Source organism: Eretmochelys imbricata, chromosome 2, assembly GCF_965152235.1.
Source record: "Eretmochelys imbricata isolate rEreImb1 chromosome 2, rEreImb1.hap1, whole genome shotgun sequence".
Taxonomy (NCBI): domain Eukaryota; kingdom Metazoa; phylum Chordata; order Testudines; family Cheloniidae; genus Eretmochelys; species Eretmochelys imbricata.
Window position 1 is genome coordinate 160,712,257 of NC_135573.1, and position 72,089 is coordinate 160,784,345.

Here is a 72,089-nt window from a genome sequence, read left to right on the forward strand (position 1 = left end):
ACTGATAGCAGTTTTACCTTCAATAGAACAGAATTAGGCTGCAGGAGGCAGATTTGTAAAGGTATTTTGGTACCTAAAGTACCTAGGCACCTAACTGCCATTAGCCACACATCTAGGCATTTTTTGAAAATCCCATGAGGTCCCTAAATACCTTTAAAAATCTGGCCTCAGATACCAAGGAGAGTCATACAGAAGCAGAAAAGTCTGCCAGTCCCCTCGCCTACAGCTCTCCAGACGTACAGCTCACCTGGTCTGATGAATCTAGGCCCAGTTAAGGGAAAAAATTGTAAAATAAGTGTATTATGGTAAGTCTAATATAAAACACTACAGGCTGAATAGAAGCTGAGAGGTATAAGATGTAGCAGGTGGAAAACACTGTGTGTATACAAGATATATTTAAAAATATCTTATCAGCCCAAATTAATTGCTGCGTTCCTCCCACAGCATCTTTGCAGACACAGGAAACAGAACAGTGTCGCTATTCATTCCTGTCCATGGCTTGTTCCTCTGCTAAGCCCAGATTCATCACGTTTGTGTATACGGTATCCCACCAGGTAGTCAGTGGTCATCCTCTAGGTTGGACTGACCTTGGTTGTGTTTGCATTATTTTCTTTGGCATCCTATCATCTGTTTGTCTTCTGCAGTGTCCCAACATCATAATCTCTTCTATTGTGACCAATCCCATATCCAGATTTCACATCCGACCCTCCTAATTAGTTAAATTAATTAAAATAAATGACAAGGCTGATCTAAATCTAGTTCTCTAAAAAGTGTCTTGTAGAGATTTAGTTTGCGTTGGTGACGTCTTCTGGGTGTATTTACTGACTGCTTGTGGAATTTTTAAAGCTTCACCTTTAGTCTTTCAAGTAGTCCATGAAAGGAGAGGTTTATCTTGAAATTCCAACTTCCTTTAGGCTCTTTAGTATGTCTCAGCTTTTACCTTTTCATTTCTTCCACCAACTGGTGAAACTGAGCATGCAAACACCTTTTCTTTGTGGCTGGCAGCTCTAAATTGAACTTGGAAACTTTATTTTCAGCTTTAAAAATTGCATGGAATGTGCATGAGCACATTGCTTCTGTAATTTGGCTTGGACCATTCTTTGGACTCTTGTGACAGGGTGTACCAGGTCCTTTGAGCCCCCACCCCCTGCTGGAGGCTTCATGGTCTTACCAACCCCCTCCCCAGAAAAGGAACGGTGAAGGTGAGTCCTCCAGGCCTGCAGAGAGGCTGCAGGAAAGCAGCCAATCAGCAGGCTCAGTTAAAAGGAGCTGCAGGGGCTGAGCAGATTAGTTGTGGGCTGGTTCAGAAGGGTGAGGAAGGCTGTGAGACTCTCCAGATGAGGAGACCTGAGAGACACCCTGCTCAGGTAGGGAACAGACAGAGAACTCTGAGGTAAGGGTGGAAAGGAAAGGGTTACATGGGAAGCGGCCCAGGGAACAGCAGCGGCAAGGGAGTTAAAGGAAGCAGTATGTGACTGCTTTTTGTAGGGTTCCTGGGTAGGGATTCAGAGTAGTGGGAAGTGACTTAAGGCCCCAGAAGGAGATAAGACTCAGTACTAAAAGGCCCAAGAGAGGGACTTGAATTTAAACAGACCCCGAGATGGGGCTGAAGACCCTGAAGAGAGCCAACCATTTGTTGGAATATTACCCAAAAAGGGGTTTGTTCAGTCACATATTGACTGTGTGAGACTTGAGTGGAGGGCTAGGCCACTGAAGACCCACCTGACCAGATTAACAGCCAACAGGGGGCACCAGGAGCAGAGAGAGAGAGTATGTGCAGGTTCACATCAACTGACAGGAGGTGCTCAGGTATGTGACCCCACCCCCATCTCAGCTTTACAACACCCAAATTAAATATTATTTAAATGATAGAAGAACTGAGGCTAAGGAGCAGATTTACCCAGGAGAAGAAAGAGCCTCATCCTTCCACACACCAGATGATGACAGAAGTTTTGCTGTAGCCAGAGTGAAACCTTTGTGTTCTTTGAATGTTTTGTGAGATGTTTTGGTTTTGCTGCTGTTAAAACCTGTTGAACTCCAAGTTGCGATCTGAAACACTTGGAAGACAAGCTTCCTCTGAGAGAGACATTAGCTTTTGGACTGTATTGGCTGGCTTTGCCAGCTCACAGATCAGGAGCAAAGCAGTAACACTGTCAACTAAATCTCAGTATTTTCTTGCTGGAACATGTCTTTTGTAATTTTCTAAAACAAGGGATTACAGACATGTGAAGCTGCTGTTCTGGTCGTGCTCAAAAAAATGACCCCTCCTGATTACTTTCAGATTAAATTAAACTGACTTCCATGGATATTCAGCGCCTCTAATATCTATTTAGAGAAAGGGGAGAAATGTGTTATCCAAGGAGCTCTCCAGCTAAGACCCTTGAGGGCTTTAGGCAGACCACACAGCTGCTGGCTTAAGCGCAAGGTGCTCTTGGTGGCTCTTTTGACCAACTAAACGGAAAACCAGCCCGTCTGTGCACTGTGAGCCGCTGCTTCATGCCTCTCTTTGTTTGGTGAAAATTCAAGTCATGAACAAATATGTAAACAATGCAACAGCTGGAAAGGCAGCAGCAAATGTATTTAAGGAGAAAGATAAACTGCCAAGTGCCTTTTAGAGACTACAGCAGCTGAAGTCCTGCACTCAGGGAAGACATGACCATATTCAGGATATAAGCATCTGCATCCATTGCCTCAAAATAAGTTTATTTTTCATCTGGCATTCTTTAATACTGTCCTAAAGCCACTTTTTTTGTGTAACCAAGCACTGCAGTTGCTACCCAGAAGATGTGTGGTCAGGACTGAAATGCAGGTATCCAGATTCCTTTCCTAAGAATGGCCCCGGGTTGAAAATCACTGAGTTACCCAAATTTCCTGCACCAAAGAATTTAATGATAGTTTGTTCAGCATCAAATATATCTTAAATACTGTATTTTATTTCATCTTAGTAATTAAAAAAACAGCAAAGTATCCCTGGGTTTTTAACAATGGACCTTTAGAGTCCATTATAGCCATGGCAACTGGGGCTAAAACCAACTCTATGGATCTTGACAACAGCGAGAGAAGCGTGAGTCATAGTAATTGTATGCCACAAAACCATATCACAGCAACACAATCAGATGAGTAATCTTATAGCTTGCCTTAAGGCAGCTGTCTAACTGATCTCACATATCAAACTGCAACAAAATGTCAGTGCTTCAAAACCTTTGACATTTCTTTATCAGGAGGCAATAAATGAATCTTTCTAGGCTAAGAAGCAAGGATGATATCAGAAAAAGCAGATAATACTTTTTATCTGCAGAACTAATGCTGGAAGTAATCTCACCTGAATGGAATTTGAGACTAACCAAGATCAAATGAAAGCCTGTTCATTAACTATAGGAACTCAATAACAGTCCAATGGATTTAGTGTCTAATAGCAAATAACATTGACACAGATGTATGATCTAGGAAAGCCAGGTATTGTTTTAGGGGCAAATCCTGTCTTGTCAGTTAGAAAAAGAATTCATCCTTAAAGAAGAGACAACTATAAGCATGAAAAACAGAGCAAGATGTGCATTAATTCTGGTAAGCCCTGTGAGAATGTATGGGCCAGAACTTCAGCCGGTGTTAATTGACATCGTTCCATTGAAATCCATCCCAGGTACAGTATCAAAGAAACATGCAGGCAGAGGTGGACAAATGGCACACAGAACGTAGCAAAAATGGGTTAATCGGAAACCTGATTGAGTAGGCAATGCCAGACAAATAAGTGTGTGCTGTGGACATTTGTCAGGCAGACAGAGAAGGTGGCTATATGATAGGTGTACTTTAAAAGTTCGTATTTATTTTAGGGCTATCACAATGTTCAGAGTATTCCCTATCTTTAAAATGGGTCATGCTGTTAGAACCAGTAATACCTTTAAAACCAAAATGCACCTTTTCTGTGCATCCATTGTACAACCCAGCAAAGGTCACATTATGCATGCACAGATGCATAACAGCAATGTGCATAATGAACACAGGAGAGTGACCATGTAGCAGTCCCTTAGGAAATCTCTGTACAATTTATTAATTCTATATGAGACTATGAACTCTCTGTATGTATCTTTCTAAAGATGCAAACTCCATTTTGAATGTAAGTCTGGTCTTGACTTTCTGCTGTCCTTTTACCTCTATCTTGGATTAAATGTCCCACAGGCCTAACAAAGGAGGGTTGTTAAACTTTGATGATTGTCCATTTAAATGGAGTACTCGTGGACAAAGAGGATCAAAAGAATCTAACAAGCAACATCGCCATGAATGCTTGGCCACCACAAGCCAGTTATCCCTGTGGTAACTTTTCTGACACCACCTGCTTAAAACACCAAAAGTCAGAAGGATCATGAGGCCCCGCTTTCACGTCTGTATTCATTGTGAAAACCAAGATCAAGAGAGCTTTTATCCTTCTGCTCCACAGGAAGTTTCTGTCCTCCCTGAGCTCACCTTAGGACACAAGCGTTATGATTTGACAGGTGTACTGCCCAAGTCAAACTCCCCAGCTGGCACTGTCCCTGGGGCGGATTGCACCCGGCATGCATGGGGCACTTGGAGCCAGAAGCGAGAGCCCCTCAGGGCTCCCCCTGACCTCATTAGGTAAGTGAAAAAATGCTAAGAAGAGGTGGAAAAACGGTGAGTCCTAGAGCAGGCTCTGAGATGTCTACTTCAGCACCTTTTTCCACCTCTTCTTAAATGGCACAGTTCTGAAAATAGGTTCTCCACACGCTTTGTGCATCCTTATAGAGATAGCCAGTTGTGAAAAGGTTCTTGGACTGCACAACACAAGACACCAAAGTAAGGCACAAAGTTTTGCACATGCTAGCCTTGAGAAGGAATAAAATGGTCAAACACTGGCCAATCACAGAGGGTTTCTTGATGAAGATTGATACATTAAGACTCAGGAAGAACCAAGAGAGGGGTGTGTTTGTGAAGGGGCTTACACCATCTCCTGAGCTGGAAACGCCCATTGGGGCATGTCCTTAATTTCATCCTTGCCCCAATGGAAGTGTTCAATATACTTGTATGACATTATTTGTTGCTGGTACAATTCTGTTATATAGTTCTGTTTTTACAGCTAAGGTAGACTTCTCAACTGTAGTGGGTTGGTGTGGGAGTCTGTTTTTTCTTGTACTGAGTATGATAGCATGTCCCATTCACCTTACCTCTCTCTGTAACCATTAGATCCTGCAAAGCAGGTTGAAGATAAGCTGGAGAACCGCCATTTGTGGTCTATCAATATACTTGTAGGGAGGACTGTGTTTCCATTCAAACGTTGAGCCTTCTTGTTTTAGGTTTATAATAAAGCCCCAATCTGAACTCTCTTTGCAGGCTATGCTCAGTATATGTAATAATAAAATAGCATGAACCTTGTTGGCTACCTGCCCCAGCCACCACCACAATACATACCACACATTCACTCTTAACAGATTAACCCATGGTCTATAAACTCCAGTTATTTTGAACCCATCATGGAGTGAATTCCAAAGTCCAAGGCCCTTCACCAAAAATGCCAATCCTCCAGAGCTCAAAGTCTTAGGGACTCCTAGTGGAAGTTCTAGGGTGACCAGATAGCAAGTGTGAAAAATGGGGACAGTGGGGTGGGGGGTAATAGGAGCCCATATTTAAAAAAAAAAGCCCCAAATATTGGGACTGTCCCTATGAAATCGGGATATCTGGTCACCCTAGGAAGTTCCCACAGCTAGTCTCAACTGCTGGAGTGGTATATAGGGCAGGGGGAGATCTACTTGATCTATGATTCAAAATTTATAGGTTTAAAAATGACACCTTGAATCACATCTGGAAGCAAAGTGGATACCAGTGCACTCTTTGAAGAACACATGGCATGTACTCTGCCTCGTTAGCTCTGGTGCACAAGTGGGTAGCAATATTTTGCACTAGCAGAAGCTTCTGACTGAGATTCTTTTTGACGCCTAATAGGCTAATTTTTACTCCTTTTTCCAACTATACACTCTCAAGCAGCCATGATTGTGTGCAGGTTTTTTGATGTTCTAGGTGACAGATACGCCACTTGCTCAGCGTCTGCTGCTTTTTACACACATGTGCATGACTTGGGCAATACTCATCCCCGTGTCAAGAAATAAATTTCGACTTACAAGTGCGAGCATTAATGTAACCAGATTACATATAAGCAGGGTGTGATGCTGTATAAAAGAAAGGTGACCCTTTATATCACTGGTGTTACCGCTGTTGCCCAGTTGTAATAAATCTTCTACAAAGTATGTCATGTAAGGTATTACTAGAAAAGTTATGATTTGCTAAGTATGATCCTGCTTATCTCTATGTATCATCTTTGTATCTGAAGTTATGAATATTGGCTATGTATTTATATCTCAAACATGTGGTGTCGTTCCTTGGTGACACCTCCCCCCCCCAGATAGATTTACATCAGCACTAACCAGTCATGTGTTGATGGCCCATTAAGAACAATTCACTCTCACAATGGGCCATTGAAGAGACTCACCTTGCCCAGTGAGTCACTCCCAAGGACGTCTCAGAAGGACTATGGACAATGGAGGTCCAGTGACTCATCATGACATGTGATACAAGACTCTGTCTTGGGCCAGTAACTTTCCATGTTCTTGGGTGAAGATATAAAAGTGGAGACTGAGACATCATGCTTTTGTCTTCATTTCCTGCTTTAATTCTCTGGACTGACTTCTAATAAGGAAGCTTTGAAGAAGACACTGATGACCCCCAACTAGTTTGGGTATTTGAGGAGAATTTTTACAAGCTAGCAGATTTACATCACTGCTATGATCCTGACCTACATCTCTGAAAATCAATTGTATATGATTCCTTAACTTTTTAATAACTCTCTTCTTTTCTTTTTTGTATTATTAAACCTTTAATTTTTAGTTACTAAGGGATTGGCTATAAGTGTGATTTTCGGGTAAAATCTGTGTTATATATTTGACCTGGAGAGGTGGCTGATCATTTGGGATTGGAAGAACTTTGTGTGATGTCTCTGGTTTTCTAACCTCTCATCATAAAGTCCAGATGTCTGGGTGGTGAACCCGGGGCTGGAATGCCTAAGAAGGCTGGATTTTTTGGCTTCTTGTTAACCGGTGTGGTGATACAGAAGTCTACTTTTGTTACTAGTTTGGTAAACTCAAATGATAGAATAACCACCAGTCTGGGGTGTGTTTGCCCTGTTTCTCAGTAGTCTGTCCAGAGTTGGCATTCTCAGCCATGACCCACTTAGGCACAGTGACACAGGGTCTGAATTAGCTCTTCTCTGCCATCTAGTGACGAACTGGGGAAAAAGACTTCAGGAGCAGACTATATTTGCAGTTGTGGTGGATTATGCCCCTTAAGAAGCCACCTGATGTGCTGAGATACCAGTGGGTTCTACCTGTTGTGCCAGCTTTCTTGCTGAGCCAGGCAATTAAAGCCTCCTCTCACACACACACACACACACACACACACACACAGGCAAGGCCACACTCAGCTACAGATCAGCTCTGGGAAGACTCAGCTTAAGGGATTTGCTCCAGCACTCAGATGTCCACCTCACTTGTAGTGCAGACCCATGGATATATTATGAAATCCACCTCCTCCCTCAATGTGGAGGAAGGTATGCACAACTCTCCCCCCCCCACCCCACCGTTAGAAATTACAGAAACTGGGTTATATTATCAACAAAACAAATTTTATTAACTACAAAAGGCAGATTTTAAGTGGTAAAAGGGGTAACAAACAGAACAAAGCAGATTATTAAGCAAATGAAACCAAACACATGAACTAAGCTAGTTTCACTAAAGAAATTGGTTACAAATAGTATTTCTCATGCTAGATATTGTTGCAGGCAGATTACAGAACGTCTTGAAAGGCAGCTGCACTGGTCTCCCTCTTGAGGCCTCAGGTATTATTACGCACAAGCTAGACGCCCTTCCAGGTTGAGTTCAACCCTTCTCCCCTCAGTTCAGTTTTTGCTTCCAGGTCTTTTTCAGTGTCTCTTTGGGTGGGGAGGCAGAGGATACCCATGATGAAGTCATTCCCCTGCCTTATATAGCTCTTGTGTAAGGCGGGAACCCTTTGTCTTCAAGTGGAAAACCAAAGGCATTCCAAAAGGGGAGGAGGGGTATCCGGTACCAGGTTACTCGGACCCATGTCTCTGTACGGTTGTGGCAGCCATTGCTCATAGGCTGTCTCCAGCGTCCACAGGAATACTAAGCCCTTTCACAGTCCATTGTCTCTGCTAATGGCCCATTAGCTCTGTTTGGCTTTTCCATTGTTGTACTGGAAGGGCTGGTTGGGGGTGACACTCAAAGTAACACATTTGAAAGACAGATACATAGTTAATACTCCTAACTTCAGATACAGCAATGATACAGGCATACAAATTGGATAATCACATTCAGTAAATCTTAACCTTTCCAATGATATCTTATATGTGTCATCTTGCATAAAGTACATTTCTATTACATCATATTCATATCATAAGCATATGTTTATAAGGAATATGGAATGGAATGTCACAGCATTGACACGCCTTCTCTGACTGGTGCTCAGAAGATGGAGCTGCTTTGCCAAAGTGATCAATTTTGGCTGGTTGTGGGTTACAAATCACGTAAGTATTGAATGCAGCGGTATTGAAATGTTATCCTTATTGTGTGAATAAAGGGCAGCAGAACTGTACTAAGCATGCCCTGATTGAGGTGGTCACCCTAAGCTGATCTTTGCATGCTAAGCAGGTGTAGGGATGTCAAATCCTACTGAAAGAGAGAAGGATTGGGAGCAGGTGTTCTTAGGTGGTGGTGTTGGCTCTGCTTAAAGGGTCCTAGATGACATTTGACCCTCGTGTCCCTAGCATTTAAAGTCAGAGTTCATTAGACCCAATTGACAGTCCTTGTTTCTGTTCTGTGAATTTTAGAGCTGACTCACTGATGAAGAGGTTCAGGGACTAGACTGGGTGAGGGACAGTGCTGCAGTGAAAGATCAAAGCAGAGGTTGCACTAGTAGTGAGGTTCCGCCCCCCCCCCCCCCATCTACTGAAACTATTAAGACCTGAGCAGAGATAGAAGCAGCAGATAAAATAGTGGCAGCAGTGGCCAGCAGCAGTGAGCCAGTTGCAGAGGTGCACAGCAGTGCCATTGCTCCAGGGGTGGGAGGTGGACTGCACTTCTGTACTCTGGGTCTTTGCTGACCAAGGAGAACCAGCTGTGAGTGGGGTGCAGTGCAGCGAGAGGGGAGTGATGTGCTAAAGGGACATTCGTTCATTACACTTTCACACCGTAAGGTGAGAAACTGAGGCAAAGGACATTGTGCAACATACTCTGGGATGGGTGTTTGCTCGTGGTCCTATGCTTTTGAATCGTAGTTGTGGTGTTTTCCCAAATTAATGCAGGGATCCCTTTCCTGGTTAATAAACGTTTTCTTTAGTTATACAGATTCCGTGCTTGCGAGAGGGGAAATATTGCCTCTTAGAGGCACCCAGGGGTACTGTTTAGTTTTCCCAGATTACTGGGTGGGGACTTAAACTGGTTCAGTTTTGTACTGTTAAGAGGAACCCCTAGATATTGAACGCAGCCCTTGTTGCCACCGTCTCCTCCTGGCAGAAGGATTATATATAGAGAGAGCTATCGTTTTTGTTTAAATAGAATCCCTATTCCATAATTGTCCTTACAAATTGGCACATTACAGTCTGATTCTAGTTTTTACCATTATCAGAAACCAGGACCTATGGCCTAAAGGAAATGCTGTCTACCTCTGAAACAACTAACATGGGCTATTAGTGAGGACTGATTTCCTAAAAAGTCAAAATATAAAAAGCTTTGGCCTTTTTCATCAGAAGAAGACTCAAGCTAAAGAGTCAGTTGTCATAGTCTTGGAGGACCTCTGTTAGACCAGAACTTTAAGGCCTTGATTTAGCACATCACTTAAGCATGTGCTTATGGGTCATCGACATGAATTCAACAAATGCTTAAAGTTAAGTACCTGCTTAAGTGCTTTGCTGAATCACAGGCTAGGGTAATACCATTGCCACTTAAACAAATGATTAGACTTTCCTTTCTAACTTGGTTCTCTCCCAGACACTAAAGTAACATAGAAATGGATTTTTACTTAGGAATTCATCTTGCTTCCTTTAATCGTCTCGTCGCCCCAGGAAGTTACTAATGGCTAAGACTTTTTTGGACTGTTTTAATCTTGCTATGTACCACAACCTATAATTAAACATTCATGAGGTTGGGAAGTAGCCTATCTATATCTTCAGTTGAAATGTTGGTAGAACAGTTTATCTTAAGTTAAAATTTGAACAGTGGTATGAATGAAATTACTGAAATCAAAGATAACTTTTAATGAAATACAATAATTCCCTGCAAGAAATACTTTTAGTATCCTTTTTTAAAACAATTTTTCAAAACGAAAAACAAATTACATTCAGTATCATTATCTCTTTTTAACGTGGTTGCATAGAAAGAGGTTTCTAATTTAGACAAAGATCTTTATGTTAATGTTCCTGATTAAAAGGGTTTTTCATTAATGTTGCCTCCTGGTTATATTCCAATGTATCATTTTGTGGAAAACAACATCCTTCATGTGGAATTTAAATTCTCATTCACTGAACTTTGACTTTAGCTTGTTCCACGGTATAATTGGAACTCCTAAATCCATGGTAAAGCCTTTAAATATCAGTGGGACTCCACAGCATATCTTCTTGAGAGAGGATGGTTTTGTGGTTCAGGCATTAAATTAGGATTCTATAGATCTGTATTAAATTCCTGCCTCTGACATGGAATTGCCTATGTGGCCTGGAGTGAGTCATTTAATGCTCTGTCATTTCCCCCCCGCCCCCCATCTGTACAATGGGCACGATATACTTTCTGTCTTGTCTCTTCTGATTGTAGGTTCTTTAGGACAGGGTTTGTGTCTCACCATGTAAACATACAGCACCTAGCACAATGGGGCCCTGATTTCAGTTGCGGGCTTATGGTGACTATTAGAATACAAATAATTATTAACAACAACTATAATGAGTCTTGAATTCTGAAATGCTGAACATTCAGAATTTTAATTATGTACTTGGAAGGATAATCTAAAAAGAAAAGGAGACTAGACTGTCATAGATGACCTTGAAGAAAGAATTATCAGGTAGGAAATTTTTCAGTTAAGATTTTTTTTTATTGCTATGTGCACTCATTCCAGAGACAGCCCATGACAGAAGTACCCACCCTGGCTGAACATCTATGAATACCACCAAAATATATGGACCCGGAGGTAATCAACCCACTTACTACTATCATATGTAGTTGTAATCAGAAGAAACTATCCAAAAGGTAATGCCTACAGTATCTTATATTCTCTCATTGAGAGTTAGCATTACTGCCATAGCCCCAGGTGTGTGTGTGTGTGTGTGTATATATATACACACACACACACACACACACACACACACAAAGGAAAGAAAGGGAAGATGAAGTAAAAGTTGTGAGGAATCAGTGCAGCCCTAACTGCTGTGGACTTCCTCTCTCTCACACTTATCTGCACTGTACTTCAAGCATCTGACAATGTGGCATGTTATGTGAATGGTTCAGCAGCAGCACATACAGCTATGTAAATACGGAACAGAGGTGTCTGCTGGCTAAATAGCAAATATAGACAGACAGATTTGGGGGGGCTGACTCACCCATCATTTCAGAGCGAGAGATGAATTTAGTCAGTTCTGCCCTCTGTGGTCAGTTTCATCCTCCAATGTGTACATTCAACCAGGTGGATATGAAATTCCAGAAGTTTAAAGATCAGTCTAGTAAACTAGAGCTGGCATGAGCAAATGGGAACTTTCATTTAATAAAACACACTGAAAACAGATTTGTTTTCTTTGCTGAATATCATTGTCTCACCTGCCTTGAAATCGGAATTGCAAGCACTTTGAGATACGGATCGAAACATTTTCTAATTTTACTGTAGCTTACCTAAGTAAAATATCTTTTCTCAGTTGTTAACTGCTTGATTTATTTCCTATCACTAGAGGGTTGTGCACTTTGTTGCTTCTGGAGGGTAAGCTATATTCCCAGTGACAGAAAGCAGTACAGTAGGCCGCTGCCTATGATATATGTAGCAGGGGCATCAGAGATTCAAAATGATCTAGAAAGTCATAATGATTTGTTTTGATTTTTTCCCTTTTAAAATTTCATCAACGTGGACATGTTAGCACCAAGTGTTTCAATTTTTGACAAAATGGCATTTCTGTTGGAAAACTGTTCTGCTGGCATTTTTTTTTTTTTTTCTTTTACTAGCTCTATTTCTGAGTGTTCCACTTTGCAACCTTAAAGGATTTTTATTGTTTTAATTAAATTTTGAAATGCTTCATGAAAATAAGTGTCGTTTGATATGTATTGAAAAAGTTGTTCCGCTTCTCGCAGAACGCAGCCATGCAACCTTAACTGCACCCAGTGGGGATGATAACAGTATTGGGAATATGACAGCACTTTACCTCCGCACCCCAATGAAACCTGCCATTTTCTCTGTGCCCACCAGAACTCTGGATCAGCAGTCCTAATCTTACAGTCTAACAAATCTTTCTTTGTGATCTGTGCAGCACCATTCATCTGGGGAGTACTGACTGCTGGCACACTTCTCCAATATGCTGAGGAAGGTGTAAGGTCCTATACTTTCTCTGCGGGATTCCTTAGAACAGAATATGACAGTGTTAAGGTTGTGTGGCTGTGTTGTGCAAGAAATGTTGTCTTAACTCTGCATCTCCTGATTTTCTGCCTCCCCCTCCCATGTTTTATGTGATGAGACACCATTAGCTGTGCATTTTCCTGGGTTTTGTGAGGGTGTCCTTTCTGGTAACAGTAATATAATTTGCACTTATGTTTGGAGGCTTTAAGCTTCACATATTGGAATGGCATGGGGAACAGAAGACCCTGTTCAGTGTTAGCAACCTTTGTCCGTTAAAGTCTGGTGTAAGTAAATGCCAACCTGGTGATGTCTGGGCCATTTTTCCAGTTGCCCTGTGCCCCTATCTGAAAGTTGATTAAAAACATGTTCTCATCAGGCTGGAAAGAGCACTCTGCAGGCTTAGATTGGCATAGCAACAAACCTCAGAACAGAACACACAGGCCTCATGTTAACATATCAAACATAGCTTCAAAGTTGCTAATATTCTTTCATTTCTCTAGAATGTAAGGGACAGGATTATAGCCCAGCGCATACCATAGGCAGCTTCAAGTCCTTGTGCCATACAGAATGTTTACTATCGAGTCATTTTGGTTTGCTAAAGTATTGATGGAAAAGAAGATTTTCAAAGGCACAAATACCAGTTAGGCATCTAACTCCTTCTGAATTACTTAGTGCTTCACTGGTATTTGTGCCTTGGAAAATCTCTTCTATTTCTTACACGAGTAACAAAAATAGTAAAAACAGAACAAGTCCTGCCTTTAACACAATACAATATGTAAACAGAATAGCTTGAAATGAATGCAAGAATCTTGCTTACCATGGTTCTTTAGTGCTTTGGAAACCAGCCTTTTACTACAGCACTCTCTGTACTCTGGTTTCATTTTAAGCCTTGAATGTTAGTTTAATCCATTGATTTTTCTGTGATTTGTTTGTAGATATCTTGCTGAGTCTCAGATTACTAGAAACCTCCTTCTGTAATGGCTGACCATGCTTTGTACAACTCTGAGTTTGTGTTGTTATGAGCTGGGTGAAAACTTCTTATGGGTTGAGTTAAAACGGCCTTGAGATTGGTAGGCATGAACTCACCCTTCTATTGACATATTAGGAGGCATAAGCCCCACTTAAGATGCAAGGTGTGTGTGAACCTGACCAGGAGCTTTTAGCAGAGTCTTGTTTTGCGGGGTGGAGGGAGAAGAGATCTCAAGGAAACTGAGGTCAGCAAGAACAGAGGGAGACAGCCTGAAGGAGCCGCTGAAAGTGTGTGGCTTATCCTTCAAGAAACTGGGGGTGGGGGAAGTTTTGGGGTTAGGGGTTCAGGCGGAAAAGAGTGCTTTTGGTGGTGGTGAGCAAAAGAAGCTGTTACTTGCTACTTGATTCCTTCTGTGTTTAGACACAAGACTTTGAACATTCTTTATAACTAAATAAAATTGCATCAAAGAAATACGTAACTACAACCTATTTCTATCCCCACTAGTTCACAGACAAGGCCCCGAACTGACTAGCTACTCGGGTCAAAAAGAGGCAACAGTACTTTTGCTGAAAGTAAGAATACTTCACGTAGGGACAAATCCTATAATCTTTGGTTAGTTAAAATTCCCATTGAATTGCTGCAGGATTTAGCCCTTAGGTTAAAAGCAGATTCAGTAACATTATTTTACCTGGACAGGGCTATTTCCAGCTTCTCCTGTGCACAAGCTGTTAAATATAGAATGAGCACAATACCTGTTTGCTTAGTTCTGAGAACATGTATTTTATTCACACTGTATAATTTGGTTGCTTGCTGCCTCTCGGTGGCCTATCATTGTTACTACTACAGTTCAGGTTTTTTTTCCGGGAATTGCTTAAACTTTGTTAACCATTAACAATTGTGCACCAAACGTTTCCAATAAAGGCCTGTATCACTGTCTCCTGCAGAAATTCCCACATATGAAGTTTTGAGTGTGGGGAGAAGAGAAAGCCCAGTGGATCCCCTAACTAGTGCTGGATTTTTTCAGTTTGCAAAAAAATGCTTTTGTTTCAGATCAATCCAAAATGAAAAGTTTTTGTTTTCTCAGTGAAACAAAATATTGGAAAAAACCACCCATATCTTCAGGCTGAACAAAATGTTTCGTTTTGATTGCAGGCATTGACTGCTTTTTTTATTAAAAGCAAACACATTTTGGAAATGCCATTCACAAAACTCCCATTCCCCACCCACCTCTAAACCTATAGCCAGATAGTGGCTAGAGCACTCACCTGGGATGTAGGAGACACTGGTTCAAATCCCCCTGCTCTGCCTGATTCAGAGTAGGGACTTGTACTTGACTTGCTCACATTGCAGGTGAGTTCTCTAACAACTAGGCTATAGGATACTCAGAGGTGGGGGTTTCAATCTCTCCTGCTAAAGCTGTTCCCATTTTGTAAAATAACTTTAATATGCATTGTGTCAGATGAGACACCCTATAGCCTAGTGATTAAGAGACCTGCCAAGGACACCTGGGTTCCCGTCCAGTTCCAATGAATTAGCCTGGGTTCCAGTCCTGCTCCAATGAATGAGTTATTCATAAAGCTACGTTTTAGTCATGGATATTTTTAGTAAAAGACATGGACAGGCCACGGGCAGTAAACAAAAATTCACAGCCCGTGACCTGTCCATGATTTTTACTATATACCCCTAACTAAAACTTTGGCCAGAGGACCGCAGATGCTCGGGGGAGTAGCAGTCTGGGGGCGCTAAGGGAGCTGGGGGGGTGGCCCAGAACCCCGTTGGTGCAAGGCCCAGAACCCGCGCTGGGGTGGGGGGCGGGCGGTGGCAGCATGTGACCCAGGAACCCCGCTGGTGCTGGGGTGGGGGTCCGGGCGGCACTGCGCGGCCCTGGTGCCCTGCTGGAGGGTCTCACAGCTCTCGCTCGAGCCTGAATGTCTACACAGCGATTTTTAGCCCGGCAGCCCAAGTCAGTTGACCTGGCCCAGCCACGGCAGTGCTGCAAGTCTTTTATCCCTGTGTCCATGTACCCACAGAAGTAAAAATGCAATCCCTGGAGAACAGAAACAAGTTGCCCGATGCAGGATGGCAAGAAAAATCTGCACAGTTTTAATGTACTTAGGGCAGATCCTATAGTGCTTACATAAACAAAACTCGCACTGATTTCAAAGACTGAGTAAAGAGTACCAGTTTAAGCCTTTAGAATACTGTATGTATATACACCACTTTATTTTAGATTTCTTTAAGTTATACTAACTTTTCCTATACTGGGTTAATATTAATAGGCAGAGTCCTACTCTACACAATGTCAGATGTATGGGTATGCTTACTCTTGCAGGAAGAACAAAAATATTTAACAATGGAGAGGAGAGATGTTACTCCTTACAAAAATTAATAAAGGATTACCTAATGTTTTTACTAAAGTTCATATTTACATAACTTACACTGGAGTCTGAGTCGATTTTTCCTTTTCAATGATTCGGTAAAAGGCCAAAAATACAATCATATACAACAAACTCCTGAAAGCTCTTGAGAGAAACAAGGAAGGGGAGGTAATATCTTTTATTAGACCAATTTCTGTTGGTGGAAGGAACAAGCTTTCAAGCTATATCGAGATCATCTTCAGGTCTGAGGAAGGTAAACCGATTGTTCTGAGTTAAATCCAAGTTGGGACTGATTTTTAAGTGTAAGGGGTTCACACATACGACAGGTGACCACTTAAAATGAAGTAGGGAATTAAGGGTTAGTAGGCTGTGGGTTGGTTGTATTAGTGTCTCACAGCGCTATGATTTAAAGCTCCCAGGCTTGCCTTTTGAAGGTATTGTGCGGGGGGGAAGTGTTTGTTTTTTCTGAGGACAAGGTCAAAGATAGAGTAATGACTTTGTGAAAAGTATTTGCCCACAGGTGATATGGTGGTTTTTGTCTTTCATTGTTTTTTTGTGCAAGTTTATTTGAGATCATAGCGATTGGTTTCACCGGTATAGTTGTTGTTGGATGAGGTACATGACATGTTGTGATAGGCATGTATAGGACCCCTGGATCTTGACAGGTGTGTTATGAGGGTATTGATCAGCGTAGCAGTGGAGATATGCCAATGAAGAGTTGAAATTCCTTGGTCCTGTTGGGATCCTGGAAGTGGGTGGGTGGAAGCCTGCCCACTGCTAAAGGACCTCCAACAGCCTAAAGGGAGGATCCACAAAACCCGGGATCTCAATTAATTGCAGGGGACAACTAAAGCTATAACAGGGACAGGAGTGAGGTCACAGGGCTAAAGGAAGGGAACTTGACAGCAACACCAAGCAGAGACCCCTGGACAGCGCCCACTGCTCCTCGAAAATGTCAAGGGAGCCAGCAGATGCCGCCCAGAGGAACTCCACCCGGATGCATGAGTGGATGGAGGATCGGAAATAGGCCCTGCAGAAGCAGGAAACCCCATCAGCCAACCTCCTCTCTCTGGTCTTGTAGATGACCATTTTGGCCAGTGCTAGGAGGAGGTTGACAAGGATGTCCCACGACTTGGTGGGGCCACAGATAGGGAGTGCATAGATAAGGAGGTGAGGGGAAAAGTGCAGCCAAAAATGTAACAGGATATCTAAGAGAAGCCGGAATAGGGCCTGCAACCTGGTGCACTCCAGCTACACGTGCGCCAGGGTCTCCCTCATGCCACATAAGGGGCAGGTGTCCAGGATAGGGGTGAACCGTGCCAAGAACACACCCGTGCTCACAGCTCCGTGAAGGAGCCGCCAACTAATATCCCCAGCGGGCTTTGGGACCAGGATGGAATATAGGCTGGCCCTCTGGGGTTCCTCACTCTCCAGAGGTGGTAGGAGGACCTGCCCCTTCATATTGAGGCGGGACGTGAGGGTGAGGACGTGAAGGGTGTGGAGCATGAGCGTGTACAGATGTCTCCTTGGAGCAGTCTGGAAACGAGCCGGCTGTAGATTGTGCAGCCAGCTCACAGTAAAGGGGTGGGGTGGGGTCATGGGACAGGGGTCTGATGAGAAGGTCCAGAGGGCCTGGGGTGTAGGGTGGGCGGAGGGTGCCCTCCCGCAGGACCCGATTGAGGTAGACCCAAGCAGTGGGCAGTAAAGTGGCCCTCACTTCCTGAAGTACATGCCAGGGAGCACGGGGGCTGGAGCTGAAGTTGCTTGGTAGTAGGTCGTCTCCTTGCACAATGTGTAGTTGGGCAAACCTCTAAGTTCTGAAAAATAGGAAATGTAGAGTTAAGGTTGCCCAGCGAGCCCCATTAACACACACATAGTTACTCTGCCAACCCCACAGATGCTAAAATGTACAAGCTCTTCACCTCCTGTTCCCCCCTCCCATTCATTCTCATCCACAGGATTCCATCTGACACTATTAAAGACCCCCCCCTAAAAAAAAGGTTGCCCTATGTATGTTTTTGAAATGCCTCTTCCTCATTGTCCAGTTTGTTGAGCACACGTAGCAGCTCTCCCTTGTTGCATGCAACTGCCCAACTGACCATGCTGGCTACATGTTCTAACTGCACTCCAGCCTGGATTAGACAGGAGACATTGGATTTCCTAGGCCCGTGGGGAGAAGAGGCTGTACAGACACAGCTATGGATCAGCCATAGAAATGTGGACATCTATGAAAAGATTGCACGGGAGATGCAGGAGATGGGGTACAACAAGGATCAGCAGCAGTACCATATGAAAGTGCTGCCAATTTCCCCTCCCTCCCCCAGGCACAACTTGTGTACGTCCCGCAGCACATTGTGAAAATTCTCCAAAAATCGTGCTGGAGGGTGGTGTGTGGCACACTGGGATACTTACCTGTGGTGCATTGCACTTTGCGTTGACACAAGCACTCCTAGTGAGTATGCAAAATGCTGATGTGAGCAGCCAGGTGTGCACTTAGATAAGCAATATGCTAACTGTGACAGCTTTATGCTGGTGTAACTTGCATTGACCAAAGTGGAACCTCCTGAATGTTATAGCACACACTCAGACTGGCCCTTGGCACTATGTGCATAGTGAGGCATTGCACAAAGAGAGTAGAGGAAAGGTGGCATGGGCAACCTTCTCCTTTCCTCCCTTATATCCTTTAATAGTGCTAGATGGAATCCTGTGGGTGAGAGTGAATGGGTTGTAAAAGGAGGTGAGAAGCCTATATATTTCAGCAACTGTGGGGTTGGCAGAGTAAAGATATGTGTATTAATGGAGCATATTAGGGCATTGCTGAAAGAAGGCAGAGTTAAGATTGCATGGGCAACCTTAACCATGCATTTCCCAGTTTTCAAAAGTTTGAGTTCTTCGAGTGATTGCTCATACCGATTCCAATTAGGTGTGCGTGCGCTGCGTGCACGGCCATCCGAAAGTTTTTCCCCTGGCAGCATCTGTCAGGTCGGCTGTGGAGCCCCCTGGAGTAGCGCCACCATGGCGCTCAATATGTGACCCTGCCGACCTGGCACCCCTGCAGTTCCTTCTTCCTGCCTGTGACGGTCATTGGAACTGTGGCGTCTTGCTCTGCAAGTTCTCCACGTTTCCCTAGCTTTGTAGATAGTTGTTGTTTGCTTTTGTTGGTAGTTCTTTGTTTTTGTTGTAGTTAGTGGCAGCTGGGTTGGGGGGTATACCCTTCACTCCGACTGTTTTTTCTTCTGGACTCTCATGCCCAAGTCCCCGGGATTCAAGTCCTGCTCCAAGCCCATGCCAACGGGTGACCCTCATGACTCTTGTCTAAAGTGTCTTGGGGAGGCTCACCAAGCTGAGAAGTGTAGCATCTGCAAGCGATTTCGTCCTTGACTAAGAAGGAGCGGGACTTTCGCCTGCATAGTCCAGTCCATTCACCTGGTCACGTCCTTTCTTTCCAGGATCCAGAACAAGCTGGCGGACCGCCTCAGCAGGTCCTTCCACTTGCACAAGTGGTCTCTCGTCCACCCCATCTTCCAAAGGTGGGGGTTTCCCCAGGTGGACCTGTTTGCCACCCGCAGCAACAGGAAGTGCCCAGTGTTCTGCTCCTTCCAGGGTCGCAGCCCGGGCTCCCTCACAGATGTATTCCTGCTTCCCTGGACAGGTCTCCTGCTCTATGCCTTTCCTCTGTTCCCTCTCATGCACAAGGTCCTGCTCAAGATCTGCAGGGATGGGGCAAGGGTGATTCTGGTAGCTCCAGCGTAGCCCTGGCAGCATTGGTACACCACGCTGTTAGAGCTGTTGGTCGATGTTCCGGTCACATTGCCTCTCCTCCCCAACCTGCTCACTCAGGACCACATTTCGGCTTTCCACCCAGGCACGTCTGACCGCTCTGTCTTCGTCAACCTTATGGTTGGTCACTTTCTGAAGGGCTTGGACCATCTCTATCCTCAGATCCGGCATCTTATGCCTACATGGGACCTTAACCTGGTCCTTTCAAGGCTCATGGGGCCGCCATTCGAACCGCAGGCCATGTGCTCCCACCTGTATCTTTCCTGCAAGACAGCTTTCCTGGTCGCCATTACGTTGCCGAGACACATCTCCGAGCTGAAGGCCCTTACCTCGGAACTGCCTTACACAGTCTTCCAAAGGGATAAGGTTCAACTCAGACCACACCTGGCCTTCCTCCCCAAGGTGGTGTTGGCCTTTCACAGCCAGGACATTTTCCTGCCCGTCTTGTACCCGAAACCTCATGCTGGTCCCCGGGAACAGCAGCTGCATTCTCTCGATGTCCGCAGAGCCCTAGCTTTCTACATCAAGCGCACTAAGCTGTTCAGGAAGTCGACCCAGCTTTTCGTTGCGGTGGCAGACCGGATGAAAGGCCTCTCGGTCTCCTCTTAAAGAATATCCTCCTGGATCACGTCCTGCATCCGCACTAGCTATGAGCTGGCTGGGGTGCCGACCCTGGCTTTTACCACACATTCCACTAGGGCCCAGGCCTCGTCAGCAGCATTCCTGGCCCTGCTACCAATCCAAGAAATCTGAGGCACCACTCCAGGGGGCTCCACAGCCAACCCGATGGATGCTACTAGGGGAAGAACTTTCTGACAGCCATGCACGCGGCACACACACACCTAATTAGAATGGATATGAGCAACACATCTCAAAGAACAACAGTTACAAAGGTGAGTAACTGTGTTTTTTTTTTTTTTTTTATCAACTCAACATTCTGCAAGGGGACAACATATCACCAAGCAACCTTAATTCTGCATTAATGTAGTTTTTTCTCACTAAATATACAAAACATAAACTACATTAAAGTTGCAAAGTCAAAAATTATATAGTTAGAAAATGCCAGAATGAAGGTCTGCCTGTGCCACCTTAATTCGACCCCCTTGTGCATTTGCATTATAATACAGTCTCATACTACATGATCACATACAATTTTTTCCACAGCACCCCTGCCTCAATCAGTTCACAGGACATGCTCATTTAAAACAATGACTTTCCTCATTGGCTGAACATAATGGTATATCTGTTCTTAATGTAAAAAAAAACAGAACACACAGTATACCACCCAGCAGCCAAAGCAGAAGGCTGCTCAAGTATCCCAGGATAGATTTCAAAATGCAGATGGTACATCTCCTGCTATCCATTATCTAGATAATTAAAAAAAAATAATATTCAAGACCAGCAGGAAGAAGCCAGAAGACCTCCCAGGAGTGCATGGCAGCTCCTCCTGCCTGCCCTTCCCTGCTTCCCAAAAACAGAGCTTCAGCCTTCTCTACTCCTACTGCCTCTGAGAGAAGGTCTGGTGGGTCAGATATAAATCATGAAGTATTTCCTTCTGGCAGGCACAGGAAAACCACTGAACTTCCCTTTATGGGGAAAATACAGACAAACCAAACATGGAGCAGGAAGACAAAATGGCAGATGGACACTCAGCAGCTGAACAATGGGATCTTTTGTGGACTTAGATAGCAAACAGATTTATGTAACAATAGTAAACAGGTAAATTATGTGACCAATTTGCACAGCCACATAACAGAATTCTACTCTGAACCCTGGACACACTTCACAACCCCCTTGTGAACTTATACTCTTTAAAGATGGAGAAAATGAGCACAGTACCCAGGTCTCGTATCTCCTACCTCTGTAAAGAGACAGTATGGCTGAGGTAAATATATTTTACTGGACCAACTTCTGTTGGTGAGAGAGACAAGCTTACACAGAGTTCTTCTTCAGGTCTGGAAAACTTTTAATCAGTGTGTCAGAGCTAAATACAATGTGGAACAGATTACTTAGCATAAGTAGTTTCACCTGGAATGGTGCCTTGAAATCTGTAACGACTTATGCTAAGTAATCTGTTCCACATTGTATTGAGCGCTGACGCTCTGATTAAGGGCTAGTCTACACTTACAGCATTGCAGCAGTGAAGCTGCACTTAGTGCAGATGCTGCCTGCGCTGACAGAAGAGCTTCTCCCATAGGCGCAGGTACTGCACATCTCTGTGGGGTGATACCTATGCTGATGGAAGAAGCCCTCCCGTTGACATAGAGCTGTCTACACCAGGAGTTAGGACGGTGTCACTAGTTCGCTCAGGGAGAGATGTAGTTACACCAATGTAAGTTGGTAGTGTAGACCAAAAGTTTCCCAGACCTGAAGAAGAGCTCTCTGTAAACTTGAAAGCTTGTCTCTCTCACCAGCAGAAGTTGGTCCAACAAAAGATATTCTTACCTACCTTGTCTCTCTAATATCCTGGGACTGACCTGGCTACAACAACACTGCATCCTACATTGATACCACAGGCCTGGTCTACACTATAGGGTTAGGTCAACGCAAGGCAGCTTACATTGATCTTACGACAAAAGCATCTACACTAAAATTTCACCCCCACCTACATAACTGGCTCACTAAACCTCTTAATAACTCCACCTCCATAAGAAGTGTAAAGTCAATGTCTATGTAGTTAGGTCGAAGCAATGTCAGTGTAGATGCTGCATTGCTTATATTGACCATTTCTGGCTTTCAGAAGTCACCCCACAATGCCCCATACAATCAGTACAACCACTCCTGGTGAGGACGCACACTGCTGACACAAGAGTAAAGTATAGACTTGCCCAAATGATGTAATTACTGCGACAGCTAATGCTGATGTAAGTTAGGTTGACTTAATTTTATAATGCAGACATGCCCTATAGCACCTTCTATTTTGATTGTAAATTCACTAAAGGCTTGTCTACATGCGGGGGAGGGGGTTAAACCAGATTAAGTTGAGGCCAGTGAAGAGCTGTTTTCAGAAGCCAGGACTCAGCACCCTGATGATAGCCAGTAGAAGCCAGCCAGCCTGATTCCTGCAGTGCAGGAACAAACCCAGTTCCCAGCCAGAAACCTCAGGGCAGTACTGAGGAGGCATATCTTATTAAGGAAACCTCAGCACTGAAGTATCTATCTTTACAATTTATTATCATTATTGTGCTCTACTGCCTTGCTAGCTTCTGTTCTGGGTGGTACACAGCCGCAGCCATTTTTGGAGAATATGAGCTAGGAGCCTTTCTGACTCACCATCCCCCACCTCCTGCTTTGCCCCCCTTGGCCCATGCTGTCCTTTCAATTTCCCCCCCACCCCCATACTATGGTGACCACCTACCCTGGATTTACCAGTTGCCAGTAAAATAATTTAATCTGCTTGGGGGTGGGAGGGAGGGTCATGGGTCCAAGATTTACATTATTACCACAATATACTGGGATATCTAATATTAAAAGTTTGTGTCCAACTAAAGATGCTGCGGTTTTCCTACTTCTGCAGTTTAAGCGATAATAGATCAAAACTGTTGAAAATACAGCAGATGTCTGCCCACCAACACGCAAGTGCACCACGCATGTGTGTGAGAGAGGGTTTTAGTCACGCAAGAGTGAGGAGACATGCTATCAGTCATATACATGTAAGCAGTGTCAGGATGAGCTCCACCCTGACATCTGGTGGTGAGGTGTGGCAAGTTGTGGAAAAGAACTTCAGGGGCTGATCTCATTTGCATAGGCACACCCACCACGCCTAGAATGAGACCATAGCTGCCCAAATGGTCACTTTGGCTGCTGTGGGATCCCCAGTGTCTCTGTTATTGGGACAGGAAGAATAAATTGTTATTACCCTGATTATGGGAACTGTGCTTGGAACTGTATGTGGCCTTTTGTTATGATGGAGGGATTCACCATCAACTAAGTAGCACTCGCTAGGCAAGGGTCATGGGTTCCAAAACTGTGTGAATGGAGAGAGGTTGGGGACAAGTATTAATACTTGGTGGCATGGGCCCCTTGGTGAGGGCCTTACATGCTAATTGCACTTCCTCCTCTCTCCACTGTGGAATATCAGAGCTAATTTTGATTTCATTAGAAGTCTAGTTATAGGCTGCTGAGCTCACTTTGGGCTGACAGTGCACCAGCACTGGGGCTCCCCTACTACAAGCTGAATTCACCTAAGAGCTGAAATCACTGAGTGTTGTGTTAAGTAGTGGGGGAGCCTGAAGATATATTGTGGAGCAGTTTGAAGTGGAGCAGTTTGTGGATGGCAGGAGCTGCTTGTGGGCCGTGGAGCTGAGCGAAGGAGTTCGTGGGGCGACTGGCGGAGCGGAGCACGGCTGAGCGAACGAGTTCGTGGGGCGGCTGGCGGAGCGGAGCTGAGCGAAGGAGTTCGTGGGGCGGCTGGCAGAGCGGAGCGCCGCTATGGAGCTATGGGGCGGTCAGCTTCAGATCATGTAAGGTGCCTCTTACCCCCGTCCCATTTCCACCCAGGTTGGGAGGTAAAGCTCCGCAGATAAACTTTCGAACTCTGGGGCTGCCCTGACCAGGGACAGAGACTTTTTGGGGCATTGGACTTTTGGGACTTTGGGTGATTTGGGGTTGCTGGACTCAAGAACCAAGGGGAAAAGGGCATGCCCCAATTTGCTTGGGGTGGGTTTTTTTTGCTCATGGGTTGTGTTATGAATCCTGTTGGTGGTGTTTCCCCAACATAATGCCACATTGTTTCTCTCTGTTATTAAAAGGCTTTTGCTACACTCAGACTATGTGCTTGCGAGAGGGGAAGTATTGCCTCTTGGAGGCGCCCAGCGGGGGTGGTATATATTTGTCCCAGGTCACTGGGTGGGGGCTCGAGCCGGTTTGCATTGTGTTATTGGAATGGATCCCCTAGATATTGAACCCGGCCCTTGTTGCTGCCAACTCTGTCGAGCAGAAGGGTTACATACATACATTGTGGCAAAATACTTTGTTCGCCTCAGCAGGCTCAGTCCTTTTTAGCCTCGGAGACTCAGGTTTGGGGCAAGGCGAATCCTTATAGGTGGCACAGGGCCCTGCTACTCCTCTCCTCAATCAGTCCCTTGTGCTTATTTTCCTTCCCTTCTGGGGGAGCGAGTGCAGCCTCCCTGCTGGGAAGGTCTGGTGTCTTGCTGCAAACAGCCTACTGGCAGCTTCCCTGCTCCTCTCACTCCCTCACTCTCCCCCTCCTTCCACCCAGGGGAGGGTTTAAAAAGGTCCCAAGTAGTTGGAGTCAGCTGAACCTAATTGGTTCCCTAGCAACCCCTTTTCCAGCTGAACCTTATTGCCCCTGGGTTCTCTCTCCTCAGTTCTCTCTCCTCAGGGAGGGGGCTTTTAATCCCCTGGGACTAATTACTCTCCCCCCCCCACCCCCGCTCCTTTGTAGCTGTTTGCGCTGGGTTTACCACTATATATATCTAGAGAGATAAGTAGCTGTTGAAGGGGAATGAGTTGCCTTGTGGCTGGGTGTTCGGGTTGCAGTGGGCTTGCCTTAGGGGTTGGGGGAGTTGCTGAGGTGCTTTTGCATTTCGAAGGTGGTAACCCTACCCCATACACATTTCAAAATGGTGGCTGCTCTGCCCAGACAATCAACCTTTGCTTCACGCTAAACACATAAGAACACACTGGGTCAGACTAATGGTCTATATAGCCTAGTACCCTGTCTTCTGATAGTGGCAGATGCCAGATACTTCAGAGGAAATGAACAGAACAGGGCAATCATTGAGTAATCCATCTCCTATTGTCCAATCCCAGCATTTGGCAGTCAGAGGCTTAGGGACATCCAGAGCATGGGGTTGCATCCCTGACCATCTTGGCTAATAGAGTTGATCCCAGCAATTACAGACTGGTAAGTCTAACATCAGTACTGGGAAAATTAGTTGAAACAATAGTAAAGAATAAAATTGTCAGACACATGGAAGAACATAAATTGTTGCGCAAAAGTCAACATGGTTTCTGTAAAGGGAAATCGTGTCTTACTAATCTATTTGAGTTCTTTGAGGGGGTCAACAAACATGAGGACAAGGGGGGTCCAGTGGACATAGTGTGCCTAGATTTCCAGAAAGCCTTTGATAGGGTCCCTCACCAAAGGCTCTTATGTAAATGAAGTTGTCATGGGATAAAGAGGGAAGATCCTTTCATGGACTGAGAACTGGTTAAAAGACAGGGAACAAAGGGTAGGAATAAATGGTGAATTTTCAGAATGGAGAGGGGTAGCTAGTGGTGTTCCCCAAGGGTCAGTCCTAGGACCAATCCTATTCAACTTATTCATAAATGATCTGAAGAAAGGGGTAAACAGTGAGGTGGCAAAGTTTGCAGATGATACTAAACTGCTCAAGATAGTTAAGACCAAAGCAGACTGTGAAGAACTTCAAAAAGATCTCCCAAAACTAAGTGATTGGGCAACAAAATGGCAAATGAAATTTAATGTGGATAAATGTAAAGTAAGGCACACTGGAAAAAATAACCCCAACTATACATACGATGTGATGGGTGTTAATTTAGCTACAACGAATCAGGAGAAAGAGCTTGGCGTCATCGTAGGTAGTTCACTGAAAACGTCCATGCAGTGTGCAGCGGTGGTCAAAAAAGCAAACGGGATGTTAGGAATAATTAAAAAAGGGATAGAGAATAAAACGGAGAATATCTTATTGCCCTTATATAAATCCATGGTACCCCCACATCTTGAATACTGTGTACAGATGTGGTCCCCTCATCTGAAAAAAGATATACTGGCATTAGAAAAGGTTCAGAAAAGGGCAACTAAAATGATTCGGGGTTTGGAACAGGTCCCATATGAGGAGAGATTAAAGAGGCTAGGACTTTTCAGCTTGGAAAAGAGGAGACTAAGGCGGGATATGATAGTGGTATATAAAATTATGAGTGGTGTGGAGAAAATGAATAAGGAAAAGTTATTTACTTGTTCCCACAATATAAGAACTAGGGGCCACCAAATGAAATTAATGGGCAGCAGGTTTAAAACAAATAAAAGGAAGTTCTTCTTCACACAGCACACAGTCCACCTGCGAAACTCCTTGCCTGAGGAGGTTGTGAAGGCTAGAAGAATAACAGGGTTTAAAAGAGAACTGGATAAATTCATGGAGGTTAAGTCCATTAATGGCTATTAGCCAGGATGGGTAAGGAATGGTGTCCCTAGCCTCTGTTTGTCAGAGGGTGGAGGTGGATGGCAGGAGAGAGATCACTTGATCCTTACCAGTTAGGTTCACCTGGCATTGGCCATTGTCGGAAGACAGGATACTGGGCTGGATGGACCTTTGGTCTGACCTAGTATGGCCATTCTTATATTAATAGCCATTGATGGATCTATCCTCCATGAACTTATATCATTCTTTTTTGAACCCACTTACATTTTTGGCTTTCACAATATCCCCTGGCAATGAGTTCCACAGGTTGACTGTGAATTGAGGAAAGAAGTACCTCCTTATGTTTGTTTTAAACTTGCTGCCTATTAATTTCATTTGGTGATACCTTGTTCTCGTGTTATGTGAAGGGGTAAATAACACTTCCTTAGTCACTTTCTCCATACCATTCATGATTTTATAGACCTCTGTCATAGATCGCCTGTGACGTAGTCTGATTAAAATATAACCATGCAAACCATTGTTGCTACCACTGCTGTATAATTGCAGCAAATCTTATACTAAGTGTAACACATGGCCAGAAAGGTTTAAACAGCTTGCAGGCTAACTAACCCAAAGTGACCTTTATAGACATGTTAGAAAGATATGTGAATGGTAATTAGGGCCATTCCTGCTAAGTAGACTAGAACTTTGAAATGCAAACCTATATTGTTAGAAGTTACAAGTGATACTAATTGTGTGTACCTTTAATGCTAGCATGTAAACAGACAGTTCCTATGTGTCACTATAACTATTAATTCAGAGATCAAAGGGGAATATTAACATTTAGATGAATCTTGGGTAAAATAATGTCATTGTCTATATGTCTCTTTGAAGTTTGTGATAGATTGCCTAATGAATAAATTGCCCTATGTTAATTTGTTTAACTAATTACTGGTGGTGTTTAGAAAGCAAAAGGTTACATTAAAAGCCTATTGTTTAACCAGGACTGTGTGATCAAATGAATGCTAGAACACTGTATAAAAGACAGTTGGATCCTGATTCTGTCATCTCAGATCTGCTTGAGGCTTCTTACAGGGGGAAACTTAAGCCATAAGGACTGAGATCACACTCCTAAGCTGGAACACCCTGAAATGATATTGAACATTGAATCATAACCTATGAACTAAATTCTAAAGGAACTGTTTGCAACTATGAAGCTCACCATCTCTGCAATGAATCTGAACCTCAAGGATTAAGCTCGTCTGTATGTATATTGATCTTTTAACCATACTCTCTCTCTTTTGTTTTTTAAAAATGTTTTTAGGTTAGTTGTTAAGAATTGGCTGTAGTGTGTATGTGGGTAAGATCTGGAATATTCAATAACCTGGGAGGTAATGTGTCCGATCCTCTGGGATTGGTAGAACCTTTTCTTTTATATGATGAAATTAGATTTTCAGAAATCATCATATTTGACTTATGTATCTGGATGGAGGCCTGAGGCTGGTTCACTTAAGGGAACTGTGTTGTTTGGACTTCTGAGTAACCAGTAAGGTAATAAAGAAGCTGTTTATGCTGGCTTGGTAAATCTAAGTATTGCAATATCCACCAGCTTTTTTGCAGTTCACCCTAATTGACTGACCACAGCTGGTCCCCACTGGGACCCAGGTCACACCCTTTTAGTCGTCTCTTTTCCAAGCTAAACAGTCTCAGTCTTTTTAATCTCTCCTCCTACGGAAGCTGTTCCATCCCCCTCATTATTTTTGTTGCTCTTCTCTGTACCTTTTCCAGTTCTAGTATATCCTTTTTGAAATGGGTAGACCCAAACTGAATGCATTTTTTCAATGTGTGGGCCTACCATAGATTTATATGGTAGCATTGTGATAGTTACTGTTTTACTGTCTATCCCTTTCCTAATGGTTCCTACCACTTCATTAGCGTTTTGACTGCTGCTACGCATTAAGCAGATATTTTCAGAAAACTATCCACGATGACTCCAAGATCTCTTTCTTGAGTGGCAATAACTGATGTAGACCCCATCATTTTATATGTATAGTTGGGATAATGTTTTCCAACATGCACTTCTTTGCATTTCATCTGCCATTTTGTTGCCCAATCACCCAGTTTTGTAAGATCCCTTTTGTATCTCTTTTCTGTCTGCTTTGGATTTAACTATCTTGAATAATTTTGTATCATCTACAAACTTTGCCACTTCACTGTTTACCCCTTTTTCCCTTGATTGTTTTTGAAACTCGTGCCACAGAGTCCATCTACCTATTTTCATTTTCCCTCCCCACCTGGTGAATGCCCCAACCTGTTATCCAGGAATACAACACATCTGTAAGATACTAGTACGTATCATAAATTCAGATACAAAGATGATACATGCATATAAACAGGATAATCAGACTTAGCAAATCATAACTCTTCCATTGACACCTTACAAGACGTACCTTGTACAAGATTTGTTGCAAATGTATAACCGCGATAATATCAATGATATAAATGGTCATATTCAATCATACACCATCATAATGAGTCACTGTCTAACATATTAGAACCCAAGACTCCTAATTCCACATGCTCTAACCAGCTGATCACATTGCATCTCATATGCAGCCCTTATTGTGGCATTGGGAACCAAGCAGCATACGAAACAATTTGGCAAAGAATAACAGGGAAAACCTTTACTCCTAAGAAACACGGTAGGGCATGTTTAATGTCTGTACAGGAGGGAGGAAATCTAGACCAGATCCTCAGCTGGTGTAAATCAGCATAATGCCACTGAAGTTAAGGACAGTGTATTGACTCTCAGTATTATCGTGATAGATTCCATATAAATACCTGTAATAAATAATAAAGATCCTAAAATGTTTATAACTGTAACAGCATAATCCAGTATTTACTATGCAGCATCCTCCCTGTCAAAGTGCCTTAAGGTCTTTTCGTATGCATAGAAACAGATTATGCAGCTGACAGCTGTTCCATTGCTGAGTAAATGCTTCCTCAACAGCAGCTGATGAGCTATCTTTAAGGGGAAAATCTTCATCAGACTTAATTTTTTGTCAAAAAGAATAAGATGTAGCATTAGTTACCTTCCTGTTATCCTGATCCACTAGTTTCTCTCTAGCAATACAAAGTTTGGTAGCAACAAGTGGCCCACTCGATATTTGATGTTTTAGCCTGATGTTGCTCCCCTATAGCTTTCTGTAGGTTACCTGGGAGTATGGTGCATTTGCATAAGGCCTAAAATCCTTTTGCACTTTTTTCTTTACTTCTTTTCTAAAAATTTCTAGCTTCTCCACCCAGCTAACATATCGCCATGTACTGACTTCTGCTTTCTGTGCACCACTGTCCTCTACTGGATACTCAAAGGTTTATTCTGAACTCCATAGTTAAGGAGCATAGGTTACGTGGCAACTGTAGCAGAGGATAAATAACTGGGAGCAACAGTGGCCCACAGAACAGCATTTTAAAAATCAATATTAATAGACAAAAAAATTAAATAAAGGTTTTAACTTTTAAATCAATCTATGTACTGATATGGGCCTCTGTAGTATCTAGGGCCTGGTTTACTTAAATAGTTTCTTTATAAACTATTTTTAGCATCAGATAATGTAAATAAGCATGTCAATATTAAAACTTTCAAATTTAATGAAGATGCTAGAAAAGCATATAAAGGAGGCAAAAGGCACATGCCCTGCAATTAACATTAATGTACAGGAATCACAATTCAGGAAGCACTAAACCACATAATTAACTTTAAGAAGGTACTTAAGTCCCACTGGAATCACCTTGCAGCTAATGCTTGAATACTTCACTAAATGAGGGACCTAGAGACCACAGTGGATCAGTTGGTGAATACAACCAAAGGGCAATACCACTGCCTGGAACTATACCCAATACTTTCATAGCATGGGAGGGAAGTCATTAGTCAGAACGTATGTGATGTGTTATTTATTAATGTGGGGGAAGCTTATAAATGTGGGTTCATTTACACCACCACCCTCTGCTGATTTGTTTACTGGGTTTTTCCCTCAGTGAGAATCTACTTGTTTCCGTTTATTTGCCTTGGGAAATTATTTCTGCCCCATTCTCTCTCTCACCAGGGCAAACCGATGACATCTGTGGACAAGACAAGCCATAGGGTCCAATGCATTTTCCGTGGAGCTCACTTTTCAGCTGATGATCCCCCCCAATCCAAAGCTGGCCCACAACATTTTGGCACCTGAAGAGGAGAGCTCAAATGATGCCCCCATACCCCTTCGCTTGGGCCAAAACTTTGAAAGGTCTCAATTCTGCCTTCTTCCTGTTCTATTCCTCTCATAGTACTGCTCTGCTACCTATCCCAATAAAGGAGAACTAACAACTTAAAATGCCTTGTTCAAAAATTTTAAGTAACACTTAACTTTCAAACGCCTGAACAGCAAATGTAACTTTTCTTGTCTGCATAGTAAACACTGGCATTTTTATCTGTTTGAATAATCAAAGTGGTGCTTTCCGTGCCTTCTTGGTTGCAAAGATATGAACTGCTTCCTGCTGAAGATCCATAGTCAGGGCCAGCTCATGCTCTGTTGAGATGGTTGCAAGGCCGACCAGCCTCTCCGGTGTCATTGTGGAGCGTAGATGTTACAGGAAGTGTTAAAAGTATGCGCAGAGCAACAAAATCATTTGGAAAGAGGGCGGTCATCGTATTTGTGCACATATATTCCAGAACAGCCTTTGGAGTTGATCCTGCTGAAATGTATCTTGAAAGGGCTTTCAGTTCATGACCTAAATCACTCGCATCAATATCGCACATGTCATCATGTGTCAACACTGTCTCTAGTGCCCTGCATTGCTGGTGTAGGTCTTCTTCAGGTATAGTGAGGAGTTTTGGAATATCATACAACATCCCAAATACACTGCTGTGTTCCTTGAGCTGCATGAAATGTTCTTCAACTGACTGTATTGCACAATCTAGCACCTGGTTAAAGAATTCAACTTTGAATTGTTGTTTGGGGTCTCTTATGGGATTATCTCGTGCCTCGTAATCAAAATGTCATCTTCTTCGGTGACTCTTGTATTCTGAAATGGGTGGGAAAATAGATTCAGTGCGAAGTTCCTCTGCCAACTTCTGTGCACTCTTCAGAACGTTTTGGAATCCCTCATCTGACCGGTAAGACTGTAGGTATGACTTTGCTTTCTCCAGTTGTTCCATTGCTCCAGATATATCAAGGTCAACACCTTGGAGTCTCTTGTTCACAACCTTTATTTCAAACAGTATGTCATGCCACAACACTAAGCCACACAGAAATTTGAAGTTCTGTATGTTTCTGGTGATTCCATTTCCCTCTGCCACTGTTCTCCCATGAACAGTTCCTGTCATAGCATTATCCTCCATAATAGCAACTATGGCATCATCTATCTTCCCAATTTGGTGTTTGATAGGCTTTATCGCCTCCACTCGACTTTCCCATCGTGTGGCACTCAGTGGTTTCAGTGTCAGAGAGGATGTTCCCAGATACATGTTGCTTCAAAATTTGCCATCAATGAGTTGATGCACAGAAAAAAACAGATGCTTTGAATTACATTAAAAAATTCAGCAGCCTCACTAGAAGCTGATGCTGCATTACCGACCACCAAGTTCAATGAATGAGAACTGCATGGGACAAAAAAAGCTCGAGGGTTTAACTCTTGGATCCGTGTCTGCACTCCTGTTCTTTCCTCTCATTTTGGCACCATTATCGCAGCCCTGACCTCTCTTGTCAGCTATCGCAATTCCCATATCTTCCAGCTTTTTAAGACGCACATTTGTCATACCAGCTCCTGTAGTATCATCAATGTCAATAAATTCTAGAAAATGCTCTCTGACAGTCTCACCATTGCAGGGACATTTTCACTATGTTCTGTTGTTACAAAACGCACCATTAAAGTCATTTGTTCTGTATGGCTGATGTCAGGTGTGGAGTCCAGAATAACAGAGTAATATCTTGCTGACTTCAGATCTGCCACAATATTCTGTTTGACTTTTTTTGCCAGTAACTGTGTGATCTCAATTTGAATTGTTTTTCCAAGGTAGTGGTGTGTGTACATTTCTTGGGTGGTGACCCTTCTTAGATGCTCCTGGAGTACAGCATCAAACTCAGCCATCAGCTCCACAATTTTAAGGATGTTTCCATTGTTTGGCACATACAGCTGATCTGAAGTGCCACGCAGTGCTAGGTTTTGGGTAGCAAGCATTCTCACAATGGCAATGAGCCTTTTCAGAACATTTTGCCAGTAAAGAGACTCTGATGCAATCTTCTCTTGATGCCAATCATCTGTGGTGGCCTTTAACCTTAGTCTCATCTCACGCTCTTTCCACCTATGGAATGCTCTCTGGTGATTTGCTGCCTTCTTGTGGCATGCCAGATTTCTTGCTAGATTTTTTCAGTCCTTTGTTCCTGTAGAACCCAATGTGGCTAGAACATTAGACTGGAAGAGTTTGCAACAAAACCAGTACGCAGCATTCTGGTCTTTTGAGTACATAAGACATGGCCTCTCCACTTTGTCACCATTGGGGATTTCACTCCAGTAATGCGTTGCATGGAAACTTCTATTTTCATTGTCTTTGGGGAACATGAAGTTTTTCACTTGCTGTGGCCTGTGCAGTACAAGGAATTCCCTCAGGCTACTGCTCAAGTGGGTCCACAGTCCTGGATCATCTAGACTTAAGGAACCAAACTCAGCAGCAGCTGTTTCTTGCGTCTCCACCACACTCTTCTCTGATCTACACTTTTCTTTAGGAATATGTGTGGTTACATCCATTTGAGATGGAGACATGGATGCTGCAGTAGCTGCTAGGTCACCGGCACTCTGACTAACTGGAAGATCAGGCATCTCCTCACTGCTCACATCCTCACTGGGGACGGAAGGCTCATCGTGAACATTTGTGTCTATATATTGCAGGAGAGCTCCTTCCTGCTTAGATACCAAAGGAAGCTTTTCTTTCTTTTTCTGAACGCTGCCCCAAAGGGGCATTTTCTTCTTTCACTAATGACTGCTGTTCTGTGCCAGCTATAGTGGCTCTCAACACTCAACTGAAGGGGACAAATAAGCAGGCTGGTAGCAAGGCCTGAGTGAGGGAAGCTATCAGCATCTTAAGGGCCTAACTGGCTCCTACTACTTCAGTTAACTGCCTGTTCTCCTCAACTGGGTTCAGGGAAACAGGAAGCTCCCTGAGAAGTTGGGGTTAATAAGTCCAGGCTCCTGAAGAGGTAGATAAGAGCCTCCTCCTCCTCTCTCCCTGCAGCTCCTGCTGCTTTCTGTTATTGCCTCGCACCTTTGCTCTTGGCCGCCTGTTAGGTCTCTTGCGCCCTCCTTCCCCTCCAGCACAGCACTCCACCATCTCTGTGCAGCTAGAGGAGAGAGAATGCATTGCACCAGCAGCAGACACAATTTTCTTCACTCTGGGTCCTGGTGCCTCTCCCTGCTCCCAGTCTGTGGCACCTGCCAAGGCCGCCTCCCTTTGCTCCAGGCGAGCGCCGCCCCGACCCCCGATGCCTCTTTCTCCTCGCGCCCTGAGTCATTTCAGTGCACCAGGGAGTAGCCGCAGTGATTTACTTGGGAGTGGGAAGTTCCCTTCACTCCAAACCTTTCCCTACTTCGGAGCAGAGCGCGTTTCCCCGCCCGCCGGTCTGCATGAACCCAGAGCCCATCCCGCCTGCTGGAAGGCGGTGGGGTTGTTCCCCTCGTCTCAGGTTTCCGGATCGGCCTCTCTACTGGGGGGGCGCTCGATCGCAGGCTCCGCCCCTCCCATCAACCACTCGCTGCCAGGGGCGCTCTATGCACAGGTCACTGCGGGAGGGCGGCCGGGGAGCCCCCCCATTCCAGCTGGGGGGCGCACGGGCTCCAGGAGCCCGCTGCCCCTCCCCTCGCAGGACGCCGCGAGCGGCAGGAGGCGGAGGAGGGCGCCGCCGCACGCCTCGCTCTGCGCCTCTCCCGGCTGCGGGGCCGCCATGTCTCCGCTGCGCTGGGGCGCTTGGCTGCTGCTGCTCGCCGGCCCCGCAGCCTCCTCCGCCAGCCCGGCCGACGAGAGCGGCGGGGCGCGGGGAGGGGGCCGCGGGGACGGGGAGCGGGGGGCCCGGGAGGAGCCGCAGCGGCAGCAGCACGACTCCTCGTACGGCACCTTCGCCAGCGAGTTCTACGACCTGCGCTACCTCTCCGAGGAGGGTGAGGGGGCCGGGGGGCGCGGGGTGCGGAGCCTCCTGTTGGGGTAGGAGGAGGAAGCTGCAACCCCCGGCCCGGTGAGGTGCCCCGAGGCCGCGGAGGAGGGGGGGGGCGAATTGAGCTGGGAGGAGGAAGCATGCAGCGAGGGCAGGGAGAGGAGCTGGATGCACGGGTGTGTGTGTGTGAAGCATGCAGGAATGAAGGGGAGAGTGGAGCTGAAATGCACCAAGGGGAGCGGGAGAGTGGAGCTGGAGGCACGGAGGGGTGCCGGGGGAGAAGCATATACAGGAGGGAGGGGAATAATGCACTGGGACACGGGGGCGGGGATGGAGCATGCACCCAAGGGGAGGGAGAGGAGGAGCTGGATGCACCGGGGAGGATGAAACATGCAGGAATGAGGGGGAGACTGGAGCTGAAATGCACTGATGCGGGGTGGGAAGGGAGAATGGAGCTGGATGCCCTGAGACACTGGGGGGGATGCACCAAGGGGAGCTGGAGAATGGAGCTGGATGAACAGGGGAGGGTGAAGAATATACAGGACGGAGGGGAATAATGGAGCTAAATGCACTGGAGGGGGAAATATGTGGAGCAGGCATCCGAGGGGAGGGAGAGAAGGAGCTGGATGCCCGGGGGAAGATGAAGCGTGCATCGGAATGAGGGGGAGACTGGAGCTGGATGCATTGGGACACTGGGGGGGAATGGAGGGAGCTGGATGCATCGGCAGTGGGAAGCTGCACAAGGCTGGTGGAGGGTCCATGGTGGGGGGATGGGCTGCTCCCTTCTCGGCCCCGCTGCTGGCCGGGTCTCCCTCCCCGTCGCCCTGCTGCCCTCCTGTCTGTGCCGTGGAGCCGCCTGGCCCCGTGTTGTCGTTTCAGCACGTTGGCTAGTAACTCGGCGGCGTCCGTTCCCTGCTGTGGCCGGGCGGGGGCCTGCGAGCTGCTGCTGTGGGGCGGCACTTTCTGGGGCACGTTTGGAGCCAGCCCCACGCCCGGCAGCTCCCGTCGTGCACGGCCCGTGGCTCCTGGGGCGGGTGCCGAAAGGGGAGTGTCGGAGGCGAGGCCTGGTGCAGGGGTCGCAGTAGATTGAGGCTCGTCGCAAACGAAGAGAGGGAGAGAGAAATCTGCCCTTCTGTGGGTCGGAGCTGTGTTTTGGGTGTCAGACATATTTGCTATTGACAATCAAATGCTCTTCATCATGGGAAAAAGGACTGGCAAAATGAGCATAGCTCCCCCTCCTCTCCCTGGCTTGGGCACCCCTCCTAGCTGCCCTTCCTTTTGGCTGGGGTGCTGAGAGCTCTACCACCAGTCTCAGTTCACAATAACCATTATTGGTGTCTCCAGGCTTTGGAGCAAGAACTTGGAATCAGGCACTGCGACAGTGCTGGGGTCACAGAGATGCCTAACGCTGCGCTCTGCGCTTTCGCAGGGAATACAACCTTGTCTCTCCTAGAGAACGCTCAAGTGTTCTCCTCATGGGTACACAGCCTTTCAGGCTAAATGTGCCAAGTCTCTATTACCACCACTTGCAAATCAGGGCTCACGTATACTCCCATTGGGCAGGAGACCCTTGCACTGGACCTCATGCAGAGACTGGAAGACCCAGTTAGGTTTCACATTTCTCTTAGCAGAATATCCTGCTATCTGTAGCCTATTTTATTGTTGGTTCTGAGGTGCAGTCTGTCTTCTGTCCTCAACCATCTGTGCAATGGCAGCCAAGCATTCTCTTTTCACAGGTTACCTTGGTATAAAGATGACCTGTGACAGATGAGGCATATAGGATAGAGACTAATGTCCGTGGCAAAAATCATGCAGTCACATTGATTGCAGTATTGTTTTAAGTGGTGATGGTGAAGAAAGTTTTTCCCTATCTGTGAAATCCATTTGTCAGAGCTTTTCCAGGTGTGTGATGGGTTGATCATGCCTGGTTGCCTCCACTCAGATACAAGAATCAGTTCTTTCTTGCCATCAGAAGTTTTCCAGTTGCTGTGCTGACAAGATCGATGTGATTTAGATAAAAAATTGGCTGCTTTTGTGGTGGCAAAACCATTTCTGGAGGGGATAGATATATCATCTTTTCTGGCACAGTCCTGGACAGTTTCAGTCACAGAGTTTCTAGCTACCATCTGTGATTTGGAGCCTTTACTTTCTTGGCTAGTAAAATGAAGTAGGGCAGTATTATGTCATTATCCATTGATACTGCTAGTGACTCCTTAGAGGAGTGCTGATTACCAGCATCCCTCACATGAACAGTTGTTAGGGTTTTGTTTAAGAAGCCATCATTTTACCATAGCAATCTTACCAGTAATTGCCCTGTTCCTAATCTTACCTTTTGAGGAAAGGTTATTGACAGAAATTGTGGCAAGACACTTTGGAAACCGCAGACACTTCTCATTTCTCTCATCTCTTTCTTTCAGTCTGGCTTTAGGCCTGGATTTGGTATGAAAGCTGTACTCATCACACTGATCTCTTAGCAGTGGAAAGTATTCTCACTGATTTTTAGATCAGTCTGAAGCCCTCCATTCATTTGTGACAAGATTTTCGCTGACTTGTTTGCAGACCATAGCTAGCTTAGACAGTGTTGCACTTGAGTAGTTCTTTCTTTCCTCTCTGAGAAATCCCAATAGGTGATTTGGGGCAATTGCCTGTTTGCCTGGAGGGCTTCCTCTTCCAGGATTCCACAGATTCCATATATTAGCTGAGATCAGCCAGTGAGGTGGGTAGAGCTATTAACAATCCCGAAGATTTAAACCCATGGAGTTTGAGGAAGGACATTCTATTGAAGGACTATCAGTTTAGGAATTAACTTCCCTTGCTGGTTGGGTAGAATATGAGTAGTTGATCTTTGGGCCACAGTGCAAGGCTCATCTTGTATTCTCAGGCTTTTGCCTGAGCAGGGAGGGGAGTGGCTGTGCTGGTGTATAATTTCATATGCGGTGAAGAAGTCTGATTTTTTTTAACTTTTAAAAAGCCACGTGTTATGTTAAATATCATATATGTGCCTAGATATGTATTGAGCATATTTTATACGTTTTAAAATAAATAAATGGGGCTGAACTTTAAAGCTTCAAACTTCATGTGTGGCTGAACAGCTTTGAAAAATAGCTGCTTGAAAAGATAGAGGAAGGGAAGGGGTTAAATAACGAGGTTTTAGGCAGTGAAACCTCTCCTTTGTTTGCCTGCAGTAAAAGCTTTCAGTTATATTGCTGACTGCAGTGTGCGCTATGGAGTGGTGCAATAGTGCACAGCTCCAATAGTGTGATAACGATAGTTGTGTTTCCGTTGAGTGGTGCAGCTTAAAACTCCTGAGGAAGTGAAAACGCAGCTGCAAAACTTCTCAGTGCCACAGCTAGTTCTTTCTTTTCCTGTCAGCTGAAGAAAAGAATATCAAATTCAAATACCAACATAAAGGCTGAAAACCTGAACCCAGAAAGATCAGGAAATTCAAAATGTAAGGTTTCAAAAACGATGTTCACTCAGCCTGTCACGCTTCCTTCCCCACTCTGAACTCTAGGGTACAGAGGCAAGACCCCCTAAGCTTATCCTTACCAGCTTAGGTTAAAAACTTTCCCAAGGTACAAACTTTGCCTTGTCCTTGAACCCTATGCTGCCACCATCAAGCGTTTTAAACGAAGAACAGGGAAAGAGCCCACTTGGAGATGTCTTCCCCCAAAATATCCCCCCAAGACCTACACCCCCTTTCCTGGGGAAGGCTCGATAAGAATCCTCACCAATTGGTACAGGTGAACACAGACCCAAACCCTTGGATCTTAAGACCAATGAAAAATCAATCAGGTTCTTAAAAGAAGAATTTTAATTAAAAGAAAGGTAAAAGAATCATCTCTGTAAAATCAGGATGGTAAATACCTTACAGGGTAATCAGATTCAAAACATAGAGAATCCCTCTAGGCAAAACCTTAAATTACAAAAAGACACAAAAACAGGAATATACATTCCATCCAGCACAGCTTATTTTACCAGCCCTTAAACAAAAGGAAATCTAACGCATTTCTAGCTAGATTACTTACTAACTTAACAGAAGTTCTGAGGCTGCCTTCCTGATCTGTTCCCGGCAAAAGCATCACACAGACAGACAAACCCTTTGTTCCCCCACCCCCCTCCAGATTTGAAAGTATCTTGTCCTCTCATTGGTCATTTGGGTCAGGTGCCAGCTAGGTTACCTTAGCTTCTTAACCCTTTACAGATTAAAGGGTTTTGCCTCTGGCCAGGAGGGATTTTATAGCACTGTATACAGAAAGGTGGTTACCCTTCCCTTTATATTTATGACACAGCCTCATTCCACAAAGTGTACTGGTGCCAAATGGGCAAGTGCATACTGATTTTGAAGCCCTGACTTTTTCGTTATCTGGTTGTTTTGTGTTCCGATTTATGTAGTGTATTTTATCTTTAACCTGTCTTTTACCTTTTGATTTAATATAAAATTCTTTTTAATTCTTAATGCAGAATTAATCAAAAAGGCCCTGTACATATCTGTGTTGGTTAACTGAAACTATGTTGGTTTAACAGCTTTTAACTTTTAAGATTCATTTTCTGGACAGAGACTCAGGAAACCTGTGCTCACTGCGTAGTTCTGCCACAGACTGCCTAAGGAAATCACTTATTCTCTCTTAGTGGGATTTTTGAAAGTGCCTAAGAGAGTTAGATGACTAATGCCCATTGAAAGTTCATAGGAGTTAGGTGTCTTCAGATACTTTTGAAAATCCAATCCTCTGTGATGAGGGTCCCGGGGGTGTGGGAGGGGGGCACGCTGAGATTACTTAAATCAGTGCAAACTGGAAAGAATGGGGCAGACAACCCCCAAAGCTGGTGGATAGTCCAATATTTAGATTCACCAGATAAAACAGCTTCTAGAATAATCTTACTGGTTACACAGAAGCCAAACATAGCAACGCAGCCTTTGGGCTCCCTCCAAGACAGCCAAGTCAAATATGAAAGTTCTACTAATCCCAAAGGATTGGACATATCTCCCAAATTAATGAATATTCCAGATCTTATCCAAATATACACTTACAGCCAATTCTTATGAGTACAGTTCTGAGATCAGTTTCATAGTAAAGATGATGAGCTTTCTAGTTGCAAAGAGTTCTTAGAATTAGTCCATAATTTCGTCCAATGTTTCATACCCCGGGTGATCCAGATGCGACTGGAGGTATCAGTCTTATGACTCAAACTTCTGCCAAAATAAAGCTCAAGCAGATCTGAGAGGAAAGGATCAGATCCCAAGAGTACTTTATACAGTTCCTGGGCTTGGATGAAGAACAGGCTTTTGATGTAACCGTCTGTTTCTCAAACATTACTGGTGATTAACTACATGGATTAACATAAGGTAATTTATCCATTAAGCAGTTCAACACAGACTTTAAAGAGACATGTAGACAGTGACATCACACTCACATTTCATCTAAATGTTAATAGTCCCTTTTGATCTCTGAATGAATAGCTATCGTAATATGCAGGAACTGTCTGTTTACACGGTTAACATCTAACAAGATATAACTAAACACGTACAATTATTATTACCTCTAATTCTCTAACAATACAGGTTTACATTTCAAAGTTCTTGCCTATCTAACATGGAATGGCCCGAATTACCATTTATCTAACATGTCTCTAAAGGTTGAATCTGGGTCATTTAGCCTGCGAGCTGCTTAACCCTTTCTGACCAGACGTCATAGCCTCAGTGCCCTATCTTTAAAATGGAGATAACGGACTCAGTTCTCTACTGGATACAAAGCTCAAGTGCAGTGGAGGAGGGACTAGGAAGGAGCTGATTGCAGATCCCTGATTCCTAGCTGACTTGTGGAAAGACCTTCTGCCAGCAGAGAATCGGGTGTAGTGGCCTCTGGATCCACTACACCCCCATCCCTCAAAATGCATTTTGCATACAAGATAATCCAACCCAATAATACTTTCTCTTATCTACTCTTTGCACGTTTTGTCTAGTTAGATTGTGAGCTCTGCAGGGCAGGGACTCTCTCTCTTACTAAGGTTATGTACAGTGCCTAGCACAGTGAAGGCCTAATCTTGGTTGGGGCCTCTTAGATACTATTCTAATATAGATAAATAATAACAGTGGCAATATTTTGATGTATTACTCCGCATTCATTATCTAATGGCGGTTTATTCTGATTATACAGGTTACCCTTTCCCTACTGCTCCTCCTGTGGATCCATTTGCAAAAATTAGAGTGGATGATTGTGGAAAAACCAAGGGATGCTTTAGGTTGGTGTAGAATAAAAATGTAGATATCTTTCAGTTTATAAACCGTTACTTGACTTCACTAGGTACACTAGTAAATGTCCCACATTCATTTTACTAAATGTTTGTTGTCTGCAGATATTCACCATGATCAGGGACTATGTTGTTCAACACCTGATGAGCACTTACGTAAATAGTCCCAGTGAGATCAATGGACCACACCTCTGAATAAGTGCTCACCATAATGAGCCAACATGACCCAGTCCTACCATAAAGGGATAATTATTTTTAACACTGTAATTTATTGTATTATATATAAAATACAATATAGTATAGAAATGATATGTTCTACCAATATCTGAAAATTTTATTTATGTGACCACCACCATTAACAGCAACAAATCATGCTGTCTTCAAGTTTTCGATGTAGAAACACAGATAAGCTAGAACAAAAAAGCTGTTCATATTTTGCGTGGTAGAAAAAGATACATGTTCTGTTTTCCTATTTCATCCAGGTATGGTAAACCTGGATGTAATGCAGAGACTTGTGACTATTTTCTCAGTTATCGTAGAATAGGAGCTGATGTAGAGTTCGAGTTGAGTGCTGACACTGATGGCTGGGTGGCAGTAGGATTTTCCTCAGACAAGAAAATGGTGAGACCAACAAAATTTAACGTTTCATGTTAACAAGTATATAAGCGTTTATGTATTAGAATAGGCACAGTTTATATTGGATTTGAAAAATATGTGGCAGGTGTAGAGAAAGATACACTTTTAATGAGAAATAATATCTAATGTTTGCATAGTGCTTTTCATCTCTAGTTCGCAGGGCACTTTACAAAGGAGGGGTGAGTATTATTAACCCCAGTTTTACAGATTGGGAAGCAGATCAGGAAATAGAACCCAGGCTTGCTGATGCCTGGTCAAGTTCCCTAGGCACTGGACACCTCTCTTGAGAATGAAAGACTACGGTGATCTCTGGCTTCTGCTTTTGAACGCAAGACTGTTAATGACTTTGCACCATTTAATTCTAAAAAAAAATTCAAGAATAACAAATTTGTCTTCTAAGTGTTCTGACCAGTGTTTAATGGAGCAAAGTATACATCAGAAATTAGTGAAGTGTAAAGTTTTCTTGAATAAGTCAATTATTTTTCCACTGTATAAATCTGGACTTAACCATTACACTCTCAAGGGGATGCCCACTGCCTCTTTTTTCCACCAACACCCCACATTCCCAGAAAAGCCAGGTGAATTTAGAGAGAAAATTATTATTGCTAATATAAATATATATGCTATATAAAATGAACAAATTGAAATAGGCTTCTTTGCTTTTTAAAAAAGTTTTTGAACAAGGTTGCCTCATATTTATTCTTGTTCCTGTGATTTTTATATTTCAGAAGCATTATTTTTATTGGGGTTTTATGAGGAAAGCAAGAATTGAGGACTCTAATTCTGTTATATAAATAGTGATTCTCATTAATGTATTTAAGATTAGAACACAGTTTATAATGCTATCTATAATTGATTGCATATTGAAACATACCTATCTGCAACTGAAAATAGTGTTTATGTAATACATCCCTAGTCAGAGAGCAAGTGGAGTTATAAAGTTGCATGTGGATTCTATACACTGGAAAATGGGAGAGTGTTTAATGATCCTTAATCAGAGCCCCCTGAAGCAATAGAAAGACTCCCACTGGTATCAGCTGCTGACTTTGGCTCAGGTCCAAAATGGGGAGCACAAAGAAAATGTGAGGAGGGATGCATTACCATCCTACCCATGTAAATGGTATTATGTTGGAAATAAAAGATATGTGTCATGTAGTCTTAAGAAATAGTTGTAGGGACACATTTTTAAAGGTATTTAAGAGCCTCAAGATACAGATAAGCACTTAGTGGGATTTTCAAAAGCACCTAGGCACTTAACTCTCCCAAGCACCTGTCTGCACCTTGAAAAATCTGGCCCCTACTCTATATCAGATTAACAGTGGTAACATGCAGCCTTATCATATATCCAGTAGATGGCACCCCTGCACAATCATAATTTTAAAGTGAATGATTTGGTTTTCAAACCTGCTATGTATGAGATGCTGTATGTCACTTAATCAGGCTACAATGCCATTTGTCATTTCAGTCTTTATTGCTTGTTGTATCTGTTAATTTAATCTATTTTCCCAGTAATTTTCCAGCCAAACAAGTGTCCTAGAATATGTAGAGTTTGTTAATGTAAATGACTCTGAGCTTTTTGGCAAAAGCTCCTCATAAACAAAATTCTGCCTTGGTGGACTCAAGTCCCTGTTTCTGGCCTGAGCAGCCTGACACAGTTCAGGGAAGAAAAGCATCTTGATTCTTTGATGGATTATTTCTTCATTGCCCTTTGCAGCTTTTAGTATTCTTTCTTGGTCTTGAATAGCATAATGCTTGTTCCATTTTTGTGCTCTCTCTCCTGTTAAGATTTGTACTCCTTTTCTGTTAATTTAGGTTCAGATTTTACTATTTTTATTTGTTGACTCGGAACCATATTCTGATACACTTGCTCATGCTGAATGGTACATTACTCTACTATTCGTCCAGTTGAAGTGGATGGGACACTCGTGGAATGTGTTGCCACCCTTTGTGAGCAAAGGTGTCAGAGTCTGGCCCCTATTTATTCAGTGCCAACAATGTGCTTGTCACTGTAATATGCTCAGAAATAAGGACAATCCATGTCTTGAAGCATTTACAGTCTAAAAGACTGAGAAGTGGGACCCACTGAGAACTCCAGAGGTAGGGGTAATTAGTAAGGCTTTGTTTGTTTGTTTGTTTGTTTGACCTATAATTATTATGAATTAACTTTTTGTGGGCATAATGCAAGAAGTCAGTTTTAAGGAGGGATTTCAATTAGGAGAAAGTGGTTGTTCTTGGTGAACTGAGGTCATTCCATACAAAGGGGGCACTGTAGAAAAAATGCACAGAGATGAGTGGAGAAGAAGGAACTGAATAGGGCATCATGTCTGGCATCACTGGCGGAGTTATGGGGTGGGGGAACCTGATAGGGAAAAAAACCGAAGATGTAGGGCAGGGTGGAGTTCTGCAGAACCTTACCAACGAAGACCTAGGAAGTTTAAATTCAATGTGGCATGTAAAGGAGAACTAGTAGAAAGATCCCAGATAAGGATGACATGGCAAGAACAACTAGGCAAGGAAAATAATTAAAAATCCTTGTTTTTTAAAAATTGATTGGGTTGATGTGTTAGGGAGCTACATGGCAATTTTGACTACAGAACAGTTCAAAACAACATTTTAACTTTGTTTTGTGTTTGGTTTTTTAATGTTAAAGGTGCTGTTTGTTTTTTTTTTTAAATCTCCTTGTCCTTAGAGGTGAAGAATTTTTGCTCAAACTTATAAAAAAATAAATTAAACCTTTAAACACAAATTAAGCCTGAGGTGAAAGTTTTTGAAAACAGGAGGTTAGAATGAAGGCCCTTATATAACCTCAACTGTAGCAGTCATCACCTCTCCCACATTAATACCGAGCACCTGGAGCCTTTCAAATCCATGTCTTACCTAGTTCTTCCATTTTTCAGCAGTTTTGTAAGAATCTACACAGCAGTGGCAGCTAAATTAATGTGCCACCCCTTACTTTGTCCCCATCCATTTTGTTCCCCAAAAGCAGTTTGTGCAACCAGGATTAGGTGAGCAAAGACAGTTATGAATCTTTTGCAACATGCATAAAAGAACAGACTTACTTAAGGATAAAGTCAGCAATCACTCTTGCCTCCTTCAATGTGACACATTGATGACATTAGTACTATGGCTGTGGGGTGTGTTGTTACCCAGTACTAACATCTACGCCACTGGCAGTAACCCAATCTTTAGTTGCCAACAACCTACAAAACTTTAAGATTTATTCCTGATATTAATGCTTCTAGAAGGCTATACTTTTGTAAGTAATATTGTGCCCTGAACGGTTAAGTATCTTTGCTGTGTCAATAGTGTTTTTGAATAGTTGTTTTAGGAATACAGTACTTCTATGAATAGCCTACACAAGTAATTGTCATCATACTTTTTTTTCATCCACTTGTTTGTTTCTCAGATTGTGTTTCTGTGTCACTGCCTACAATATGTGCGGAAGCAAATTTGCCATTGGTTAGTTCTGTTAGTATTTTATAGTATTCAACTTGTTTAACTGAATTCCTACTTTGCACTTGGGTGATATATATTAAGGGAAGGAATTAGGAAAAACACTATTGAATTAAAGTAGATTCCTTGCAGTTACGATATTAATCCTTCAGATATTTTAGATTTGTTTCCTACTGTTGATTAGATTATATAGCATTTAATGTAATGAACTTTGCACCCCAAAAGTTCTGTTCTTCTTCTGTTTTTGTTGTGGTACAATATCCAGGAAGTTCACATATTTTGAACAATAAAAAAATGTTACTTTTTCTTTCTTGTTACTTAAATTATGTCAGGGAGTTGCCATCCTACTAGAATTTGGTATACATCGTGGTGAAAATCAAAAAGTGGCTTGCATACCCATAAACAGATAGAAAAAGTAAATATTACCATTGACTTTTTTCTGCACAATCTGCAGGTGGAAGTATCCAGGGATTTGTACAATGAAAGGGGGAACTAGAGCTTTTATTATGTCAGCTTTCATAGTGAAAATGATGTAACGTGAATACTTTTATGGATATGAAAAAAAATTATTACTTATTGAGTTTTCTTGCTAAAAGTAAAACTTTCAAAAGGTAGAACTCTGACTCATTTCTTTCCTACCATGTAGGGTGGAGATGACGTCATGGCTTGTGTTCACGATGATAATGGAAGGGTCCGAATACAGCACTTTTATAATGTTGGTCAGTGGGCTAAAGAGATCCAGAGAAATCCAGCTAGAGATGAAGAAGGAATTTTTGAAAACAACCGTGTGACTTGTCGATTTAAACGTCCTGTGTATGTTCCCAGAGATGAAACTATTGTAGATCTTCACTTGAGCTGGTACTATTTGTTTGCTTGGGGTCCAGCAATTCAGGGTAAGTTGATGGTATGCGGCTATGACTGCCTTCTTCAATCTATTTCATCATTTTAAAAGGAATTAAAATAGTTTGCAAAAGATTTTCCGATTTCTGTTTACAATAGCAGTGTGTGTATATATGTAAATTAAGGGGGCACTGTCAAGTTAAGTCATATAAAAATTCCTTACCTACTCTTTTTGATTATCTCTACTCCCAAAAGCTAAAATTGATTGTATATGCTTCAAAATGACCAGTTTATGATTCTTCTGAAGGATATTGTTCATAGTTTGTTGTTCAGGTTTCGTATGATTTATTCAGAGTTTTACCTTCTGGCACTATGTTAACTGTTGATGTAATGCTGTGTTTTTGTGAAGATTTCCTATTTGGCTAGAAACACCATTTTAAACTTATGAAAATCCTCCTTTTGGTATAGTAAATAGCAATAAGAGGAGGTGAGGTTATCTAGTGGAAAAGAAAGAAAAATCAGAAGTAGTTTAATTCACATGCTATGCTCATCTCTTTTTCTATCCTTTGTCTATTAAAGGTTCCATAACTCGGCATGACATAGACTCACCGCCTGTATCAGAGCGTGTTGTCAGTATTTACAAGTATGAAGACATTTTTATGCCATCAGCTGCCTATCAGACCTTTTCTTCTCCATTCTGTTTGCTTCTTATTGTTGCACTGACCTTTTATTTATTGATGGGAACCCCATGATCACAGCTGGATATGTATGGAAGATAGTGAGAATTTGTTAGTGAGAGTTCCTCAGGATGGATGAATTTTCTGTTGGAATTCATATCACATGATCGTCTAGCTGCTTTGTTGACAATTTCATCTTCTCAGCAAGGAAATAACCTCTCCTTTGAGCAGTAATGGTGTGCCAAATAATTAAGAGTAATCAAGGAGCAAGTAACAAACCACTTCCAGTGTAACTACTAGTTGTTTAATGAAAAATACTTTTGTAAAATGTGCGTGTGTATGTTGGGGGGAATTTAGTAATGGACATATAGAATCAAATTATTTAATACACAATTTCCTTCAGTTCAAGAACTAAACGTTGGGGAAATATTGTCTGTTAAATACTTGTGGTGCAGCTAGCACACCTGTAAGTGCAGTTTCTGAACTCAAAGTCAGGGTATTGTCACAGCACCGCTGTTTAATAAGGACTGCTTTGTGATAATGGGCTTTCACCTGCCAAAATACTTTAAATTTGACAAAAGCAACTCACAGGTCTAAATGGTTCTGGTGCTTTCCAAAACCAGAAAATGCTTCACATTCCCAGTACAAGCAAAATTAAACTTTCCATTGCAGAATTCTAATAATTGTCTGTACTATAAAAATAATTCTTAGACACAGCCATACTTAAGAAGACATAGCTAAGCTTTTTATTAATGAGAGATGATGCTGTATAAACAAGAAAAAAGAAAATTAATGCTGATATAAATTCTTCATGATACAGAAAAATGCCTAAAAGTATATAGACTATAGAAGCCCCTGCAAGCCATAAGACATCTTCCAGTAGGCAAAGTAAGTTTCTTTTTTTATGAAAAAATGTTATTTAGATGTAAACGCCTTTAAACAGCTGTTTTGCAGTAACCCTAAAGTGTCTGTTCTCACCTTGCTATCTGCCCTAAATTCCATTCATGTTAAAGATGAGCAGGAGCAGCAGCTCATTGTTCCCAGAGCAATGCAAACATGATCTATGGTACTAATATGAAAATATGGGAATAAATAAAAAGAGCCTTAATTTCAGTTCCATCAGAATCATAGGTAAAATCATATTTATCCAATGAGGAAAAAGACAATTCAACCATGAAAATAGATTTGAATTTTCTATCCTTCAAAGAAGTATTACAAAAAGGGAAAGAAAATAGTTAAGTATTATTGTAAATGGGAGTGGCAGAAATGTATCAAATGAAGAATAGATCATAACTTATTCTAAAATGTTTTGGGTTATTGCTGTACATTTTTACTGTCTATATGATAGGAAATTTATGATTACCTTAAGCAGGGAAGCAGCTGTCTCTTTAAATACCTGATCTTGCAGATAACACATGCACAAATCTTCCATCCACTCAAATGGGAGTTCTGCATGCTTTAGGGTTGCAGGTTCAGTCCCTAAGTTATACTACGTATTAGGCTGTTGTACCAAGAGTACACAGTGCTTGACATGTTTGAGAACTCTTTAGCGCTATGTACTTGTAGTGTCTTATTAGAGATGATGTTTCTATCTTAGTTATTGCATGGTGAGGTAATAAGAAAAAAAATAATTGGAGTTTTGTAATTTGTGCATTATTACTCACAGTATAAAATTCAAAGGTTGATTTTTTTCAAGGCTTTGCATTCCTCGAAACTGTGTGCTTAAAGTATGTAAATTTTCGGTTTAAATGGTTATTTACCTCCCTAGCAAGCATTTTGTCCATATTTAAAATTGCAACATTTGTTTAAAAAATGGAGTATTAATTAGAAAAGTTTATACTTTAAAGTGCTTCATAAATAGTGACTTTATCTTAGTGCATTTCAGTAAGTGAATCTTCTATACCTGATTAACCAACTAATTAAATATGTGATATAGTTGTAGTGGGTCAGATCCTTGTCCCTGATAAGGTCTGCTTTGTGGAACTCTGGGAACAAATCGTAGCCTTAATGTGTTCTAAGCAGACAGCTGAGATTCTTCTGGTGTAGCCGAATCCTTTGATGGCATAGATCTGGGTAGCTGGCTCTATGCCATAGTCTCTAACACTGGAGAGAAGAATGTGGTCAAAGCATGCTGTGTGTTCCATGTGCTGCTTAAATTACAGCAAGGAGCCTGTTCAGTTCCCAGCCCATGGCCAGTTTTACTACCAGCATAAGTTAAAGCAGTCTCTGGCCTGCTCTAATTTAGAGGCACTTACAGTAGCCCACAAGGGGCTGTTCCAGCAGCTATAGATTACTGGAGCATAACACAAACCTACCTTTGCTCTCCTGCCTTCACTTGACTCCTGGCTGGCCATCAAAATTGAGGTCAGTATATACAAAGACAGTAAAAATAACACTAAGGTACAAAGAGATTTAATCAACCTGACAAAAGTAAACAGATTCAGAGCTGAGGCTAAACCTTTGCACTTATTGTATTTCTTTGTGTCATGCTCGTGGAGAATATACACTGTTTCAGATTACAGAGCTTTCAGGGCTGGTGGCTGAGCCTATGCCGTACATTAAGGCAAACGTTTGCCTTCACTTTCAGATTCTGTTTTTGTGAGTTAAAGGTTCACCCTTTACCTGAGATTAATGTATTTTTTTTTTGGTTGTACTTTCCTTTTGTTCAGATATTAGTAGCAGTTTGCACTTGTATAGCACCAAGGATCTCAAAGTGATTAGCTGGCCCTATTTAGCCTTCCTTAATAATAGAGAAAAATACAGCAAGTCTACCAAAAAAAAAAAAGAGAGAGAGAGAGAGAAACTATACTACTCTTCAGCTTTTCAACTGATGTTTGAGTTTGTGTCTATTAATTATTATTCTACTATACCATAATTTTACATACTTTACTGATATTAAAAAGGCATAATCCCCGCCCCAAAGAATTTAAAGTTCAAGGGGGGATGGAAAAGGGTTTAAGGAAAGTGGAAGGCTACAAACAGCCATTGAGGATTAGAGGTATAAGAGTGGATAATAGTGGAAAAGTAGAACTGCTTGGCCAAGAACAGAGCAGAAGGAAGAAAGAACAAGCCTATAGGAAAGAAAGTTGGCAAGATCATGGGACTTTCTCCATGAGCATCTCTACAGAGCAGGAGCAGAGATAATAAAGGTGAGGAGAGAAACAAGGTTGGGAACTTAACATATATTCTATATTGGAAAGATATTATCTATAGCAAAGTCCCCTTTTCACTACAGCATCACTGCAATCTTGCTTCCTAAATGGAAGGTGTCTCCTACTACCGAATAACAGAGACTTCTGGCAATGCCTATCACCCACCCTCTCCCCCAAGTCAGAATAGGGTACATGGTAGTTAAAGTAGCACTACAGTAGGTTGGAAATGAAACATCAGAAGCAACCCAGTTTCAGAATTTTCACCAAGTAAAGTTGCTTGGAATGCTAATATTTGGAGAGGACAGGAAAAGGGTGAAACTACAGCAACGCTGTAATTAGGTTTGGAAAGATTAGATTTTTATCAGTAAATGTAAATAAACATTGATTTCAACACACACCCAGAAACCAACAAAAAATATTTCCATTTATGATAACTGAAATTTACAGATAGGCAAAATTCAGCTTGAACACTTGTTAGAGTTTGATTTAAGGATATGTACTTTGTATATTTTTAAGTGGTGATGTTGATAATTTGTGTTAATGGTTATAAAGTTTTAACATTTTGAATTTCCAATTCTGCTGCCATTAAATAATTGTCTCCCTCCCCATAATTTCCCAAAACTGTGAAAATTTAAATCAAATAAAAATGGGGGGAAAATGCTTTAACTCTATAATTGTACACGACTGTGAAAATTGAAAAAAATACTTCAAAATAAACATCAATATTATCAGTCAGTTATAATACAAAATTGAAGTCTGCCAAGCCTAACTATAACAGAGAGGAAAGGTCTGGACTTTAGTGAAATTTGACTCTTGATATAATACCTCTTTAGTAGTAACTGGGCGTGCCCCGTAACTGTTTCTTATATGTTGTTGTTTTAAATACTAAAAAGCAGTAGTTAGTCCCTGATATGATGAAGTACTGTAAACTTGCTTTACACTTTTTATTGCTTGTGGAGGGTGCCCTGGAAACTAAAGTCCTCTTTACCCACAGAAGCTGTATGCAGCAATGCATGCTTCTTCATACCTGCCTAACTAATGTGTATCAACCCCGACCAGGAGAGTCAATCTCTAGGGAGAGGATAGTTTAGTCTCCATACCAAATCATTTCTTAGCCTACTTACTGAGATTACTAATGAATTGGCCATTAAAGAACAGTTTCAAAAGGCTTCCATTTTGTGTACGAGGTGAATTAATTGTACAGTTACCTGGCACACATGCACAAATGCAGGCACAGGAACGTGCATGGAAATTTTGCGTGTACACAATTAGGAGGCCTTTGGAAATATGGCCCTGATTGTTCTTTTCCAACATTATTTGTATAACCAACAAAAGGCATTAGTTACCACCTGGGACCATGTATCTGTATAAAAAAATTTTTTTTTTAGCTGTGAGTTCTGCTTATTATGTTAATCATAGTGTTATCTTGTGCTCCCTTTGTCTGTCTTCACCTGTTGCCTCTCATTTTATACATAGATTGTAAGCTCCTTGGAGCAAGAATCAGATTTTTGTTATGTATGTACAGTGCCTGGTGCAATGGGACCCTGCCTTCTCCACGGGGGCCTCTAAATGCTACCACAAGACAAATAATAAATATAATAATTTGGCCTGTTTTACCCAGAAAGAAAGAATGAGATAGGAAAGAGAGAGAAAAAGAAGAGGGAAGGAAAGCACAGCTGAAGACTCCCTTTTTACTTTCATAAAGACATATAATCTCATACAGTTTGTTTATAGTAGAAAAGGTCTTAAAACCTAAATTACAACATTACAAACTAAACAGTATTACTGATTTTATGAAGTATTTAAATAGAGGGTAATTCAGTTACCCAAAATTCAAAAGCAGAATAACCCTGTTTTCATACTCGAAAGAAACTGTATTGGGGAAAACTCTGCCTCTTCCCGTCCCACTCCTCCCTGCCACACACACTTGCTTTGCTGCACTCCAGTGGTACAAAGGGATAAGAGACATTTAACTCCCCTGTTATGGTTATCCCTATCTTTAGGATGTTCCCAGCTGATGTAAATGTAGCAGAGCTGTCATTCATTTATGTCACCCTCTGCACAATCACCACCATATGATGGGGGGATGAGGGGAGTGAATGGAACATGATGTGCTAGCAGCTAATCTTTTTGAGACCATTGCAAACTGATACAGGTTAAAGAAGCACTCAGGCTGAGCAAAGAATCAGGATCTGCAACCACCTTTCAGCAGAACCCAGAATAATTTAGATGCAGCAGATAATATAGCTGTTATGTGATAAATCCAGTGCAAATTTAGCACAGACTTGGCTGCTTAATAAAATTACAATTCATTTCTTTATGTAAAAGGTCCAGCATAGAAACCTTGGGATTGCCATACCAGATCAGACTCATACCACTATTCTGTCTTTCATCGTGGCAATTATAGATGCTTCCATGTTAAGGCTACCCAGATCATGGTTTGAAGTCCTTGCTGGACCTCAGCCTGTGCTGCTTATGCTGCTCCCAGTCATTGTAGGCAAGTGAGTGGAGAGACTGTGGGGAAGTGGAGTGAGCCAAATGTGCCTCCTCCCCCTAATTCCTCATTCCCAGCAATGTACCAGACAGCAGAGCTGGTGAGTGCAAGGCAGAATGTAAGCTGTGTCCCTTTCAGAGCTCTCTCATCTCCTCAGATCTCTTCCAGGGATAGTGCAGGTATGCCTCCCCATATTCAGGACAGAGGCTAAAAGATTATAAATAAAGCTCTATTTTTTTAATGTATGTTGTCTTTTAACATCATTGGATGCCCCCTTGTTTTGCCACTATGAAATGGAGTGAACAGGAATCCCCACTCTGTCACTCTGAGAGCAGAAGGCGGGGGCCCGCAAGGGTTCTAAAAATTAATACTTACCACTCCAGGCTTGTATTAAACTCCCATAGTTACAGCTTTTCTCTTGGCTTGGTAAATGCTGCCACCACCCAAATGCAAAAAAAAAAAAAAAAACCCTTTGAACCCAGGAAGGAGCACTTGGGAATTCCTCCCTGTGGGGTACCCTCAAGGGGAAGAGCTGAGAAAGAAAACAAAGGAAATTAGCTGAGGCTATCAGCTAATCAAACAACATGCACAAACCTCCTAGGACACCAAAAATCCACTCCTGTTCTTAATAAAGGTAAATTTTATTAAAAACAAAAGGGAAAAAATACATCTGGAACTTAGGCTTTTGCTAGATTTTAAAGGAGCAATTCCAAAAATAAAGCACCCAAAATAGCTTTCTTGGGAGGTTCAGCTTAAAGGTTACAAACAACCAAAAGCATCAGGGGGTTAGCACAGAGGAGATCTACAAGTCTTAAAAAATAAATAAACCTGATCTAGCTAAACATTCTAATCTACTTACACATTTGGACTTTCAGATAAGTAGTTCTAGGTATGATCTGATGATTTATGATCATACCTGGCTTAAAGCTATACACGGCATTTCTGCTGCCCCTCTGTAGGAGTTCCTGCCTGACTATCTTTATACCACTCATTATTTTCTCTCTCTCATGTGTCACCTCCAGCTAATATCCCCAAATAGAACAAACTTGGTTCTGCTTAGAACTGTGTCAGAAGGAACCATGTGCTTTTTCCTTCCCTAGAAGCTGGCTGCAAATAGCACTGTAAAATTACAGAAAAGGAGTATCATTTTTTTTCCACGGAGATCCATTGTGGGAGTCCTAATATTATTGAAATGGTTGTACATACACTGTATAATTTGTCTAGAACCTGGAACAGCTGGAGGAAAAAAAGTTAACTAAATGAAACTTATAAACGTATATATTCTGCATGGATACAATCAACAACATTCATTTAGACCCTGATCTTATAATGTATAGACAGTGGGTGCAAGCAGTCTGCACACATGCTACACATTGCGGAATGCAAGCATCAGTAAGTATTTTTAGAATAAAATGGGTAAACATTTATTTAGTATAATCATAAGATATTGTTTAAACAATAAGGAGGAGATTAATTATTTCTTATACTTACTGCTTTCTCTTAAGTGTTTGAGGTGTTTACTTAAGATCGGATTATGTCACCCTTATTCACATTAATTAAACTACTCAATATGTATAAGAGAGGCAGAATCTGATCCTAAAGAAAATTCAACTTTTATGTAGATTCTCTCCAGGCCGATGCAGACTAAAGACTACATTCTTTGCTAAAATACATATTCACATAAATCCAGAATTTGACCCTAAAGCCTTGAATCTGCCCTTTAAGATATGGAAACACATCACTGGGTACAGGATCTTGACAAATCAGCTACTGGCCATTTCACAGGGGACACAGCTCTATATGCCTGAGTATCAGGATGGAACTCAGCTCTGTATCTGTGCTCAAGGGCTTTCATTGTAGATCATGTATTTACCCGAATTTAATCTCATTGTGTTAGTGGCATTTTTGCTGTGTTGTATCAGAGTTGCATTAGGATCTGATACAACACTAAAATATGCCCATCTTCTGTGTGGATACTTCTAACAGGTCCTGGAAGTTTTAAAAAAAATGTCAAATTTCCAGTGCAGAAGGCAGTCAAGGGAAATAAAGATTATATATTTGTGTATTATGTACCAGATTTTTAAAACCTGCCCCTCTGTTTCTGCATTCACTGTTATTTGTATGTGTAATTTAGATGTCTTAAGTATCTGATTTTGCACATAAATATGGTATAGATAACCCCAGTTTTTCTGAACCTGTTTTCTCTAGATCTGTGTGTTGTTGGTAATATATTTTATATCTACACACACAAATTAAATAAATCAAAAGCAAAATTCAGTTTTTACATAGATTAGTTTTTGGATATCTTCTAAGACCTTTGTAAAATCAGCTATAATTGTATTTGTGTCTAACAGATCTAAATTGAGCCACTGCTAGACTGCGAGTCACATAATAGAGCATAGTACCAACATAAGATGAGTGGATGATAGGTGTGAAGAAGGAGTATGAAAATGTAGTAACATTACTTTCTTTTAAAGTGCAAAATGAGTTACAAATATCAACCAAATCAGCATAATAAATAGTATGAAATGTCTTTATTTTGGGTTCATGTTACACTCCTTCAGAAATATAGTTCCTTCCCCGATTTTACTAGAGTAAGGGAAGGGGAGCATTCTTCTAATTTAGTGTTCAGTATGTATTCAACATGACCTTACAAAGTCTTTAAAAGTGGTACTGCTGAGTTTTTAAGGCTAAATTTGGCTTAGCTTAAAACTTCTACTAGCTGGTTAGGAATCTTTGGTTTTAGGATTCTCAATCTATTGTCCTGATATGGTATGGCAATCCCAAAGTTTCTATGCCAGACCTTTTACATAAGCAAATGAATTGTAATTTTATTAAGAAGCCAAGTCTGTGCTAAATTTGCATTGGATTTATCACATAACAATGTTGAGAATATTTTAAGAACCATTTCCAGCAGCAGATGACTAGTAACAGTAACCAAATTTTTTAAACTTGCAATCTAAAATTACAACTCCAAATCCATATTTACATTCCTAAATTAGTCGGATTTTTCAAAAGTGCTAAGTAACTGCAACTCCCATTTGACTTCAGCGGCTACTCATGATAAAAACTGCACTGTAATCACTATGTGTAGGGGTGAATCCGAAGGCAGTTACATAGACTCTTTACCCTTTAGATCATTCAGGTTCAATAATTCAAGGTATTTCAGATTCTGAAAATGGAAACGTTCAATGAATAGATAAATAAGTATTTGATTATGTGGAAAAGAATACAAATATTTTTGCATCTTTTCATTGTAATGCTCTTCTACACAAAGGTTAGAAAAATAAAAAATAAAAGCAACTTCCCTGTCAATGTTAATGTTTAAATAAAGTAATTTTGCTTTAGGCTTTTTGGTTTTGTAGAAATCAGAGAATCCAGTAAGATGGTTTTAGAATGAAAAGTAACTGGGAGCATGCTCTGGAGAGTACAATAAAGCAAACCACTTTACAGCACAGGTTCATTAACCCTTTTTATCTTATTTTCAAGGGATATTTTTCCCCGCCAATACTATATATTTATAGTGTAGTATATATTTTTTTCCACCATGAAGGAAAAAAGAAGTTTGGGGATAAGAGAATATTGTATATAAAATTAGTAGAATTGGAGGTGAAATGTAGATGCCACATTAAAATCTAGGAATATCAAAGTTTATATTATCAGCGATAATGATGAGAATTTCTTTAAGCAACTATATTCGCAACTATACCATGGCAATACTAAAGTGAGTGGTATTATATACAGCAGTGATTTTTTTTTTCTGATTTCACATCTGATGATAAAGTAGTAACAAAAAATACAGCTACCGTCTATTTTTTTCAAAGCTGAAAATAGTACCATGTTTACTGAAAGAAAATCAAGGGCAAAATTCATATTGGTTTCAATAGAGTCAGGATTACACCCTAAAGATGTTTCCAGCCTTGACTAAAGATGGACATTTTTGTTCCCATATATTAAATATCAACAGTTCTGTTTAGATTAAGACAAATGTCTGGTTGTACTCAGTATTTCTAGTTAGTGCATTCTGAGGTCTGGTTTGCGTCAGACTTTTTGTGTGATTAAGACTGTAAAAAGTATGCTAACTCTTGCCAGTTTGTTCAGTATCATATGAACTGTAAAGAATGTAACTTATGCCAGCATTAAATTTTAATTTTGTACGATGTTTGTGCTAAAAATGAAATTTTAGTCTAAATAATTGATATTCACATGAAACGTGTACCTACAGTATTTAATATTAAGCATGCTCTTCATTCTCTATCTTGAGCCCAGTCCTCCATTCCTTTCCAGCTCCTGTTTGAAGTCATTGAGTACTTTGTTTGGTGAGAGTGGAGGAATAGGCTCATTGAGGTTTGGTTGTCAAATACCTGGACAGAAGTTCTTAAAAATAAACTTTTATGTTAATGCATTGGAATTTGCAGAAAGATAAAACTGAACAAATAATGAAATTATTTTCACCAACAGGACTATTTTATAAAAAGTGCATGCCCTAAAACATTGCTTTGTAATATTTGTTTTATACTAATTGCGTTGTTGATGTTCTAGTGGACTTGGTTAATTGTCTGACAATAACATATGCAAATATTTATAAACCTGTTATAATAAATGTCTTTTTACTGTAAGAAATTATGTGGTATGGCATTTATAAAGAAACACAGACTTTACAGCTAAAATTATAGTAGCTTTCCTTATCACGTGACATCTTTATATTAAGTTAGTACTTCCATTCTAAGGCGCAAGTCCTGCAAACACTTAGTCATGTGCTTAACTTTTACTACCATGAGTCGTCATTGCAGTGAAGTGTTACATTGTAGGACTAGATAAGTAATGTGTGAGAATCCCAGATGTCAAAGCCATGATGCTCCTACTCATATTCACTGACTCTCGGTGAGATTGCCTTCCTGCTGAAGGGAATAGGTAATTCCTATTCCCATGCTCCTCTTTCCTGTGTAAGAACAGACAGAGGGAGGTGGTGCTAAGAGAGAATACCCTGATGTGGCCATTTTGGAAGGAATAGAGCTCTAAAAAGGTGAGCTAATTTGATGTGACTTGGAGCTGAGTTACTCAACATTCTCCACCAGCACCTTTGATCACCAGGTGCTAGACAGAGCCTCCTTCGTAACCTGTTACTGGAGTATCCAGGCTGTAGTACTTCTGAACATCACAAGGGCACTGGAAAAGAGGGTAAGTCAGAGCTGGCCATCCAAACAGTGAGGCAGCCAAAGATCACACTCATCACCTTGGGCCTTTCAGAAGTGCCCAGAGATGAGTGTGAATTATACTTATTTTTTAAAAGGTGCCGTACAAAGCAGTGAGCCTTACTTCAGAGCCAGGCACATCAGGTAAAATGATACTTAGGAATAGGATTACAAAATACATCCATGAATTTGTGCTGGGTTGTCCCCCTCATACAGGCTACATAGCGTGCTTCATCTAATAGGATTCTTTGAGTTTGTCAGCAAAAGAGCAGATTAAGGAGAGTGAGCTGCTAATCATTTTGGACATTCAGAAAGCCTCTGACAAAGTCTCTGAGAAGAGGAAAACAAGGAAAATAAGTAATTACGGGATGAAAGCTAAAATGGATCAGATACTGTCCAACAGACAGAAAACAAGAATAAAGGATCAATGTTCAGCATACCAAAAGATTAACAGTAAAGCATCCCAAGGTTCTGTACTAGTAATGATACAGTAATCTTTTTCTAATCATCTGGAAAGTGAGGCAAACAAGATGACAAAATTTACATCCAGCACAAAAACATTTTAGACTAGTCAAGACTCTAGAAGACTGACGAATTACAGAGAAATTTAATAAAGCTAAGTGAATGGGGAGCATAGTAACAGATGAAATTCAATATTAAAAATGCAATTAATGCACCTGGGGACAATAATGTAAACTATGCAAATTTTGCTGGGTTGTACATAAACTATACTAATAAAGGGAGAAGACCTGGCTGTCAATGTGGAAAACTTAATGAAAGTCTCTTCAGTGTACAGAAATTATAAAAGTGTTAGAATGTATAAAGGTTGGGATAGAAAAGAATACCAGAAATGCAATTATATAAATCGATGGTACACCCTTCACATGGGATGCCATTGTCAGACCTGATCACCTTAGTTGGCCAGACGATATGTTTCTAGGTACAATGTTCAGAACCACCAAAGAGACTTAGGCACTTAAGTCCCATAGACTTGCATTATTTCAGGGTATGCTCTTCCCCTGCCCACCTCCCTCGCTCTTCCTACTGCATGTAACCTCCTAATCCCCTGCCCCCTCTGTGTGGGAGTTGGAGAGAAAGGCTGGAACCGCGGAGGATGGCTGGAGCAGGAGAGGCTATTGCTTTTACAGTTTCACTTCTACAGGCACTATCTTAGGGATTCTGTTGCTGGCTGTGCTGCTTAGTCACTCTGAGTTTTTGGTTTCCCCATCTGTAATACGGGACCTCTAATACTGACCTTCTCTCCCTTTAGGAAAATGCTTTGACAATACTAAGCATTATAATCAGGGCCATATGAGTGTATCTTTACCATGTGACTAACAGTATCTGTTCATTTACCTCTCACTGTTCTGATGCCAAGAGTTCCTTCAGAACTCAAATGTGAAATTGCAGAACAACTAACTGTGGTATGTAAGCTATCATTGAAATCAGCTTCTGTACCAGGTGACTGGACGATAGCTAAAGTTTTTAAAAAAGTGTCCAGAGGCAATCCCAGCAATTACAGTCCAGTAAACCTGACTTCAGTACCAGGCAAATTGGTTGAAACGATAGTAAAGAACAGAATTATCAAACACATAGATGGACACGATTTGTTGGGGAAGAGTCAATATGGTTTTTGTAAAGGGAAATCATACCTCACCAATCTACTAGAATTCTTTGAAGGGGTCAACAAGCTGTGGACAAGGGTAATCCAGTGGATATAGTATACTCAGATTTTCAGAAAGCCTTTGACGAGGTCCGTCACCAAGGCTCTTAAACAAAGTAAGCTGTCATGGCATAAGAGGGAAGGCCCTCTCATGGATCAGTAACTGGTTAAAATATAAGAAACAAAGGGTAGAAGTAAATGGTCAGTTTTCAGAGTGGGGAGAGGTAAATAAATATTGGTGTCCCCCCAAGGGTCTGTACTGGTAACAGTACTGTTCAACATATTCATAAATGATCTGGAAAAAGGGGTAAACAGTGAGGTGGCAAAATTTGCTGATGATCCAAAACTACTCCAGATAGTTAAGTCCAAAGCAGACTGCAAAGAGTTACAAAGGGATCTCACAAAAGTGAGTGATGGGGCAACAATATGGCAGATGAAATTCAATGGTGAGAAATGCAAAGTAATGCACATTGGAAAACATAATCCCAACTATAGATATAAAATGATGGGGTCTAAATTAACTGTTACCACTCAAGAAAGAGATCTTGGAGTCTTTGTGGATAGTTCTCTGAAAACATCCACTGAATGTGCAGCGGCAGACAATTTAACAGAATGTTGCGAATCATTGGGAAAGGGATAGATAATGGTCAACCTGTGGAACTCTTTGCCAGAGGATGTTGTGAAGGCCAAGACTATAACGTAGTTCAACAAAGAACTAGATAAGTTCGTGGAGGATAGGTCCATCAGTGGCTATTAGCCAAGATGGTCAGGGAGACAAAACCATGCTCTGAAGTGTCCCTAGCCTCTGTTTGCCAGAAGCTGGGAATGGGCGATGGGATGGATCACTTGATGATGACCTGTTCTGTTCATTCCCACTGGGGCACCTGGCATTGGCCACTGTCAGAAGACAGGATTCTGGGCTAGATGGACCATTGGTCTGACCCAGTATGGCCTAGGTTCTTATGATAGCAAAGAAAAAATCATGCTGTTGGAGATTTCTGTTTCAAGGGTAATCTAGGTAAGGACTTGTGCTCTTAGAAGAGCATGAGACAAAGTCTTCCCGTGTATTACATTGCCCTATGGAAGAACCAGTTTCAGAAATGAATTCTTGTTCCTTGGGGCATGTGGCACAGCAGCAAGAGTGGCTGCAACAGAGAGCTCCTGCAGGTAGAGATCAGCTGCATGTAATAATTGGATAAAAATAATCTGATTTCCATAGGATCGTCAACATTTATATTCTGGAACCCCAGAATTATCCTTTCTGGTTTGTAAATCACAGTAAAAGTGGTTTCAGAGTAACAGCCATGTTAGTCTGTATTCGCAAAAAGAAAAGGAGTACTTGTGGCACCTTAGAGACTAATCAATTTATTTAAGCGCTCAAATAAATTGGTTAGTCTCTAAGGTGCCACAAGTACTCCTTTTCTTTTTACAATAAAAGTGGAATCAATTCACCTTTTCTGAGGGGTCTTAGTGAAGTAAATAAAAAATTAAAGTCTCCTTGTGCCAGTTTCCCTTCTCTTTGTGTTTGAGGCCCAAGATGGGTACTTTTAAGGGAAGAGCTTATATTGTGATGTAAAAGAACAAAATCAACAAAGATTGGAGAATGTCATGCATTTATTTAAACAAAAAAAGTAGCAAGGAACGAATCTGAACAATATTAGCTAATGGAGAAATATCTAGACATATGCACAGACTTCCTCCACTGAACCTTAGACTTTTTATTCACGCATTCACCCTGCTCCTCCGATGTCTGAATGTTCCCTGTCTTCTTCCTGTAACTCTCTGCCGCTGGGGATCATGTTATGACTGGTGCAGCACAATACATAGGAGCTCTCCTCAGTCACTGAGCCTTTGTTTGTTTAAATCTTGCTTTCAGTCCACGTTCACTTCAGTAGATGACCAGGTCTCCCAAAATGTGTTGCCGTATTGCTTATGACACACTATTAAACATGGTAAAAAGGGCATAATCATGAGTAAAGTACAAAAATATATAAATAAGTCAGCTACTTGTCGCTGCTGTTACTAGTATCTTAGATCTAATAAAACAGGAACAGTACTTGCTTATGCACCAAATATAAGGACCCTGTGACAAAGTGCTAGGCAAGAAAGGGAGTCAGCACTCTGTTCACAGCAGCTCCAATCAATCAAGGCAGAAAGAAGCTGATTAAGCAGAGCTGTGCCTAATTTGTGGGTAGGGCAGGGCAGAAAGGCTAATTAAGCCATTAGCCAGAGCCCACAAATAGGTACAGGAAGGAAGTGGAAAGAGAGAAACAGGCAGCTTGTTATAAGAGATGTATAGATGATGAAGGTGGTGGGAATCCATTTGTAAATAAACTGCACAAGGTGTTGGACCAGTAGAAGGCTCTCTCAGTAGTTTGTAGACCGGGACAGAGGCAGGAGCCAGGAGGCCCTGTTACAGACCTGATGAGAGCACATTGCCTCCTCCTGGAGCTGCTGCTAGAAGGCACGGCTGCCTCATGCTGTTTCTCTGTGTTCTTTTCTCTCTCATTCTCTATCTCTCAGCCCTCATTTTGCTGTCTGATTTCATCAAGGTCCTTCATTTCAGTGTCCATCTTCTCATTCTCTAATCTCTCACGCTTCTTTCTCTCAAATCTGTTGCTCTCTGAGTCGTTGATGCTCCATAAAATCTGTCTTTAGCAATTACAAGACATTGCTAACATTTGTGACATGAAATGTGGTATTGTAAATGGTTTGATAATCTATAGCAACTCACAGCTAATTACCCTCTTGACATCTTCTCTTGGATGTCTCATCATCAATTTACATTAATAGATTCAGATATATTAAGGCCAGAAGGCACTATTATGATGATCTAGTCTGAATTTTGCATAATACAGACCACAGAATTTCACCGAATGATTCCTGCATCTAGATGACAATTTCTGCTTGAGCCAGAACATATCTTTATGAAGACCTCCAATTTTGATTTTAAATGATGGAAATTCCACCCCATCTCTAGGTAAACTGTTCTGATGGTTAATTGACCTCTCTATTAAAATAATTGATGCCCTATTTCCACTCTGAATTTGTCCAGCTTCAGCATCCAACTATTGGATCTTTTAATATGGCCAAAATGGAACTCCTAATCTTTCCTCCCCATCCCATTCCATTTCCAACAGTGAGAAGGAGGCAGGAGCCATTAGCTGACAAGGCAGTGTGCAGGATCCAAGTGGCATTTAACTCTTTTGCACAAAATGCACAACATGGATCTCCAGTGAAACATTTTTAAACATTTAGCAACTATAAGTTCAGTCTTGCAACCACATTTTGTCATTGAGACACCACAACCTCACCCACCTCAGCCCCTCTAAAAATGAGGGAGTGGGTCTCAGATCCTGAGCTCCAGCCTGAGCCCCTATGGCTACGCTGCTATTTTAAGTCTCGCAGCCTGAGCCCCATGAACCCAAATAAATTGACCCAGGATCTGAGACTCGGTGCTGTTGGTTTTTTATTGCAGTATAGATGTACCCTAAGATGCTGAGGCCAACGTTTTCAAGTGTCACTAATTTTGACCACTGCCATGCCAAGAGTGTTATGGGCCTGGTTTGAAGACTCAATTTTGGGCTATCTCACCCCCCATACCTCTCCACCCTGGCTGCAAAAACAAACAAAAAAATCCACACTCACCAAATAAGTACTTTTACAAAGGGACCTTTCCTAGTCTTCTCCGAAGCAACCTCATGAATTAGCTCTTCCAGTCTATCCACCTTGTTTCCTAGGTCTCTACAGAAATAACTGCTGGAGCACTTAACCTTTCCTGCCCCATGGACATTATTAGGTAGGTCTTAGTTAATTTTAGCATGCCAAAACCCCTTTCATTAGCATCCATGTTTACAGGAAGATGGCTAAAAATTCATAATGCTGTTTCTGTGTATGGGAAACTCCCATCTAAAGACTAGGGTTGTCAAGCAATTAAAAAAATTAATTGTGATTAATCACGCTGTTAAACAATAATAGAATACCATTTTTTAAAATATTTTTGGACGTTTTCTACATTTTCTAATATATTGATTTCAATTACAACACAGACTACAAAGTGTACAGTGCTCACTTTATTTTTGATTACAAATATTTGCACTGTAAAAAAAACAAAAGAAATAGTATTTTTCAATTCACCTAATACAAGCACTATAGTGCAATATATTTATCAAGTAAGTTGAACTTACAAATGTAGAATTATGTACAAAACCCCCCCTGCATTCAAAAATAAAAAATGTAAAACTTCAGAGCCTACAAGTCCAATCAGTCCTACTTCTTGTTCAGCCAATCGCTAAGAGAAATAAGTTTGTTTACATTTACGGAAGATAATGCTGCCTACTTCTTGTTTAAAATGTCAACTGAAAGTGAGAACAGGCATTCTCATGGCACTGTTGTAACTGGTGTCACAAGATATTTGTGTGCCAGATGCACTAAAGATTCATATGTCCCTTCATGCTTCAACCACCATTCCAGCTGACATGTGTCCATGCTGATGACGGGTTCTGCTTGATAACCATCCAAAGTAGTGTCAACAACACATGTTCATTTTCTTCATTGTGAGTCAGATGCCACCAGCAGAAGGTTGACTTTCTTTTTTGGTGGTCTGGGTTCTGTAGTTTCCGCATCAGAGTATTGCTCTTTTAAGACTTCTGAAAACATGCTCCACACCTCATTTTGGATTTTGGAAGACACTTCAAATTCTTAAACCTTGGGTGGAGTGCTGTAGCTATCTTTAGAAATGTCACATTGGTATCTTCTTTGCATTTTGTCAAATTTGCAAAATTTGTGTTCTTAAAACGAACATGTGCTGGGTCATCATCCGAGACTTGCTATAACATGAAATATATGGCAGAATGCAGGTAAAACAGAGCAGGAGACATACAATTTTTTCCAAGGAGTTCAGTCACAAATTTAATTAACACATTATTTTTTTAACGGGCATAATCATCATGGAAGTATGTCCTCTGGAATGATAGCCGAAGCACGAAGAGGCCTATCAATCTTTTGTGCATCTGGCACATAAATATCTTGCGACGCCAGCTACAACAGTGTCATGCGAATGCCTGTTCTCACTTTCAGGTGACGTAATTAAGGAGTGGGCAGCATTATTTCCTGTAAATGTAAACAAACTTATTTCTCTTAACAATTGGCTGAACAAGAAGTAGGACTGAGTAGACTTGTAGGCTCTAAAGTTTTACATTGTTTTGGTTTTGAGTGCAGTTATATAACAAAAAAACCCTACGTTTGTAAGTTGCACTTTCATGATAAAGAGATTGCACTACAGTAATTGTATGAGGTGAATTGAAAAATACTATTCCTTTTATCATTTTACAGTTCAAATATTTGTAATAAAAATATAAAGTGAGCACTGTACACTTCGTATTCTGTGTTGTAATTAAAAAAGATATATTTGAAAATATAGAAAAACATCCAAAATATGTAATGCATTTCAGTTGGTATTCTATTGTTTAACAGTGTGATTAATCACGATTAATTTTTTTGAGTTAATCACATGAATTAACTGTGATTAATCAACAGCCCTACTAAAGACCTTTTGTGAAAGCTAAGAAGATAAATGGGTGTCTGTTTCCAAGTAATCCTTAAAGATTTTCTTGCAAAACCTGGCAAAGAGCTCAGTCTCATTCTCTAAACTCTTAGAGTTTAAGTCCTCAGGATAGTTCCTTGATAAGTTTCAAGCATGCATCTTTAGGTCTTTGCAGCTGAGACTTTTCAGTTTCTCACACATCAAAAAAGTACAGCTCCTTCGTACTTAGGCATCCTATTGTCTAATTTTGTTAATATTGTATCTAAGATGGGGTTGAAAACCTTGCACACAAAAACTTTTTCAGGATCTGACGACCTTTCATAGTTTGCATTTTTTTCCTCTTTCAAGATAATTTCTCTTTGAACTGTGTAGATCTTCCTAACATTTCAGCCTGCGAAGTAACAGCTTTCTTACATGCAATGAACCCAGAAGACTGTAATTCTGATAAAGCATCTTGAAGGCCACCAAGTAAACCATGAGCTGTCTGAATGTCAAGATCTGGACTCTGCAATTTTTTCTCTCAGTGTTAAATTTTGATAAGATAGTGTACAATATCTCAGCCAAAACAAGAAACAAAAACTCTGAATGTTCATTTGCAAGCTATCTGCTTCCGACTTAAGTTCTGGCATAAGATCATGTGAAGATCATCTAATGTGTCAAAAACACCCTCAACCTGATTTCAGAGTGAATGGATTTCCTCTACCCTTGCTGACCATCTTGTTGTGCTTTGGCATTTTAATGTAATGCTAAAATGCTCTTTCAGAACATTCCAACAACTAGGAGAAGCAGAAAACAGGGCATACAATCTTTGAAGAATTAAAAAAAATAGAACAACTTGGGGAACAATCATTGCAGCAGTTTCTCCAACAAGATTCAGTCTTGTGCATGGGACAAAAGATGGTGTATTGATTTACCTGCTGAATTCAATTTTGAACACCTCTGTATGCTACAGCCATGTTAGTTCCATTGTCTTAGCTTTGTCCCTTGCAATCAGCCATATCCAAACTATCTATCTTTTTTCAGGTTTCGGAGGGGTAACCGTGTTAGTCTGTATCAGTAAAAACAATGAGGCGTCCTTGTGGCACCTTAGAGACTAACACATTTATTTGGGCATAAGCTTCATGGGATGAAGTGGGTTATATCTCACAAAACCTTATGCCCAAATAAATGTGTTAGTCTCTAAGGTGCCACAAGTCTACTTTTCGTTCTATCTTTTTTCAGCTTCCCTAAAATAACCGCCAGAATACCTTCCCCTGTTGTGGTGTGGATATCAATAAAATCTACAAAGCTCTCAATAACCTTCACTCCGTATTTCAAAACCTGAATATACCTTACAACTGAGATATTTGTTCCATCAGGAGAGATCTGGAGTGCAATCAAACATAACAGAAAAGTATTGAGCTTTCCTGACCTTGTTGAAAACAGTCTGCCATACTTTTCTTGCGATCCTATGGAAAAATTCATTTGGAATTTGATTGGATAAGTATGTCACCTTTGCAGTGCCAATCTTATTAGCTTCCACATGATCACACAACACACCATCGTACCTTGCAGGCAATTCAAGTAAACTCAAAAAAATTACCATTACAAGGACTGTCTAATTTCTCATCTGAACCTCTCAAAGGTAAACACCTCTCACCTAAGTACAGCAAAATATCCAAAAGAGAGCACATCTCTGTACCTGATAGCAGATTTTCATATCTTTGACAATTGTTCCAATCATTCTGCATGTTACATCCAGTGAGCAATCACCTCCAGGCATTCCTTTGAATATTTGTGTTGGCATACTCATGCGCTGAAGTGGAAAAAGTTAGTGAACCCAGTTTTACAGTTCACAAAGGAAGATGAGGAATTTGGCTGGAAAAGCAAACAAGTGAAACAGAACAGAGGCAAGAGTCATAGTATACATCAACCAGGATTGCTGGCATAACTCCCCAGTAGGAGTGTTGACAAAGAACCACAATTGTAATGCTTGCCTTCCTTTGTATTTGCTAGGCAAAAAGTCTTGTTCTAAATTAACAATGGGACCATTTTTCTAAATTAACAGTGGGACCAAAAAACAGTGAACAGAATCTGTCACTTGTGGTCAAGTAGCTGGATGTACCTGGTCAAAGTCAAAATTCTGCCCCAGGCTTTCAATAATCAAACTTCTTTCAGTGTCCACATCCATAACAATTGTACCAGCAATCAATAGGAAACTTTCTGTCCTGGAATCAGACTCCAGGACTCAACAAGCCAGATAAACCCAAATCAACACCTTCGCTCACTAAGGAAAGCTCAGAAGTATGAGTAACAGAAGCATCTGCAGATTGTTCACCAGGAACATGGTCAAACTTTGCATGTTTCAAGAAACTTTGTAGGCCACTTACAATTTTCTGATCTTTTTCAAGAGCCTTCTGTACCTTGCATTTTTGAGCACCACTCATTTAGTTATTCAAGGCAGAAATGAAGATTGACTGTAGGAATTCACCCACCAGGCTCTTCAGAATTAATTGCTAGCTTTGAAATAACTGTGGTAGTGAGTGAAAGATCTAATACCTCTGATACTCTGAGAGAAATAGGGTAAAAAATCATATTAGAGCTCAGAGGTATATCCTGTGCTTAGTGGGGCCCAGGGGCGTGGAGAGTGGGAGGGCTATGCCCTCACTTTTTAACAAAAGAAAGCACCATAGGGGTGGGCGAGTCCAGGGAGGGCAGTGCCAGCCCCTGCTCACCTGGGGCCGCCCCATCTTCTATCTGTATCTCGTGGGCAGGCTCCATGTGTGGCTGCAGTTCCCAGCCTGGCTCTGCAGGCAACAGGTGAGTCCCGTTCCAGGCAGAGGGAGCCTGGCTGGGGGTGGGTGGGGCAACCTGCTGCAGTGTTGGGAGTGCAGGAGGGGAGCCCATGGGCACAGTTTGGCGGGCAGCAGGGGGGCATTGCCCCCCCACAAACAGAGGCAAGGCATGTTGTGTCTGGGGTGCATGCAGAGTCACTGCCACTTCCCCCTCCCCCCGATTGCTGTGAGCATAGTGCTGCTCTGCCTGTGCAGGGGGGTTCTGTCCTGCACCTCTCCTCCCACTCCACAGGTTTCTGCCTTGCTCAGTCTCTCACCCTGGCATCCGGGTTGCTGCCTCTTGAAGGGGTGTGGTGCGGGAAAAGGAGAGGATGAGGGAATGGGATGGGAGCTGAAGGGGATGGCGGGGGGAAGGGTTGAAGTAGGGAGGGAGAAACTCAAAGCTATCAGGGGAAACCTTCCTGGCAGTGCAATCTCTGCCTTAGGCTGTGGAATAGTCTCCCAAAAGAAGGGCTAGAAGAAACCTTAAGTCTTGGGATTTTTAAAAGGAGACTGGAGAAAACATGCTGCAAGGAACAGCCCTGCACTGGCAGGGAGATAGACTGAGCCGAGATGATCACAGAGGGCTTTTCTCCTTTAACTTCTGTAATTCCATCCCACTATTCTGGGAGTACAAATTTTGGAACTACAGGCCTGGTGCCTGGATCCTATTGCACTGGCATTGTGAATTAATGCCCTGACACGCAACTCCTAGTGGGCCAAGAGTGCAGATCCCACTGTTAGTACAGCTGTTTGCAGGTGCCCTTGTGTTTAGCTGAACCCTTGCACTCAATCCCTGAGTGTATCCCCTCTGTAGTGAGAGTGTGCATTCTGACACTGCTATCCTGCTGTGTGGATCCCAGGGTGCATGCACTGTGAATTTTTGGCACGCACATGCAGCTATATCTATCTCATTATGCTAGTTCCCTTGTGTAATGATGACATTATGCTAGGAATATGAATCCTGAAAATACTGCCCTGGTGTGATGGTCACTCTGGGTTGTCAATGTGAACCCTCCATTTTTGTATGCAGTGTTGTTGTAGCCCTGTTGGTCCCAGGTTATTAGAGAGACAAGATGGGTGGGGTAATATCTTTTATTGGACTAACTTTGGTTGGTGAGAAAGACAAACTTTCGAGCCACACAGAGTTCTCCTTACTTCTGTTAGTGAGAGAGCTAAGCTTCTGAGCTTACAGAGAGCTCTTCTTCAGTTTGAATGCTTGTCTCTCTCACCAGTAGAAGCTGTTCCGTCTTGTCTCTCTAATGTGAATCCTGTCATTATGTCCCTGTTGGGTGCTATATACTGAGAGCATGAATCTTGCCACTAGAGGAGTGTAAATCTTAATGCTAGTAGCCTGCTGTTTAGTGTTATACCAATAAAATAAAAACCAGCAGGATCTTATTAAAGTGAAAAAGACAAAATACCACATTTATTGTGAATACAGAAAGAATCATAGTAAGCAGTTAGTTATAGCTATAACATTCCATTCAATCTCATATTTATTCACACATTCATTCATTCACACGCACACACAGGTTCTGCAAGGTTGTTATCATAGTTACCAGCCTTAGAGTTGCTCATGCCAAGCCACTGGCCAGGTGGCATGGACATGAGGAGGGAGCAGGGCCTTGTCAGATGCTCATCTGATGCTCCTGGAAGTTGGTTTGCAGAATCAGACCCCAAAGTTCTCACTTTCTAGAGTCCATTTTTATAGGAATTTCTTCCTAGGCCAGTCTATGGGAATTGCTTCATCATGCTGTTGCTGAATCAATCAGCAGATGGCACATTCCTGACGGCTCCGTGCTGCTAGATGTTATCTTGTTCTTTGGTTCTCCCATTCTTGAGGCTGTTGGGTGGATTCCAGTCTGCACACCAGGGGTCCTCTGGTTATTTCCACTTGACGCCTTCTTCAGCCGATGGACACTGCATTCTTAGGCTGGCACCTCCCTGATCATTCAGTTATTATCCACACCAAGCATCCATCCACATACATCCTCTATCTCTATTTTAATCACAATTGTTAACAAAGCGAGATGAATACAACGAAAGGGCCAGGAGTCTCTGGGTGCTGTTTCTCTTGTTACAGAGTATTGCTTTGAGTCTCTGTGTGAGTAGTTGTTGTTACAAAGAATTGCTTTGAGAACAGACTCTGTCTTAGAATGTACGAATACAGTTAGCAGCTTGCAAGTTTCACACAGAGAGAGAGAGAAACAGTACCAAAAACCAAGAGACCTCTTAATTAGTAATACCCTGGAATTTAAACTATGGGGAATCAAACTCATTTGTGATTTTAATACAGAACTTCTTTAATATGATCCGACATAATATCTTACTTTACTCTGAGCCTGGGAGTTTTAATTTTAGCATGTGTATCCTCATGCCAATCCATGAAGGCAGTGGAGTTTGGAAATAAGGTGACAACAGGGCCAGCCTTACAGGGGTGTGGCTTGGACAGATGGCCACTGTAGTCAAGAGGCAAGAAGTGGGATGGGCCTGGGATGCGAGGCCATGGAAGGGAGCTCGGGGCAATGGGAGGAGTCAGTGGGGCCCAGAGGCAAGGCGGGGATTTCTTTGCCACTTTGGTCTTCTCCCCTCCCCCACTTTTACAAAGGTTCCAGCACCCTTGGTAAGTGGATTGCAGATCCAGTTGCATGGGCAAGAGGGAGCATACTTTTTTTTACTTCTTGCTCATTTCACCCATCATGGGGCTCTAGCTTTCTCCATTCAGTGTCCAAGACAGTGCATTCAGGACAACATTTAGTGACCAAAATGGAATTCAGGACCCCATTTAGTGCTCTCAATGGTGTATTCAGGACCTCGCTTAGTGCCCTGAACTGTGCATTCAGGGCCCCATTTAATGCTGTGTAGATGTAATTGATATCCACACCAAAACAGGGGAAGTCTTTCTGGGGATGGGAGTGCAGTGAGATTCAGTGGGGTGTGGAGTCAGATGGGATGGGGGATCTCTCTGGAACTGGGGGTGGAGTAACAGTGGTTATGGGGGGGGCAGGGTCACTGAATCCCTGGGACCTGTACCAAAGCTGTTGCCTCTGCCCTCCTGTGTCCATGGCTCCCCATCCCTCCCTGCTGGCCTGGCTGGAGCCTGTCTCTACAAGGTGCTGGGTGGCTGGTGGGAGAGAGTCCCTGTATCCTGCAGTTTCTTCCAGCCCCAGCACCAAGGTTGTGCTGACCCCTTCTAGAATTGCTACCACTGCCCCTCCCCAGGGCTGCTGCAGCTCCCAGGATGGATGAAATGAATGAGAAGTTAAAAAAAAAAAAAAAAAAGCATGCTCCCTCACCCCTCCAAAAAAACCCCCCAAACAAACAAAAAACCCAGGGTCTTTAAGGGTCCTTGATGGGTGCAGACAGGTTTCCACAGGAACCGTTTGAATCATGCTTCGCACAACCCTAATTTTGGCTGCCTCATTGGGTGGCCACCTTGAGACACCTTGGCCTTTCAGAAGTGCTGTCTATGAGAGTTGTATGGGTATTTGGCATCTATGAAAACAAGCCCAGGGAGTTTCAAGTTAGAATCCAAATTAATTGGTTCTGCAATCCAACCAAAAACGGAAGCTGTAACCTGAACTCTAACATTTATGAATATCCCTTTAAAATTTTATACTGCTTTACACTCAGTGACTGTTACCACCCTTTACCAACCTTAACCTCCATGTGGTAGAAAATGGTAATACTCACTGAGCAGCAAATATGGCTCTGCGGACTGAGCGTTCACCAGTACATGTGATCATCACTAAAAAGCGCCAACAGCTTACTGGGCAAAGGAGCATTTAGGGTATGGTAGTGTTTGCCCTGAGAGCAGGTAATGTCTCTCAAATTTGGGTGGATCAGGCTCAGAAGCTTTGGATGACAGCTTATGTAAGAGAAGGTAAATTCCAAATGAAAATGACATAGAGTCAGCAAAATAAGGCAATGGTCAGAGGGCTACTTAGCTCCTAGGTTCTTCATGTATCATGGATTCTTCGCAATCAAGTCATTTAAAACATGCTACCACATGTGGGGTAACCAACATGCCATCTTCCAGGCATCCGGAACAAAGTAGCAAAGAACAGGAAATTGGAACCTGGAACATAGGTTCATTTACAGGTAAGTCAGGAGAGGTAGTTGAGGTAATGGCTAGAAGGAAAATACTGAGGATACAATGGAATGACTCTGTCAGGAGACGTTTGAAGAGAAAAGGATTGGTATTCCGGGATCTATGATCCGTGCTATGGATCTGAAGCAGTGGCAAAGAATTGTGGCTACCTCCGACTCTGTGTAAATTGGGAAACGTGTTG

The 72,089-nt window shown here is 42.0% G+C and overlaps 1 protein-coding gene across 1 annotated transcript; it reads left to right on the forward strand.

Annotated features, from left to right (window-relative positions):
- The first annotated feature begins 34,867 nt into the window (after positions 1–34,867).
- On the forward strand, positions 34,868–47,046 carry FRRS1L (ferric chelate reductase 1 like). The gene is made up of 5 exons (XM_077809201.1): positions 34,868–35,081; positions 41,233–41,317; positions 41,809–41,947; positions 46,062–46,308; positions 46,835–47,046. The coding sequence occupies exons 1-5, from the start codon at positions 34,868–34,870 to the stop codon at positions 47,005–47,007; spliced, it is 858 nt and encodes a 285-aa protein (XP_077665327.1). The 3' UTR covers positions 47,008–47,046.
- Positions 47,047–72,089: the final 25,043 nt, after the last annotated feature.

What these genes read in the sequence shown, in the direction of transcription:
- FRRS1L (XM_077809201.1), top strand. Translation starts at nt 34,868, where the DNA reads ATGTCTCCGCTGCGCTGGGGCGCTTGGCTGCTGCTGCTCGCCGGCCCC. An exon ending in GCGCTACCTCTCCGAGGAGG is followed by an intron (nt 35,082 to 41,232) that starts GTGAGGGGGCCG and finishes CTGATTATACAG; the next exon opens with GTTACCCTTTCCCTACTGCT. An exon ending in TTTCCTCAGACAAGAAAATG is followed by an intron (nt 41,948 to 46,061) that starts GTGAGACCAACA and finishes CCTACCATGTAG; the next exon opens with GGTGGAGATGACGTCATGGC.